General features: G+C 34.0%; 2 long non-coding RNA genes and 1 other non-coding gene across 3 annotated transcripts; 1 reads left to right on the top strand and 2 right to left on the bottom strand.

Annotated features, from left to right (window-relative positions):
* Positions 1-12,668: 12,668 nt before the first annotated feature.
* Positions 12,669-12,776, top strand: LOC148569257 (small nucleolar RNA R71). The gene has a single exon (XR_015883072.1). It is a non-coding gene; the product is annotated as a small nucleolar RNA R71 (small nucleolar RNA).
* A 16,365-nt stretch (positions 12,777-29,141) lies between these two features.
* On the bottom strand, positions 29,142-30,613 carry LOC107638041 (uncharacterized). Its single transcript, XR_001619704.3, has 2 exons — positions 30,491-30,613; positions 29,142-29,444 (listed from the first exon to the last, which is right to left on the bottom strand). It is a non-coding gene; the product is annotated as an uncharacterized LOC107638041 (long non-coding RNA).
* A 15,178-nt stretch (positions 30,614-45,791) lies between these two features.
* On the bottom strand, positions 45,792-46,755 carry LOC107638040 (uncharacterized). The gene is made up of 2 exons (XR_015880580.1): positions 46,617-46,755; positions 45,792-46,108 (listed from the first exon to the last, which is right to left on the bottom strand). It is a non-coding gene; the product is annotated as an uncharacterized LOC107638040 (long non-coding RNA).
* Between the last annotated feature and the right edge of the window lie 25,334 nt (positions 46,756-72,089).

Raw genomic sequence — 72,089 nt, 5'->3', positions numbered from 1 at the left:
TCTGGACAGAGAGCTTACAAGCATTCAACGGCGGACGAGTTATACACCGACTAACCTCTACAAGAACAATTGGTGCCCACCGTGAGGCCTGGTAAACTAATTTCCTGCTCCACCGAATAGATTCAAAGAATTTGAATTATATTCAAATACTTGAATCAATTTTTAAATAACATTTATATATTTTAGCAATTTATGTATTCTATTTTTTTTTATTTCTCAACCTCTATTCAAAACTTAATTTCATAAGGCCAAATAATATTCATTGAGGATTTTACAAATAATTCATTTAGAATAATGAAATGACTATTCACACTAATCTTTAATTTGTTATACTTTCTATCAATAATTTCAAGCCTAAAAATATGCACTTCAAACTCCTAAAAATTTAAATAAATCAATGTATGTCACCTACAAAATTTTTTTAATTTCATGCTCTTTAATTACTTGTCGTGTTCTATCTTTTTTATTCTTGACCAAAAGTAATTAAAAAGAGTACAAAACCTGCTATATTCTTATAATTTTGTTTTTTGCTTTTGGGATCATTTACTATACAGTAGCCTCATCTCTTATATTTTCCTTATCTATTGTCATGAGAGTGTTGATAAAACCTCTCCCTATATATAATTGTCATTTTAAATCCAAACGTACCATGATTCATTCTTTGCATTAGCAATTCTTATCCACATGTCACACTTGTTGAACATGTTTTGCTCTCTATACTCCAAAACAAACATTTGCAAATCTATTGAATTTTTTCAAAATTCATTCTTAAATTTTGATAAACTATAACATCAAATAAAAAATATGAATATTATTTGCTAGTTATTTCTTTAGCACTTTTTTAATTTCAATTTATATAAGGTAAAGTACTAAATTGGTCCCCTACGTTTGGGCGTAATCCTGTTTTGGTTTTTAAGGTTTAAAGTGTTCTATTTGAATCCAAAAAAGTTTCATTTAGCTTCAATTTAGTCCCACCATAGGGTCAAAGTTAAATAATTAATGAAATGTTCTACATGACAGCAGTACAAGAACAAGATCGATAATCTGGAGAACAAGTACAAGCTCCAAAGGTCAAAATCAACTGTGGATACATCAATACATTTATTTATCATTCTCCTTAATTCTATAGAAAATATTTCATTTAAATGGTAAGAAAAATGATAAATAAATGTATTGATGCATCCACGGTTGATTTTGTGCCTCTGGAGCTTGTACTTGTTCTCCAGATTATCAATATTGTTCTTATACTGCTATCATGTAGGACATTCCATTAATTATTTAACTTTGACCTCACGATGGGACTACATTAAAACTAAATAAAACTTTTCTGGATTCAAATAAGACATTTTAAACATTAAGGACCAAAACAGAATTACGCCTAAACGTAAAGGACCAATTTAGTACTTTACCCATTTATAATTCATTCATCACACATGAACAAATTCCAAACATATCATCATGGTGTTATAATTTCTATACCATCATGCTAATTTTTTTTTCATGAATTATATTTATTTATTTATTTTTATTATCATCTATACAATTAGATGAGTCCAAGTCTAAAATGTAATTGAATTTTTTCAAAACTTATAATGAAATTTTTCAACAATACTATTTTAATCTCTATTATTTATTTTATTATCAATGCTTTATTCTTTCTTCCTACTACATTTACAAATTTAAATGTATTTTTGCATAAACTTAAATTCAAAATTGAATTGTTCAAAAATAGTCCTAATAGCTCTATGTCATTTGATTGATTATATATTCTTTATTCTCTAGCAATATATAACTGTTGCACTTTTCATTTTATTGATTTTTATGTTACTATTGATTTAATATAAAAAACAATGTTCTGAAAATCGGTTCAAACCGATCGGTCGGACCAATTGAACCGGGAACCGTTAGCAAATACGGTTCGAATAGATGACAAAACCGCATGATTTAAAAACCGAAGTTGACCCGTCAAACCAGCCGAGAACCGGTTGGTCGAACCGAACCGTGACCCGACCAATTTTTGAAATTTTCCCTAAACGCCGCATTTTGCATGCTGAAGGGCCAAAGGGAACCCTAACCCTAGTCAGTAGTCACTAGTCACAGAGGCACACAGACCTCACCCCTCTCCTCTCTCGAGCCTCCACTCTCACCTCTCATGTTTCCAGTCTCCATTCTCACTCTCCGTTGAGCCACCGCCACTTCTGTCCAGCCACCGCCGCCGTCGCAACATCCGTTGAGCCAACGTTAGCCAACGTTGTTTGCACAGCCACGAACCGTCGCGAAGTTAGCCTTTGAAAATCGCAACCACTGCTAGAGCCAGTTTTCATCGTGCAGTGTCCTCCCACCGGCGTTAGCTCTGTTCGACACTTTCTGTCGTGCCACTGTCCCCGCCAGCTCTACATTTTTTCAGGTTTCTAGCTTCTAACCCTAGGATTACACTCTGTTGATTGTAATAATAATTGTTGAAACATGATTAATTCATTTAATTATTGAATCTGATTGCTAGTTATTAAAATATTTTTCAGAAACTGTTTGTAATGTTCTTCACATCAAAAGTGATTACTTGTTGGTTCTAAATTTTGTTGTTGATTGCTTGAGCCTTGAAGCTTGAATAATTGTTGAAGCTGATTGCTGGTTATTAGAATATTTTTCAGACACTGTTTAAAATGTTCTTCACATCAAGAGTGATTAATTGTTTGTTCTAAACCTTGTTTTTTATTACTTAAAGCATGATTAATTGTTGAAGCTGATTGCTTGAAGGGTGAAGCATGATTAATTGTTGATAGATTTATTTTTTTCTTGTCTCTGTTTCCAGGAAATCATTCAACTATCCTTTTTCTCTCAACCTGATGGCCCAGTGATTAGAAATGGCTCCTTTAAATCGTCATTCTTATTTCCAGGGTATGAATGGGTTTCTATTCCTTCATATCTACCTACATTTGTATGTTTTGTTTTGTTGTCATGTTGACTTTTGTTTATTGATAGTATAAAAGAAGGATTTTATCTGGGTCCACCACCGAAAGATAAGCTTCCCAAGGTATATTCTCCTTTGTTAACCTTTTGGATATTGCCAGTGATAATATATAATCCTGTTTGTAATATTTGTGCAGAATTCTACACAAGATTTTGTATTGTTAGGGTAATTTCATATGGAAAACTGTCATTTTCTAGGGGGAGAATAAAAATTCAGAAAAGCACCCTGCATCATATTAACTAATAATACACAAGGTTCTGTATTGTTAGTGATTAAATGTTTGTTCTAAACCCTGCTGCGGTTGTTTTTAAATTTATGAGTATGCTATTTTTGAATTTTTGTTGATAGATTTATTGATTTTAGAGTTTAGGGTGATTCATAAAATTGAGAATTAGATTGTTGGTACTTTTCTATATGTATAATTATTCTATGTCTTGGTGCTGAGTCTCACAAATATTCTTAATTAATTACAGCTATGGTTTCCTTCTTGAATGAGATTTTATTTTTCCAAAAGAAATCATAGAGGATTAGGGTTGTGGATTTTTTAATTGAGTGATGAGTGTCAAGATGAAGATGATGATGACAAAAGTGCTTGGAAATATATATTTTAAGAGTGTTTTAAAAAAACTTTTGAGTTTGTAAATTGATAAGATCATATAGTTTTGGTGTGTGTATTTATATTTTATTTATTATTTTATTATAAAACGGTTTTTCCGATTCAACCACGATTGAACCGATTAAACCTGTAAACCAGTAAACCAGTAGCTAGAGCGGTTCGATGACTGGTTTGATTTTCAGAACCTTGATAAAAAATTTAGCAAAAATATGTGGAAACATTCAAAATTTACTATTGTTGCACAAGAAATATCACTCATCATACTGTAACTGTTAAAAACATTATAATAAATGTATCATTTAATGATTATTATTTTATTGCTTTATTATCAAATTAAAGTATGTCCTACAAAACAAAATTCAGATATTCATATTTGACATGTATGACATTTATATATGTCGTCTTCTTCTCTACAATAATTATCAACTTTTAAGGTATATTTTTCTACTTTGAACTCTTTTACTTTTACAATATATATTATTATTCAATATAAGTTGCGACTTTGTACATATTCATTTTCTCAATTTATCTTATTCATGTCAGACATTCACTATAAATTGTAAATATTCAATAACTAATTGTTTTGAGCGAGAAATTTATCAGTAAGTTGTTGTGGGCCGAAAAAATTTCCAAGACAGTTAACCATTATATCCTCGGATCATACAATCGATTTCGTCAATGGATATCTATTTCTGAACTTTTCAGTTCATATACAATCAAATGCTAAAATTGTTCTTAAGCGGAAAAGTATCCCCCACACAACTATCTTGATTGAATAACTCTTATCACTCAATTATTTTTTGAATAAGTGCTGACATAATAACCCGACTAAGCTTGGGGCTCACCATATCATTATTCACTTATCTTTTAACCGAGTTATAACTCATTTTATTTTCTAAGCTTAGCCTGGATCATATGATCGGCAGTCAAAGCTTGGGGGCTGTGATCCGTCACCTTATAATAACTCAGTCTTTATTGTGCATTATGAGTTATAACTCAGCCTTAATTATCATTCATTCTTTGCTTGTGTCCGACACCTTCATTACCGACTTAATGACCATCATTTCCATCTTAATGACCAAACGGTCATAACATGAATATCATTCATCAACTCTATGCCTATAAAAGGCACCAATTTCTATATCTCAACAAAGACAAAAAATACCTAATAACTTCTATTTCATGTCTTATATCCTATATTCATATAATTATTATAATAGAACACATGATAAGTTCTATTTTCACGTCTTATATTCTATATTCATAGAATTATTATAAGGACACACACGTGATAAGTTCTATTTCATGTCTTACATTTTATATTCATAGAATTATTATATGCCTCTTAAATACTTACTGACTTGAGCGTCGGAGTGTCTTTTGCAGGTACCCACCCCCTTATTCTCTCATTGTCGACGTATACCTTATCTGGACAGAGAGCTTACAAGCATTTACCGACGGACGAGTTATACACCGGCTAACTTCTACAAGAACAAGTAGGTTTTTGTATTATTATATTTATTTCATAGATAAAGGCTTAAGTTGTTTATTTCACATGTCAAATAATATAAATTTTTATTGTATATTAAATTTATTAATTTACCCATATTAAGAGAAAAAAATTATACAATAAATTATATGTTATAAAGATTAGTTGATTTACACATAAATTATCTTCATAAACAAAAGTTTATCATATATAATAAATTCTTGATATATGTAGTGTCATATACATATTAAGATATTCTATTTTAATTATCTGAGTGATTATTATTATTATTATTATTATTATTATTATTATTATTATTATTATTATTCACTTTTTTATTACGTTAGTAAATAATATTTAAAATTAAAAGATAGAAAAAAAGATAATTAAATTTTTTTAGTTTGATTAAAAAATCTTTTGTAAGTATTTATTGAAAGAGTATTGCTACACATACAAGTCCTTTTAGCATACAAGTCACTTACATAACGCGCGTGTAAAATCACATCGTTCCTCTTTGTATCCCGCGTTCCTCCTCCTCCTCTTCTTCCTTCTTCTTCTCCTTCTTTTCTACGTTTCTCCTCTTTTTTCTTCGTGTGTTTTATCTTCATCGTTATTTTTTATTACTGTTGTTGTTGGTGTATTTTTTTTTCTCCTCCTCTTTCAATTGATTTTGTAACATTATATATTTTTTTTGTTTGATTTTTTCCTTTCAAGAAGAATTATGAGAATATGAAATAAGAAGATGAAGAAAAAAAGCAGCAGAAGATGAGGAGGAGAAAGAGAAAGAGTTTTGAATTACGCAGAACTTATCAGCATACATACACCGAAAATTCTTTAACAATACACGCAAATATCTTCGTGTTACATCCAAATATCTTGGTGTTACACTAAAATTTACTGCAAATGCAAAAAAATATTTGCTCTAATACTGCATATATTTTTCTTCTTCTTTTCCTTATTTATTTCTTTCTTTTAGTTGAATGAATGTAAATTCATCCTCTTCCAAGTAATTTTGCAGCATTATGTGTTTCTTCTTCTTCTTTGTTTGATTTTTTTATTTTTATTCTTATTAAAAGAGTAAAACAAGAAGAAATTTGAGAAGATAAAATGTAAAACCCGGTCAAACCGTAATTAATTAAATAATAAATTAAATAGGAGCGAATATGGTTAGAAAATTTAGCAATCGGAATTTGATAATTTAAATATGATATTTGGACTCAATGAATTTTTCTGAGTCGGAAAACATAGTTTCTGAATAAAAAATGTGCACTGAAAATTTGACTGGCAGTACCGGCTGCGGTTAGTCTGGTACTGTGGCTGAGAAAGCTAATTAGAAGTGAATAATTTTAAGAAATAAGAATTTATAATTTGAAAAGATAGAAATATTTAAAATACGATTTAAAAATTCTAATCTTAAAGATTTTGGCCCATAGTTGGGCCAACGGACTAAAACAAGTGAACCGGGCCTAAGTGGATCCAAGACCCAACATATATAAACATTAGTTATGAGCATTTCATCTCATTTACCCTAGAGAATGAGAGAGGGGGCGGATAGAGAGAAGAGAGAAAGAAAACTTAGCTTTCCAAACTTTAAATCACCATAACTTTCGACTTCACGGTTTATCTTTTAGTTGTTGATGCGTGAGTGATACATCTTCGTGATTTTATTTTTACTCTTTTCAGGCTTCTCGATTAATTCTCCTTTCAATTTTACTTATAACTACATATTAAAAATCACCCTCGAGAGTCGTACCACCTTATTATCATTGACTTATGACTCGAGCATAAGGATTTGAATATTAGGGTGTTACATTATGGTATCAGAGCAGTTCGTCATGAGCCTGAGGGATGGAACTGCTTATGCTTCAATGCAAACTCTGAGTCTGTGCCTGTGCTAGTTAGGGTATCTAACAGATACATCTAGCATGAAGTTCATGAGTGTACTTTTGGTAATTTGAAGCACTTAACTTGAGATATTGAGTCTAATCACCTCGATATCGCTTGTCTAGTGTGGACAAGACCCGAAGGGTGTCTCATGGACATGAATGAAGTAACCGGAAAGAGGAATTCCCAAGAATAAACTGGTGAGGAAACGCTGGTATGCGAAATTGTTACTCTGAGGTTGTAAAATTTGTTGTTCGTTTTCTCCCTGGCAATGGCGCCAATAACTGGTGCACAATACCATGGTCCAAACATAACTTCACAACTTCGCACAACTAACCAGCAAGTGCACTGGGTCGTCCAAGTAATAAAACCTTACGTGAGTAAGGGTCGATCCCACGGAGATTGTTGGTATGAAGCAAGCTATGGTCACCTTGTAAATCTCAGTCAGGCGGATAATAATTGATTATGGAGTTTTTGAAAATAAATAATAAATAAATAGAAAATAAAGATAGAAACACTTATGTAATTCATTGGTGAGAATTTCAGATAAGCGTATAGAGATGCTTTCGTTCCTCTGAACCTCTGCTTTCCTGCTGTCTTCATCCAATCCTTCCTACTCCTTTCTATGGCAAGCTTTCTGTAAGGGCATCACCGTTGTCAATGGCTACATCCCATCCTCTCTGTGAAAATGGTCCAAATGCTCTGTCACGGCATGGCTAATCATCTGGAGGTTCTCGATCATACTGGAATAGGATTTCCTATCCTTTTGCGTCTGTCACTATGCCCAGCACTCGCGAGTTTGAAGCTCGTCACAGCCATCCCTTCTCAGATCCTACTCGGAATACCACAGACAAGGTTTAGACTTTCTGGATTTCAGGAATGGCCATCCATGGGTTCTAACTTATACCACGAAGATACTAATAACTCGGGCTCGGTCCCCTGTATTAGATATCTAAGAGATACTCATTCTAGCTTGGTTGCATGTAGAACGGAAGTGTTTGTCAGGCACGCGTTCATAAGTGAGAATGATGATGAGCGTCACAAAATCATCACATTCATCATGTTCTTGGGTGCGAATGGATATCTTAGAAGCGGAATAAGTTGAATTGAATAGAAAACAGTAGTACTTTGCATTAATTCATGAGGAACAGCAGAGCTCCACACCTTAATCTATGGAGTGTAGAAACTCTACTGTTGAAAATACATAAGTGAAAGGTTCAGGCATGGCCGAGAGGCCAGCCCCTAAAACGTGATCACAGGATCAAAAATACAATCCCGGATGTCTAATACAATAGTAAAAAGTCCTATTTATACTAAACTAGCTACTAGGGTTTACAGAAGTAAGTAATTGATGCATAAATCCACTTCCGGAGCCCACTTGGTGTGTGCTTGGGCTGAGCTTGAATGTTACATGTGCAGAGGCTTCTTCTGGAGTTGAACGCCAAGTTGTAACATGTTTTTGGCGTTCAACTCTGGTTCGTGACGTGTTTTTGGCGTTTAACCCCAGACTACAGCGTAGAACTGGCGTTCAACGCCCTTTTGCGTTGTCTAGACTCGGCCAAAGTATGGACTATTATATATATTGCTGGAAAGCCCTGGATGTCTACTTTCCAACGCAATTAGAAGCGCGCCATTTTGAGTTCTGTAGCTCCATAAAATCCCCTTTGAGTGCAGGAAGGTCAGAATCCAACAACATCAGCAGTCCTTCTTCTACCTCTGAATCTGATTTTTGCTCAAGTTCCTCAATTTCAGCCAGAAAATACCTGAAATCATAGAAAAACACACAAACTCATAGTAAAGTCCAGAAATGTGAATTTAACATAAAAACTAATGAAAACATCCCTAAAAGTAACTAGATTCTTCTAAAAACATACTAAAAACAATGCCAAAAAGCATATAAATTATCCGCTCATCACAACACCAAACTTAAATTCTTGCTTGTACCCAAGCAACTGAAAATAAAATAGGATAAAAAGAAGAGAATATACTATAAATTCCAAACTATCAATGAAACATAGCTCCAATCAGATGAGCGGGACTTGTAGCTTTTTGCCTCTTGAATAGTTTTGGCATCTCACTTTATCCATTGAGGTTCAGAATGATTGGCATCTATAGGAACTCAGAGTTCAGATAGTGTTATTGATCCTCCTAGTTCAGTATGATGATTCTTGAACACAGCTACCTTATGAGTCTTGGCCGTGGCCCTAAACACTTTGTTTTCCAGTATTACCACCGGATACATAAATGCCACAGACACATAACTGGGTGAACCTTTTCAGATTGTGACTCAGCTTTGCTAGAGTCCCCAATTAGAGGTGTCCAGGGTTCTTATACACACTCTTCTTTTACTTTGGACCTTGACTTTAACCGCTCAGTCTCAAGTTTTCACTTGACACCTTCACGCCACAAGCACATGGTTAGGGACAGCTTGGTTTAGCCGCTTAGGCCAGGATTTTATTCCTTTAGGCCCTCCTATCCACTGATGCTCAAAGCCTTGGGATCCTTTTTATTTACCCTTGCCTTTTGGTTTTAAGGGTTACTGGCTTTTTGCTTTTGCCTCTTGGTTTTAAGAGCTTTTGGCTTTTTCTGCTTGCTTTTTCTTTTTTTTCTTTTTTTTTTTTGCCATTTTTTTTCTGCAAGCTTTTGTATTCACTGCTTTTTCTTGCTTCAAGAATCATTTTTATGATTTTTCAGATTATCAAATAACATGTCTCCTTGTCATCATTCTTTCAAGAGCCAACATATTTAACATTCATAAACAACAACTTCAAAAGACATATGCACTGTTCAAGCATTCATTCAGAAAACAAGAAGCATTGTCACCACATCAATATAATTAAACTAAGTTCAAGGATAAATTCGAAACTCATGTACTTCTTGTTCTTTTGAATTAAAACATTTTTCCATTTAAGAGAGGTGATGGATTCATATTCACTACTTTAAGGCATAGACACTTAGACACTAATGATCATGTAATAAAGACACAAACATAGATAAACATTTAACATAAGAAAACAAAAAATAGAAAGTTTAAGAACAAGGAATGGGTCCACCTTAGTGATGGTGGCGTTTTCTCCTTGAGGAACCAATGATGTCCTTGAGCTCTTCTATGTCTCTTCCTTGTCTCTGTTGCTTGATCCCTAGTGATTTTGGTGCTCCTATCCTTAGTTGCTCCCAATAGTTGTGTGGGGAAAAATGTATCCCCTGAGGTATCTCAGGGATCTCTTGATTTGCAGTCAAATGTTCTACCACCGAGCTATAGATCCTTTACATGAATCTCTCCATCTCCCTTGACTTGGAGGTGGAAGCTTTTGTCTTCCCTTTTCTCTTCTCTCTCTTTTTTTTTGAGGTTTCTCTGGCCTTAGGTGCCATCAATGGTTATGGAAAAGCAAAATAAGCAATGCTTTTACCATACCAAACTTAGAATGTTGCTCGTCCTCGAGTAGGAGAAGAAAGAATAGATGAAGAAGAAGATGTGGAAAAAAAACTAGGATTATGAGGAGGGAAGGTGGGGATCCTGTGGGGTCCACAGATCCTGAGGTGTCAAGGATTTGCATCCCTGCACCAATTAGGCATGTAAAATGCCTTTGCATGCAATTCTGGCGTTTAAACGCCGAATTGATGCTTGTTCTGGGCGTTCATCGCCCAGATGCAGCATATTTCTGGCGTTGAACGCCAGTTCTATGCTTGTTTCTAGCATTCAGCGCTAGATTTTCCTCACTGTGCATTTCTGGCATCTGAACGCCAGGATGCTGCTTGTTTCTGGCGTTCAACGCTAGATGCTCCTTACTGGCGTTTAAACGCCAATAAGATCCTCCTTCAGGGTGTGATTTTTCTTCTGCTGTTTTTGATTACGTTTTCAATTTTTATATTTATTTTGTGACTCCACATGATCATGAACCTAATAAAACATGAAATAACAATAAAAATAAATTAAAATTAGATAAATAAAAATTGGGTTGCCTCCCAACAAGCGCTTCTTTAATGTCAATAGCTTGACAGTAGGCTCTCATAGAGCCTCACAGATGTTCAGAGCATTGTTGAGACTCCCCAACACCAAACTTAGAGATTGGATATAGGAGTTCAACACCAAACTTAGAGTTTGGTTGTGGCCTCCCAACACTAAACTTAGAGTTTGACTGTGGGGGCTCTGGTTGACTCTGCAGTGAAAGAAGCTTACTGTGCCTCTTTTCCATGTTTACAGAAGGGTAACCTTGAGTTTTAAATACAAGGGAATCCCCATTTAATTGAAGGACTATTTCACCTCTGTCAACATCAATCACAGCTCTTGCTGTGGCTAGGAAGGGTCTTCCAAGGATGATGGATTCACCCTCATCCTTCCCAGTATCTAGCATTATGAAATCAGCAGGGATGTAAAGGCCTTCAACCTTTACTAACATGTCCTCTACTTGTCCATAAGCCTGTTTTCTGGAATTGTCTGCCATCTCTAATGAGATTTTAGCAGCTTGTACCTCAAAGATTCCCAATTTCTCCATTACAGAGAGTGGCATGAGGTTTATTCCTGACCCCAGGTCACATAGAGCCTTCTCAAAGGTCATGGTGCCTATGGTACAAGGTATTAGGAACTTTCCAGGATCCTGTTTCTTCTGAGGCAATCTCAGTTGATCCAATGCATTTAGTTCATTGGTGAACAGGGGAGGTTCATCTCCCCAAGTCTCACTACCAAATAAATTAGAATTCAGCTTCATGATTGCACCAAGGAACTTGGCAACTAGCTCTTCAGTAACATCCTCATTCTCTTCAGAAGAAGAATACTCATCAGAGCTCATGAAGGGCGTAAGGAAGTTTAATGGAATCTCTAAGGTCTCTAGATGAGTCTCAAATTCCTTTGGTTCCTCAGAGGGAAACTCCTTATTTATCACTGGACGTCCTAGGAGGTCTTCCTCCTTGGGATTCACGTCCTCTCCTTCCTCCTTGGATTCGACCATGATGGTTAATTCAATGGCCTTGCACTCTCCTTTTGGATTTTCTTCTGTATTGCTTGGGAGAGTACTAGGAGGGATTTCAGTTATCCTTTTACTTAGCTGGCCCACTTGTGCTTCCAAATTTCTAATGGAGGACCTTGTTTCATTCATGAAACTCACAGTGGCCTTAGATAGATCAGAGACTAAATTTGCTAAGCTAGATGGATTCTGCTCAGAATTCTCTGTCTGTTGCTGAGTGGATGATGGAAAAGGCTTGCTATTAAACCTGTTTATTCCACAATTGTTAAAGCCTTGTTGAGGCTTTTGTTGATCCTTCCATGAGAGATTTGGGTGATTTCTCCATGAGGGATTATAGGTGTTTCCATAAGGTTCACCTAAGTAATTCACCTCTGCTATTGCAGGGTTTTCAGGATCATAAGCTTCTTCTTCAGAAGAGGCCTCTTGAGTACTGTTGGATGCAGCTTGCATTCCGTTCAGACTCTGAGAAATCATATTGACTTGCTGAGTCAATATTTTATTCTGAGCCAGTATGGCATTCAGAGTATCGATTTCAAGAACTCCCTTCTTCTGAGGCGTCCCATTACTCACAGGATTCCTTTCAGAAGTGTACATGAACTGGTTACTAGCAACCATGTCAATGAGTTCTTGAGCTTCTGCAGGCGTTTTCTTTAGATGAATGGATCCACCTGCAGAAGTATCCAATGACATCTTAGCTAATTCAGACAGACCATCATAGAATATATCCAGGATGGTCCATTCTGAAAGCATGTCAGAAGGACACTTTTTGGTCAGTCTCTTGTATCTCTCCCAAGCTTCATAGAGGGATTCACCTTCTTTCTGTCTGAAGGTTTGAACATCCACTCTAAGCTTACTCAGCTTTTGAGGAGGAAAGAACTTGGCTAAGAAAGCTGTGACTAGCTTATCCCAAGAGTTCAGGCTATCTTTAGGTTGAGAGTCCAACCAGATTCTAGCTCTGTCTCTTACAGAAAAAGGGAAAAGCATGAGCCTGTAGACTTCAGGATCTACTCCATTAGTCTTAACAGTATCACATATCTGCAAGAATTCAGTTAAGAACTGAAAAGGATCTTCAGATGGAAGTCCATGAAACTTGCAGTTTTGTTGCATTAGAGAAACTAGTTGAGGCTTAAGCTCAAAATTGTTTGCTCCAATGGTAGGGATGGAGATGCTTCTTCCATGTAAATTGGATTTTGGTGCAGTAAAGTCACCAAGCATCTTCCTTGCATTATTATTATTTTCGGCTGCCATCTCCTCTTCCTGTTCGAAGATTTCTGAAAGGTGCTTGCTAGATTGTTATAATTTAGCTTCTCTTAGTTTCCTCTTCAGAGTCCTTTCAGGTTCTGGATCTGCTTCAACAAGAATATTCTTGTCCTTGCTCCTGCTCATATGAAAAAGGAGGGAACAGAAAAATAATAATAGGGATCCTTTTTACCCAGGTATAGAGGTTCCCCTGTGTGAGTAGAAGAAGAAAAGAATGTAATGTAAAGAAGGGAAGAAGAGAAAATTCGAACACAGATGGAAGAGGGGGTTCGAATTTGGGTGAGATGAAGTGTTAGTAGATGAATAAATAAATAGAAGGAGATGAGAGAGAAAGAGGATTTTCGAAAATTATTTTTTGAAAAATGGTTAGTGATTTTCGAAAATTAGGAATGAAGTCAAATTAAAATTAAAATTTGAAATAATTATTTAATTAAAAAGAAATTTTGAAAAAGAGGGAAGAGATTTTCAAAAATTAGAGAGAGAGAGTTAGTTAGGTAGTTTTGAAAAAGATAAGAAACAAACAAAAAGTCAATTAGTTAGTTGAAAAAGATTTGAAAATCAATTTTTGAAAAGATAAGATAAGGAGTTAGAAAAGATATTTGAAAATCAAATTTTTGAAAAAGATAAGATAAAAAGATATTTTTGAAAAGATATGATTGAAATTAGCTTTGAAAAAGATTTGATTTTTAAAATCACAATTAATGACTTGATTCACAAGAAATTACAAGATATGATTCTAGAATTTAAAGTTTGAATCTTTCTTAACAAGCAAGTAACAAACTTGAAATTTTTGAATCAAAACATTAATTGATGATGATATTTTCGAAAATTAGGAGATAAAGATAAGAAAAAGATTTTTTAAAAAATATTTTAAAAATTTTCAAAAATAAATAAGAAGAGTGAAAAAGATATGATTTTTGAAAAAGATAAGATTTTCAAATTGAAAATTTGATTTGACTCATAAGAAACAATTGAATTTTAAAAATTTTTGAAAAAGTCAACTCAAATTTTCGAATTTGATGAGAAGAAAAAGAGGGAAAGATATTTTTTTTTGAATTTTTAATGATGAAAGAGAAAAACATGAAAAAGACTCAATGCATGAAAGTTATGAATCAAAACAAAGAATGCATGCAAGAATGCTATGAATGTCAAGATGAACACCAAGAACACTTTGAATGTCAAGATGAACACCAACTTATTTTTGAAAATTTTTATATGCAAAGAAAATATGCAAGACACCAAACTTAGAAATCTTTCATGTTTAGACTCTATGAATGCAAAAATGCATATGAAAAACAACATATGACACAAAACAAGAAAACATCAAGATCAAACAAGAAGACTTACCAAGAACAACTTGAAGATCATGAAGAACACTATGAATGCATGATATTTTCGAAAAATGCAAGATGAACATGCAATTGACACCAAACTTAAAATCTGACTCAAGACTCAAACAAGAAACACAAAATATTTTTGGTTTTTATGATTTTATGATTTTTTTTTTTGGATTTTTCGAAAATTAATGTGAGAAAGAAAAATAAAGATTCCAAAATCTTTAAGAAGAACTCCAGGAATCTTCCAATATTAGCCCAAAGCTCCAATCAAATGGTTGGACATGGCTTAATAGCCAGCCAGCTTTAGGATATAAATCAGGCATGCAACAGCTGATATTCAAATTAACTTGCCTCTATGTTGATGGTTGGAAGCCCCTATCCAAAAGAATTAGACATGGCTTTACAGCCAGCCAGGCTTCAACATGCTTCATGAAACTCTAGAATTCATTCTTAAAAATTTAGAATAATTTTCGAAAACAGATGAGAAATTTATGAAAGATTTTTGAACAATTTTTGAAAATAAAACAAAAAGAAAATTACCTAATCTAAGCAACAAGATGAACTGTCAGTTGTCCAAACTCGAACAATCCCCGACAACGGCGCCAAAAACTTGGTATGCGAAATTGTTACTCTGAGGTTGTAAAATTTGTTGTTCGTTTTCTCCCTGGCAATGGCGCCAACAACTGATGCACATTACCATGGTCCAAATATAACTTCACAACTTCGCACAACTAACCAGCAAGTGCACTGGGTCGTCCAAGTAATAAAACCTTACGTGAGTAAGGGTCGATCCCACGGAGATTGTTGGTATTAAGCAAGCTATGGTCACCTTGTAAATCTCAGTCAGGCGGATAATAATTGATTATGGAGTTTTCGAAAATTAATAATAAATAAATAGAAAATAAAGATAGAAACACTTATGTAATTCATTGGTGAGAATTTCAGATAAGCGTATAGAGATGCTTTCGTTCCTCTGAACCTCTGCTTTCCTGCTGTCTTCATCCAATCCTTCCTACTCCTTTCTATGGCAAGCTTTCTGTAAGGGCATCACCGTTGTCAATGGCTACATCTCATCCTCTCTGTGAAAATGGTCCAAATGCTCTGTCACGGCATGGCTAATCATCTGGAGGTTCTCGATCATACTGGAATAGGATTTCCTATCCTTTTGCGTCTGTCACTATGCCCAGCACTCGCGAGTTTGAAGTTCGTCACAGCCATCCCTTCCCAGATCCTACTCGGAATACCACAGACAAGGTTTAGACTTTCTGGATCTCAGGAATGGCCATCCATGGGTTCTAACTTATACCACGAAGATACTAATAACTCGGGCTCGGTCCCCTGTATTAGATATCTAAGAGATACTCATTCTAGCTTGGTTGCATGTAGAACGGAAGTGTTTGTCAGGCACGCGTTCATAAGTGAGAATGATGATGAGCGTCACATAATCATCACATTCATCATGTTCTTGGGTGCGAATGGATATCTTAGAAGCGGAATAAGTTGAATTGAATAGAAAACAGTAGTACTTTGCATTAATTCATGAGGAACAGCAGAGCTCCACACCTTAATCTATGGAGTGTAGAAACTCTACCGTTGAAAATACATAAGTGAAAGGTTCAGGCATGGCCAAGAGGCCAGCCCCCAAAACGTGATCACAGGATCAAAAATACAATCCCGGATGTCTAATACAATAGTAAAAAGTCCCATTTATACTAAACTAGCTACTAGGGTTTACAGAAGTAAGTAATTGATGCATAAATCCACTTTCGGGGCCCACTTGGTGTATGCTTGGGCTGAGCTTGAATGTTACATGTGCAGAGGCTTCTTCTGGAGTTGAACGCCAAGTTGTAACGTATTTTTGGCGTTCAACTCTGGTTCGTGACGTGTTTCTGGCGTTTAACTCCAGACTGCAGCGTAGAACTGGTGTTCAATGCCCTTTTGCGTCGTCTAGACTCGGCCAAAGTATGGACTATTATATATTGCTGGAAAGCCCTGGATGTCTACTTTCCAACGCAATTGGAAGCGCGCCATTTTGAATTCTGTAGCTCCAGAAAATCCACTTCGAGTGCAGGGAGGTCAGAATCTAACAGCATCAGCAGTCCTTCTTCTACCTCTGAATATGATTTTTGCTCAAGTCCCTCAATTTTAGCCAGAAAATACCTGAAATTACAGAAAAACACACAAACTCATAGTAAAGTCCAGAAATGTGAATTTAACATAAAAACTAATGAAAACATCCCTAAAAGTAACTAGATTCTTCTAAAAACATACTAAAAACAATGCCAAAAAGCGTATAAATTATCCGCTCATCAAACGCCATGATAGGAATCTTGGCAGTGGTATATGTGAGAATGGTGTGTTGATTTTGGATTGATGAGTGGGACACTTAGAGGTGGATAGTTGTTTGAACGATTTGTTTAATTAGGCTTGAATTGATTGTGACATGACTATTTAGAGTAGATGGGGCTTGTAATTGACATTGGTATAGTTGGATTTGAATTAGGATGAAAGTTTGTGAAATTGAGCACTTGTGTAGAAATCGTAGAATCACTAGTTGTTAGACAACTGATATTATAGGTTTTGAATGATTAGAATGTGAATTGGGAAAACATTATGTAGATGGTGAAATTGTTAAGTGTTGAGGTAGGTAGGGTATGAATTGGGCTTGAACTTTGCTGAGTTTGATATTGGTTGGCATGTGATGGTAGTTACGATAAATGGGATTCATCAGATGCTTAGTATGTAAGGTTGTGTCGTTACACTTAAGGAAGAATAAGTGGAGTGAGAGATTTTGAAATTTGTTGATTGAGGTCCTAGGTAATGTGTTCATGAAAATCAAGAATTTTGAGGAAAATTTTGATTTAAACATAGAGATGCACAAAGGACCTAAGTTACCATTGGATTCTTAGTGGATGAACATCAGAGTGACGCAGCAGAAGTTTGCTAGAGCGTTAACATAGTATGGTAATAATAAGGAATAGTAAGGTATGATTAGAAATTTTTCATGCTTTGAGTACTTAAAAGGTTAGTGAACTAATGCAGATAATGATTCTAGATAATTGGGATAAATTGTGGCTATGAGCTTTGATGGTTCTAAAATGGATGAGAAAATGATCGTTGATGCGTAATTGGATTTAGATGATGAGTGAGTGCAAGACTTCGTGTTTGAGGGATGAGCACTATGACATTTGGTCATGGTGACCTTGGATTTAGATTGAGATTTATAATGATTGGTTTTGAAAGACGAATTTGAAAACCATTAAATTGAAATGCTGATGTTGTACTGAGATTAGTTTGAGGGAACCCGTGACGGGTGGCAAACTCTAGTTTTTAGGGGAGGAGATATCGAAATTTTCCCAAGAATTTGAAAGAGTGTTGGTTATAGTTTTGAAAATGATTTTTGATTTGAGTAACTTTAACAAAAGAGATGTGTTTCGAATGCTTTTATAGATTATTAAAGAAAATCGGATTCTTATAATTTTGTTAACTTGTTATTTCAAACTCATTTTATTTCTAAAAACGAAGAGAGTTTTGATTAATTAGTCAAAGTCTTTAAAACAGCAATTTATATATAAATTCAAGGGTTTGGGAATAAGAAAGTAAGTCTGGAGGTTATGCTTGGAGTTGAGCTGTGATTAGTGGTAATTGGCTTGACAGAGAGAGAGAGGATAATAGTGGAGTGTGATTAAGGTATGGTGATAATTTTTGGTTGATTATAGTGATGTGGGATGATGACTATGATTAATGATGATGGTGATATTATTGATGACATGATTTGAGATTTAATAAGGTGTGAGTTGATGAGATGACGAGAGTAATGAACGAGGCTGTTGGTCGGCGTTGGACAAATGATCTAGACCCTCGAAGATAGAGGAATCAGAGCGCGGCAACGGAAGCTCGCAGAGTAAAAAGACATTGAGACTACTATGCGTTGGATATATATAAAGGCAGACTACGATCACGTACTCGTAGTGGCGAATGGAATTTTCGAGGGCAAAAATTTCTGTTAGGGGGTTAGAATGTAAAATCTGGTCAAACTGTAATTAATTAAATAATAAATTAAATAGGAGCGAATATGGTTAGAAAATTTAGCAATTGGAATTTGATCATTTAAATATGATATTTGGACTCAGTGAATTTTTCTAAGTCGGAAAACATAGTTTTTGAATAAAAAATACGCACTGAAAATTTGACCAGCAGTACTGACTGCGGTCTGTCTGGTACTGTAGCTGAGAAAATTAATTAGAAGTGAATAATTTTAATAAATAAGAATTTATAATTTGGAAAGATAGAAATATTTAAAATACGATTTAAAACTCTAATCTTAAAGCTTTTGACCCAAAGTTGGGCCAACGAACTAAAACAAGTGAACCGAGCCTATATGGGCCCAAGACCCAACATATATAAACATTAGTTATAAGCATTTCATCTCATTTATCCTAGAGAATGAGAGAGGGGGCGGATAGAGAGAAGAGAGAAAGAAAACTTAGCTTTTCAAACTTCAAATCACCATAACTTTCTCTCCGAAACTCTGATTGACGAGCCGTTTGCGGCCACGCATCGCTTTTTTCATCTTCTTCGATTTTATCTAGTTATTGTGGTGAGTATTTCATTTATCTCTGCCCAGTTTTCGAAATTCCCCACTGTTATGCGTTTTTGAGTAGTTAGTGTTAAAATCTTGTGATTTTGGTTGTTTAGGGATACTCTAACATGGATTCTAAGTGAGCTATGTCCTTATTTCATATGGACTAAGGTAAGAAGTGCTCAAACCCTTGTGATCTATCATTTTCATGATCCCTAGGTTGATTGTAAGTGTGAAATTGGTTATGTTAGAGTATTGGTTGATTTTGGTGCACAATTGGGAGGTTGGTGTTGCTTTTGGAGCTTTGGTGAGGCTTGGAGCTAAGGGTTGATGGAGACTTCCAAGAAGAAGCTCAATTATTTTGGCTACCAGAGGTACGGTTTAAGTTTCATTTAAGTACCGTGTGGTGTGATGAGAATTCTTAGGTTAGATGCCCCTAGGATTAAGTTTGGATTGTGTAAGTGGTTGGTACTAAAATGTATAGTCGATATGCAATGTAAATTAATGATTGGGTTGAGAAATGTGTGAATTGTATGTTTGGTGTGTTGAGAAATTGATAAATTGGATAATGAATATTAGTTTGTGGAATACGCATTTAAATTGTGAATTTGGGCCGGAGGCCGTGAATCTTGGGCCAGAGGCCGCAAAGAGGTAAAGAAGGTAAGTGATGTGTGTATTGTGTGATATCGTATGAGATTGAAGGGAATTGTGATTGTTGTTATTTGGTTACAAGGGATTGTATGGATTATGTGGTTATTGGTTTTGAGGGAGGAATTGATGTCTTTGTTGATAATGCACGTGAGTTGTATATGATAACATGGATTTATATGTATTGGGGTTGATGGAATTGGTATTGTTGGAACTTAAGATGTGGAATGAAATATATTATATGGTATTTTGATTGAAATTGAGTTATTTGATTGAGATTGGTCAAAATGGTGGATTGGTGGATTGTGAATTTAATGAGAATGTTGAAAATATGAGTTCTACAGGTTTGAGGTTGATTTGGTAAGTTTTGGTTGGTTTTGAAAAGGTTTGAAATTGGTTTGTGTTGAAAATTTGGTTTTGTTGGTTTTTATGAAAGTTGTGATTTTGGCCTACTTTGACATAGAAAAACTCGATCTCTGGATCCCCGATTTGTATCAAACTTGTTTAGAAATAAAATTGGATCCGAGATGTTTATGCCGTTCAAAGAACGGGTGGAAAATGATTTGAAACGAAAATTTATGCCCGTCGGAAGTTTGGGGTTTGAAAATGTGATCCTGCAGCTTTTTAAACTTAGTAAAATTTTTGGTAAAACATACTTCGACGTGCACGCATGCCCGACGCGCACGCATGGCCAACGCGTGCACGTCACTCACGATTTTTACTCTCTCACACGTGCGCCTGGCCGACGCGTACGCGTCGCCGTATTGATGCAGGTGCCCTAGTAGAAAATCCAGAGAGTTACGCTGGTACTGTGCCAGTTTTGTGCGAGGAGCACAAAATGTACCCACGCGTACGCGTGACTAATGCGCACGCATCATACTACCTCTCTGATTTCCATGCGTGCGCATGGGCGACACTCACGCGTCATGTAAGACCCAGAATTTTCAAATAAATCTTATTATGAATTAATTTTAATTCATTTGTTCATTAGAAATTTTATTCTCAGAAATTATTTTATTAAAGTTAATTAAATCAAAAAAATTAAATCAGGTTTTGATAATTAATTAGAATTTTAGCTAATTTTATAATTATTGAATTATTTTCTATATTTAAATTATAAGATTGCTAGTTATGAAATAATAAGAATTTTATATGATTTGATTTTAGATAATTTAATTTATATCATTTAATACATTAGTTAAAGATAAAGAAAAAAAATTAATTATATTACTATGAATTTTCAATTAGAGTAATTTATTGAGAATTAATTAGTGTTTTTATACCACAAATAATATTTTAAAGTAACATTAGAGATTAAATTAGTTTTTCAAAAATTAATACTTTATGCTCCAATTTTATTAAAATTATTTTACTCAAATCAAACCTAAAATCCCCAATTCCATATACAAACCCTAACCTTAATTAACACACATTTTTCCTTTATTCCAAATGAACCATAGCCGCCACAATTGTTTTCTTTCATTAACTAAACATATCAGAAAAAAGAAAAAGGAAAGAAAAGAAAAAAAAATGTTGAGGGAGAGAGGGAGAAACAGAGTCAGAGAAGAGAGGAGAGGGAGACGGCCAGCGCTGGTGGCCCGAGCTGTTCGCCGCCATCGCTGATTAGCACCGACGCGAAGGAGGGAACCCGAGGAGAAGAAGAACAACGTCGTTCTATCATTCCTTGCCGCGGATGAAGCTCGCCGCCGCTGCACCATGCCTCGCGAACCACTGCTGTGCCGTGCCTGTCGTCGTCTTCGCGGGTTCCGGTCGTCATCGTCATCTCTGCTGTGAAGCCCGTCGCCGCCGTCCTTCTCGCCATGAAGCCAGCGCCGCCACACACCACGTCGTTCGTCACCATCGCAAAGAAGCTCAGAACCGAGGGAGAGAGCCGCGCGAGAAGAAGGAGGTGTCGCCGTCTGTGGAGCTCGCGTCGTTGCCGTCGCCGTCGACGCAGATCTGACCAGAGGAGAAGAGGGAAACGTGACCAGAACGGGATGGAAGGGAAGGAAGCCACCTTCGTCGCCGTCGAGCCATCTCCGCCGCTGTTGCCGTCGGAAACCGCCATTGAAGCTTCTGTTTTCTTGGTAAGCTCTAGCCCTGTTCTGGTTTATCTTCCTTATCCATCAAAATTTGTTACCGTAAGGGTCGTCGCTTGAGTCGTATATGTTTGATAATGTTGTAGTGAGTTTTTCCATTGTGGGCTGAAGCCACTGCCGTTGAGGCTTGCCGGAGTTAACCGCTGAAGCTGCGGCTGCGCTGTACTTTAGTTCCTTGTTGGTACCGTAAGTCGTTCTTGCTTCGAAATTCTTTTAGTCGCTATTCTGTTATGTGGCTGGGGTTTTGCAATGCTATTTGCTATTTGATTGAGTTTCGGTTATTTCTTGTTGCGATTAGAGTAACTATGGTTGCTGCAAAAGTGGTTTGGAGCCGTGGTTGAGGCTGCCGCTATGATGAGCCAGGGGAAAAAGCGATTCAACGCGTTTAATTATGCGGATTGTGAATAATTGAGGTAGGGTTTTTCTTAAAGTCTATTTTACATTACAGAGTTGTGATAAATATATATTAATGCAAAAAGATATATTTCTGTGATTATATTTGTCTTGTGGATGTGATGGTTTGTTGGACTGGATTATTGGGTGCTTGATTGCTTGAGTGAAGTACGGTTGTTGATAAGAAGTGGATTTGAAAAGTTATTTACTTGATTATTAGGAAAAGTGGTTTTTCTTGGTTTGAAGTTAAAGCGGTTTGATTTTGATTCAGTCTCATTTTATAAATGATTGGAATTGGTCTGGTTTGAAAATAATTTGATACTGGAATTGGTTGAATTTTGGAAAGTGATTGAGATTTGGAAATGGTTTGAGAAATGTTTGGATGGGACCCGAAAAGGGTGGCAGTATCCGAGTTTTAGAGGAGATGCTGCCGAAATTTTATAAAATTAGAAGTTTCATTGAAAGTAGTTATTTTAAAAAGGTTTTAAGTATTATATGATTTAAAACTACCTCATTTATCAAAGAAAGAGTTATGTTTTGAATTGAGAATTGTTAGTGAACGGAATGGAAAGAAGGATGATTGAGAATTTTCTCTGAAATATGGTTTTTGAATGAATTTGAAAATGAGATTTGGATTGATGAATGATTATGATGTTGAGAATGTTGAGATATGATATTTGAATTATTGATATGGCTTATGAATTTGATATATCTGAGATACGAGGTTCCCTGGATTAAGTGTCGTGGCTTGCCACCACGTGTACCAGGTTGAAAACTTGATACTCTGTTGACCCTATGACGTAAGTGTGACCGGGCACTATATAAATTCCGGGGAATGTTACCCCCATTGAGCAATATTGATTATTTGAGAAAAACTATGCATAGACTCTTGGGGATGCACGTCGGGGGACAGTCTAAGGACAATTCAGACTTGTCAGGTTGGCTGGATAACCGACAGATGAGCCTCATCAGCCATAGGACAGGCATGCATCATATGCATTTGTATGCTTTGTTTGGGTTTGAACTTGTTTTGGTTTGCCTAATTGCTAAACTGTCCTTAACTGCTACTTGAACTATTTGCTGTAACCGCTACCTACTTGTGCTTTCCTTGTCTGCCTTGCCTGTGTTTGTCCTGGTGTACTACATTTGAGAATGAACTTTGATGCTGAATTAATGATGGTGTTGTTTGATTGCGTGGTTGGTTTCTGATTGAGATTTTTCTTATAAGAAAGAAAAGGTTTCGGATTTCTAAAAGATTAAATATTGTTCCTTTGAAAAGGTTTTGAACGATTTCTTATTGGTTTTGAAAAGATTCATAAGGCATTGATAATCACTGAGCTTGAGAACAGTTTTCTTATTAAATATCTTTTTATGACAACTTTGAAAATTCCATGGTGAGACCGTGTGGTTAGGTTCTCACCCCTCTACAGCTTTACCTTTTCAGGAACCAAATGAGGAAGCATTATAGAGAGTTATACTGCGTTTGGTTTATATATGTTGCTGTATTAATTAGATTATTTTCTTCCCTCGTCATTGTTATTACAGGTTTGTAAGAGGGATAGGAATTGTATGTTTTATATGTATAATATATTGAGTCATTATGTAAGGAGTCTTGTATATGAATCTATGCCTGCTTGTATTTTTCTTAAGATAAAGTATTTATTTCTGGTTTTCAAAGAATTCAGCGATACAATGTCGAGTCACAGGATCCTATTTTATTATTTAGTATGTAAAGTAGTCGTAATATTTCTTGCTATCAGAGTAGCGCAGCCGGAAGCGTGACTTCTGATAGCGAGAGTGTTACACGTCACTCTACTTTTCTGCCTTCCATGCGTGCGCATAGGCAACGCGCACCCGTGACCCTGTTTCTAGCAAAAATTGATTGTTGAGTTCTTAAAGCCGAATTTCAGACTTCTAAGCCTTCATTTTCATCCTTTAAGTCCCAAATTTTTATAATATGCCTAGTAATGAAAAGAAGCTAGGGCATGTGGTAACTTGTGGATGAAGTAAAGTGAGAATCAATAATGAATGATGAGTGATGATGATTGTATGAGTTGCTGAGGATGATAGTGGAAGTGTTGTGTATAGTATGAGCCGGATGGCTGTGATAAGAATTGAATTATGGCTGAGTATGTATATGTATATGATTAATGATTAAATGTGGTAAATGAATAATGATGGAAAATGTTAAATGTGATATGTGACCCCGGGTAGTAGGCAATAGCGTTGTCCACTTGCTCCGGGTATGAGATGGGGAAGGAGGATTTCAATAAATGAGTTTAATTATGGAGTTTTGAATGAATGTATGTTTGAGATGCCTGGCTAGTAGCAAGGGTTGTGGTTCGTTCCACTTGCTCCAGGTCAGAGATTGTGACGCCTGGGTAGTAGCAGCAGTAGTGGTAATTCCACTCGCTCCAGGTTAAGCTTTTAAACACCTGCCTGGGTAGATGCAGTGGCATTGATCCACTTGCTCCGGGATGTGGTGAGATATACCTGCCTGGATAGATGCAGTGGCATTGATTCCACTTGCTCCAGGTTTGGTTTGCAACTCCTAGGGTAGATGCAGTGGTTAGCCCCCACTTGCTCCCAGTCGAGGTTTATTTGAGATTTGTAAAATTATCTGAGTTTCGGATTTCTTTGGATAGATGCAGTGGGTTGGCTCCACTTACTCCAGGATGAGATCCAAGATTCTGTTGACCCTATGTAGTAAGTGTGGCCGGACACTGTGAAAGTTTCGGATGAGCTCGCCCCCATAGATAAACACCAGTGTGGGTGTTGTGTGATTATGATTATGATTGTGAATAACTCGAGTTGGGGATGCACGACAGAGGGACAGTCTAATGGTTAGCTACCAGGACTTGTCGGGTTGGCTTTATAACCGACAGGTGAGACTCATCAGCCATAGGGCATGCATACATCATTTGCATATGTTTGAATTGTTTGGGTTTGCCTATTTATTTTGGATTGCTATATCATATATGCTATGTTACCTGATTATGTTCTATTTGTTTTACTTGTACCTTATTGTGTATTATTTGCCTGTATTGCTTGTGTTTGTACAACTGAGAGGTCTCTCATGCTGGTGTCGGTTGACGCTGAGGGCTGTTCTTGATGAGATGAGATGATGATGTAATTGAATAATGATGATGATTATTGAATGAGGTAATTTGAATTCCCTGGGTAGACGCAGTGAAGTGATTTCACTTGCTTCAGGTAGAGAATGAGATAATTTGAGTTCCCTGGATAGACGTAGTGAAGTGTTTTCACTTGCTCCAGGTAGAAAATGAGATAATTTGAGCTCACTGGATAGACGAAGTGAGGTGATCTCACTTGCTCCAGGTGAGGATATGAAATAATGATATAAAATTGATGAGACAGAATAGTTGGGGATAGTTTTGTTTATATTCCTGATTGTGAATTGTCGGAGAGTTAGAAAGTTGGGAAGCATGAGGAATATGAATCAGATTTAGCATTCCCCTTATGACAGTTTCCTATTTATGGATTAGCGAGAACATAGGATGAATATAGTGTAAGGAAGTTCAGGATGTTTAGTGAGTTTTTATTACAATGTATTGTATTTATTTAGCACTTTTATCGTATTGGGAACCCATGGGTCAGGGGTTCTCATTCCGTATATATCTCTTATTTTTCAGATACAGGTACAGGTGCTCAGAAGTGAGCTGTGGTTCAATTGAGAGACGGCGAAGATCTTTATATTCTCTACTTTATATTTTTCTTAGAATCTCTCCACTTTTATTTGAAAAAGCTATATTATGTATTAAACTCTTTTGAAAACTTGCCTATAGAGGTTTTTATGTTTCTTTTGGGAGAGATTAGGAGATACTGTTGTCAACTACTGTTATACTGTACCCTAGCCAGCCTAAACTTTGGGGGTCGCGGCTAGTGGTTATTTACTTATGTTATATATCTATATATTGTCCTTCTGTTATTCTCCTTAATGCCTTTATCTGTATATCGCTTTCGACTTCACGCTTTATCTTTTAGTTGTCGATGCATGAGTGATACATCTTCGCGATTTTATTTTTACTCTTTTCAAGCTTCTCGATTAATACTCCTTTCAATTTTACTTATAACTACATATTAAAAACCCCCTTGAGAGTCGTACCTCCTTATTATCATTGACTTATGACTCGAGTATAAGGATTTAAATATTAGGGTGTTGCATAAAAAAAAAGAAAAAGATGAATAAAAAAAAGAAAAAATGGTGATGATGATGAAAAAAGAAGAAGAAGCAGCAGCAGAAGATGAGGAGGAGGAAGAGGAAGAGTTTTGAATTATGCAGAACTTATCAGCACACATACACCGAAAATTCTTAATATAAATAATACACTCGAATATCTTTGTGTTATAACCAAATATCTTCGTGTTACACCCAAATTTGCTGCAAATACAGAAAAATATTTCTTCTAATGCTATATTTTTCTCTTCTTCTTCTTATTTCTTTCTTTCTTTTAGTTGAATGAATGTAAGTTCATCCTCTTCGAAGTAATTTTGTAGCATTATGTGTTTTTTATTCTTCTTTATTTAATTTTTTTGTTTTTATTCTTGTTAAAAGAGTAAAACAAGAAAAAATTTGAGAAGATAAAACAAGAAAAAAATATGAATAAGAAAAAAAGAAGATGATGATGATGAAAAAGAAGAAGAAGCAACAGAAGATGAGGAGGAGGGAGAATAAGAGTTTTGAATTATGCAGAACTTATCAGTACACATACACCGAAAATTCTTAAACAATAAACTCAAATACATGTTACACCCAAATTTGCTGCAAATAGAGAAAAATATTTTTTTAATGCAGAAGTTTTACATACATTCAATTTAAACCATCAATGATGAAACATTATTCACCTACAAAATCATAAACTACTAACGAAAAAATTAAATAGAATCGAACCACACCTCAACCACTTGATTGGATTCAGAACAATAATCAATTTTATTTTGGTTCAATTGACAATTTGAACTTGAATTATTCGTTATCTTCAACAACGAGATAACTGGTGATGGAGGAGAAAGAGAAAAAGGAAGGAGGAGAAGAAATTCCAATAAAAAAGAAGGAGGAAGAGGAGGAGAAGGAGGAGGTGGTGTTGGTGACGACGATAACGAAAGAGCAAAATAACGAAGAAAAAAAAGAACGTGCAGTAACGGCACGAAAAAGAACGTGTGCGCGTGCATGAATATAAATGACTTTTATAGACTTGCATCAAAAAATAACTTATATGTGGAGAATAATTGTTATAAAAAATATTATAAATTAATGATGATTTCTATTAACTATTAATGTGATGGTAAAATTTGTCATCAATTAAAAGATTCTATACCATATCTTGATTCTCTTTTATATCTTTAAAGATATTATAGACTTGTTTGGGTAAATTTTTTAAAAATATTTTTTTGAGTTATTTTTTAATTTAAAAAAATTATTTAATTTTATATTTGGATATTTTATAAAAAATATTTTTTTATTTGTCAATTATGTTTAGATACAATAATATAAAAATATTATTTATTTATTTATTTATTATATAAAAAATATATTTTTAAAATTTTTTTTTTAAAAAGATATAAATGATAACTTTTTAATTTTTTATTTTGTTAATATTTTTATTTTATTATTAAAAAAATTATTAAATATGTTAAATTTTTTTTTATTAAATTTAATGATACTCAAATAACTACTATATAAAGTATTTTATTTAAAGTTAATGAGTACATGTTCTAGAGTCGGTGTCGTCTTTTATAGTGTTTTTTTTTCTAGCTTCTAACTATTTTGTACAATAATTTATATTTTTTTATTTCAAAGTTTATCTTTAAAGATAGAAATTAGAATTCCGTTATTTGTTTTATTTAATCTATCCGTACTTTTATTTATTTAGTTATATAATGTTAGGCAAGTTTGTAATATACTCCTTTCATATCATATTAGGTGTCTTTTTTAAGTTGTGTACAATTATTAAGACAATCATTAGGTTTTATTGAAAATATTATTTTTTCTCTATATTAACTCTTTAATTTAAACTTCAAACTTTCTCTTTTTAATTATTTAATAATAAAGAGTATCATTAATAAAAATTAATTAATAACTTTTTGAAATAAGAAAATAATATTTAATTTGTAATAAAAATAAAAATAAAAAAACATTAAATAAGACATAAAGACGATACGTTTTACTTTATTTCTCTTTCTACTATTAATAATATCTAACATAAATTATTATCTTTTTTTATTTTAAATAATAAATATTAAATATTAGTCTAAACTATAAATTACTATTGAATTGTCAAATTACTGACAAAAGACTCTAAATTTCTTAACAACTAAAATACTTTCAAAATATTTTAATTTGTCACGTTATCTATAAATAGATTTACCCTTATGAGGTTGATCGTGTGATATTAAATATATTTTTTTATGAATTTAATTTTGATGAACAGTCAATATAAAATAATTTTATACATATATAATTTAATTATGTAACAGTAAATCAGTAAAAATAACTAATTTTTATATTAATTACGTAAATAGTCATCCAAAAAAAATGTATATAATTGGATGATCATGCATATAAAATATTTTATATTATACATAAAAATTAAACTCTCTTTCTATTATATATGAAAGATAAATTTTGTTTTATCTTCTCTTATTTCTTATTAATCAATTTTAATACTAATAAAAAAATACACAAAAATTATGCATACAATATTTCTTCTACCAAATAATAACAAAATCTTAACGAAAAAAAATTAGTAACTACTAACTACTCATAACATTTTGTTTGAGAGATGATAATGCCATTTTTTATTTTGGGAGATGATTTCCCTGATTTTTTAACCTTATAATAAAGTAAAAAGTAACTAGAAACGAGAAAGATGGTAAATAAAATTGGAAACATCAGTCTGATATAATATTTAAGCTTTTTATTATTCGTTGTCCCCTATTGGAAGTTTGAAACACATTTATGGAAAAGGAAAACTAATGTTTTAGAGATAGGACTAAAAATTGTCACAAGGAGGTGGGTATTCACAAATACATTTGTTGGCAATGCAATCTCCACTTGCTATTCTTCCATATGTGTCTTTGCAAAAAGCATTGCACGGCGGACTTAATTTACAAACTACATGAGGGAATGTTGTTTTGCAGTAGCTAACCTCTGCTGTTACTTTCGATAGTCTTTCATTTCCTACACATACATACACATCAAACAGATACAACAATTATTAGTACTCCTGTATGAAACAAGAATATTTTACTTAGTTGTTGTGTCTAATTATTCGTGTATCGATCGGACACATTTCAGACACAACACTTATTTAATATTCATCTTACATGAATAACTTTTGTACCAAACCGAAACTTGATAAAAAAAAAAACATAAAATTACTTTTTAGACATGTTTAAACATATTTAAATATTATCACGTGTCAACGTGTTCATCCTTATTATTCTTAATATACCTTCTTAAAATAAGTTTAGAAATAGTATATATTATTATTTATTAAAATAAAAAAAATTTTAAATACGTTATATAATTAAGGAAAACGTTAAACTAGTTAAAAAATTCATTTATATTTTAATATTAATAAAATATTAAAATATTATTATAATTTATTAAAAAGTATTTTATATATTTTTTATATACATGTCATGTCCCATGTCTTATAAAAATTTAAAATTTGTATATCCTTGTGTCTCATATTATATCATGTCCCGTATCATGCATGTTTTATACAGCCAGTTTCTTATAGAAAAATAAATCAATTTTTACCCTTTTTTTACATAAATTTTTATAAATTAATCAGAAATTCTTCAAAAAAAAAGTTTTTCAGTTTTTTATATAAAAATAAAAAGAATATATTCTAACTAAATAATTTTTTAAGTTATTTTAAACGTGAAAATAAATCAAATTGTAAAATTACCTTTTTAATGATCATAAATAAGCACAAGTGCACAACCTTAAAATGTGTTCCTTATGACATTTTCTGGCACTTTTTTTGGGTTTAAAAACGATATTTTTCATGTATATGCAAAAAATAATTAGATTTTTAAAGAAATGAATTTCCAATTTTATAAGTAAATAAACATAAATCAGTTTTCAATTATTTTTAACAATATAAAAAACCATTCTTCTTTTTAACAATAAAATAAATTATAAGGCAAATAGTCTCATTTTCGTGCAACAGGATAAGAAAATTAAACCTTATTTATTAGATAACTAATAAAACATACCGATGCCAATGGAAAAAATAAAGAGAACGATGAGAACATAAGTAAAGGCTTTCATCTTAATTCTTATTAGCTTGAGCAGCCTTCACTCTTCAGGTTTGCCTTGTTATGTACATGAAACAACTTATACATGTCTATCCATATATATATGCCTTTGATGGCATCTTTTATTTACTATAGTATACTAAAATTAATTACATTTTAACAAAATAAGAGGAGGGTACATTCTTGTTATGGTACCTAATTAATTTTATAATTATTCTATTATCAAAGTCAAACCACATAATTACCATTTCTAATAAAAAAATAATTAATTAAGAAATTAATAAGTAAAATTTAATTTTAATACAGCACGAATAATATAAAGAAGTTTTATATGTATATCTAATTATGTATCATTACTATATCAACAAAATAACTACTTTTAATAATCACTACCAAAAAAAATATTGAATATTATTGGATTTATTGGCAAATTTACGAAATAAATTTGATGGTAACATACTTTCCCATCAGATTTAACGACAGAATAAATCTGACGGTATAAATTTTACCGGTAACTAATTATTGTTGGATTTATTTTTGCACTGGTAATTACCGTTGGATTATGATTTCAAGACATGAAAATCAAACGTTGCTAAACTTATTGGCGTCGTGCGCTATGTATTTTGCTCTACGCTAGAGTCGAAAAAATTTGACGGTAAATCTCATTGTACATTTTTATTTTTAATTAAACTGGTTGATCTTTACCGTCGAATAATTTTAACGGTAGATTTATTTTTAATTAAATTGGTTGATCTTTACCCTTGGAGAATTTTGACCTATTGATTTTCTGCTCATCTACTTCTCTGTGTTCTGTTCACATTCAATACCCATCCTTGAACCAATTACGGTAGAGCTGAAGTGTTATATCCGAAAGTCCTAACCATTTAGTCAGCCGACACTTATAGCACAAACACCTAGATACACCTTGAGACCTAAACGGTTCCATATTGAATACATACGCAACAAAATCGTTAACCCCGCAAAGAACTCAAATTTTAACCCCCTCTCCCGCCCACCGTTATCCCCATCATACATTCATAGATGATGACTTGGAATTGTTTTGTCACAAAACTCTTAAATTCAACCAACAATACAATTTATTAAAATTTTTAAAAAATTTGGTAGAATTTCTTCTATAATTAGAATTTTTCATCAAATTTAACTTTTATTTTTTTACAAACCAAACATGTTTTAAACAATTTAAACGAAAATTCGGTAGAACTTTTCATTAATTCAAAAAAATCCACCAAATAAGTTTATCACTTTTTACAGAGGAAACAATTGCAGGGATAATATATTAGAAGAAATAACATTCAATAAAATATAAAATCATAGCCGTTCTAGTGCGTAACCCCTTATTACTCCACAATTTTTCGACAAACAAAGATTTTGAGAAGGCTCCACTACGCAAACTTCTTCCACTTTCGTCCTAAAACTCTATCATAGAAAAAGTAAGTTCAACGTAAAACATAAAGAGCATAGCACGTTTACAGATATAAAACCAACCTGAGTATTGCATGAACAACTTATGATTAAAGTTATACAACTTTAAAAAAATCCTAAAATAGAAATAAAGTTAGTAAAATCTAAAAACTAATAATCAAAACTTAAAAATCTAATCTGAAAAATTAATAAAGGAAGTGAAATATAAAAATTAATAACCCTAAATGTTTATTTACTTTTATCAAAATTAAACTTAAAAAATTTGTAATTGATCTTATGTTTTAAACTAAAAACTAATTAGAAAAATATTATATTACCTTATAATAGAATATAACAAACAATGTTATTCTTTTTTCCATTCATGTTATTAATAAGAAAAATTAACAACTTATAATTCAGTAATCATCATTCTAATTACATATTTTCTAACTCATAACAAATTAAGATTTAAGATTTAAGTACTCTAAAATTCTTAGTGAGTGAATTATCTAGAGACAGTGATGGTGCAAAAAAACTTCTCCAGCGTGGTGGTGGCAGCAGTAGTAACCAACTTGGATGGATACATTTATGCATTTAAGATTTCAGTTTAAAAATTATAAATGTAAAATAGGATACAATATGAAGAGGGAGGAATCTAACCTACCCAAACAGAGGAAGGAGGCAGCTCCGACAAGCAGTGACGATAGCGACAAAATCGGCGGTGGCACCACGACGTTCCATGCGGTGTAAGTTGGTGGTGGCAGCGATCAGTCCACGCGTGGTCTTTGGAGATTGGTGGTGGTGGCCAGTGGAGAGAGAGAGAGAGAGAGAGAGAGAGAGAGAGAGAGAGAGAGAGAGAGAGAGAGAGAGAGAGAGAGAGAGAGAGAGAGAGAGAGAGAGAGAGAGAGAGAGGACGTGCGATTCCAAATTTAGGGCCAATTTTACTGTCGGCTTTTTCAACGGATCATTCCAACGGTAACCTCATCATGCGTCACAAAAAGCAGCGTTCCTTTAAGTGAGATTTACTGACAGATAAATCCGCCGGTACACAACGCGCCAAATTTCTCATTCTTTCCTCTAAATATTACCAGCACATTTACCAGTGAAAATCAAATTCGACAGTAACATTTTTTTCAGATGAATTTATCGCCTAATCCACCGGTGCTTTCGACGGTAAATTCGTCACTAATATCCAACATTAAATCCGACAGTATTCAATGTTTTTTTATAGTAAATCAACACATGAATGATCATCTAAAAGAACAGATATATAATTGAACGATGGTATAAAATAGTTTATACTATCAATACATAAAAATTAAACTCTTAATAAGTATGCTAACGAATTAATTACGGTGAAAAAAAATCTTCTAAATTGAAGAAAATTGTAAAGGAATAAAGTAATGGATTAATTACTATTGAATTTATAATTTTTATTATGCGTGGACTTTACCACCTTGATTTAAGTTTGATTAGACGTGTTTGGTAGTAAAATAAAATTATACAAAACAAAAAATTTAAATATTCAATTACTTGTAATATATTTATTAAGAAAAAAATTAAAAAAATCTAATAATAATTTTAAACAAAGTCTTAAGAGCACTTTTTAGTAAAAAATTAGATTATAAATTATGTATTTTTTTTCAATAAACTAACTAATTTATTACTAATTAAAATATAAAAAAATAAATTTTTAGTAAACTTTTCCATTTTCCATTTTAAAAGTGGATATTAACCAAATCCCTTAGATATTTTATCATATTACACTTTTCATAAAATTTCTCTTCTTTATTACTTTTTTTCCCTACAATTATTCTCTTCCTTGTAAATATGTTATGCTTTTTGTGTTATGTGTTATGATTTTGTTTCCTAGTTTTAATTTAGCTTTAATTTATCTGGTTATAATTTTATAATTTTGATGAGTTGGTTGCTAATTTGCTGCCTTGCTAGTTGTAATTTGGCAATTTAGTTTTAATTTTGTTCTTTTAGTTTGCTGGTCAGTTGGTGGTATTTGAAGAAACTGTTTTGACATGACTTTTAGAAGAGTTCAATATATCAAATAGGAAGCATTTCAGGTGAAGCAATGTACTTTCATAGCATTTCAGTACACCATTGTGTATTACCATTGAAATTTAAAATAAAATATTCTAATGGTGAAAATTATGTTAAAAACTTTATAATGTGGACATATAGATTGAAGGGTGCATTGTTGAACTTTAACCTAATGCTTAAGTCATCATTTGCTATATTCATCGAAGGTCAAATTTGCCCCCAACTAATGTGACTGGTGGGTGTGTTGTGACTTGGGTCAATGGCTTGGAGGTTCATCTGAAATGGGTTGTGGATCCGGATTTGAGCCTCTTGGTTTGTCTATTTTTGGTCAGATATAACACATGATCAAGACAAAAAAATTCAAGATAAAATGTCTTGGGTTCATCATGAAATTTGAAGATATCTTTATACACTTTCTCAATCCAATTGAATAAGGTTTCTCTAAAAGATGCATGTTCAATTATATTGAGAATCATAATAAAGTACTCTGAAGTGAAAGTAACAAAACTAAGAATGATGATTATTCATGGAATCTAAAATTGGAATACAACATATAGCAATAGCAAATAAGTTACAACATAAATAAGTACTAATAGTATCTAAAAGTGAACCGAAATTTTCTAACACGAAAAAAGTAATAATAAAGAAAATTTATGATAAAAGATTAAAGTGAAGATACAAATAAAAATAATAATAATCCCTAAAACTCATAATAAAGATAAAATTGAAATAGATTTAAGTTAGTTTAAAATTTTTATGATTATATTGAGGTTATTTGTAGTAACAATAAATATAAAATGGATGTAATATACTCAATCATATGATTTCTAAAATCAAAAATAATATGCATGGTGAGACTGGAATAGAGGAAAATCCAAAGGATCAAAATTGATTTATATTCACGTTACATTTTTCTTGAGTTACTTAGCCACATTTTTGAACGATAAAAAAGCTATACGTCTCTAGAAAATCAAGTCTATTATTTTTTATTTACTCTGATATTAATTTTTATGATTAAATAATATAGAACCTATTGTTTTATTTTAATTTCATTTTAGACAACTTTTGTAGTTTTGATAATAATATTAATAATACCAAATAATATTAAATAAAATATTACAAGCTAGAATACCATGTAACATAATTCAGCTAAATACGAGAAATAGCCAAAATTTCTATGTAATGCGATTGCAACATGCAGAGTGTTTCAATCATAATTATATTGTTCGATTAAGGATATTAAGAAGTATTACATAAGCGTTTACGCATTTGATAATGACCTACCTCCTTTTACTCTTTCTTCTTGCTATCCTGTCCACAAATCAAAAGACTCCAGTTAAAAATTTGTCTTTCTCATTTTAGAGCTGTGCATAATAGACTTTTCCTATTCAAAATTAAGGGTAGAGGAGTCATTCACCCCCCACCTAAAAAACAAAAAGAAAATTGGAACTTGCTCGTACATACCTCACCAGTATGCCAAGCCCGTACAGTTCGTCACCTGAAACGTTTCCTATCAAATAAGAGTGTTGTCTTAGTTGTCTATACCTGATCATGATTAATAAATTGTTAGGTAAAGTATTAAATTGACTCTTACGTTTGGATCTAATCCTGTTTTGGTTGCTAAAGTCTAAAGTATTATATTTGAATTTTAAAAAAATTTATTTAGCTTCAATGTAGTCCTACCGTAAAATTAATCTTAAATAATTAATGTAACACCCTAACTTTTAGTACCTCATGATCGCACTAAAAGCTCAGGTATTATTTACCTCTAAACCTTCAATTTCATACTATATTTATTTTATATTGAGCCTTTACGAATACGAACTGTGTAACACCCTAATATTCAAATCCTTATTCTCAAGTCAAAAGTTAATGATAATAAGGGGGTACGACTCTCAAGGAGGGTTTGTTTTTTTTTAATACATAATTACAAATAAAATTGAAAGGATTATTAAACGAGAAGCTTGAAAAAAATAAAAATAAAATTGCGAAGTCGTATCACTCACGTATCGACAACTAGAAGATAAAGCGTGAAGTCGAAAGCGTTATAAGAATAAAGTCATAAAGGAGAATAAGAAAATGACAGAAGGTATATATATGTATATATAGCATAAGTAGACATAAGTAGATAGCCACTAGACGCGATCCGCGAAGTTTAGGCCGGCTAGGGTATAGGATATAAGTAGTTGACATTAATAACTCCTAGTCTCTCCCAAATGATACATAAGGGCCTCTATAGGCAAGTTTTCAAAAGAGTTCAATACATAAGCTTTTCAAAATAAAGGTGGAGAGATTTTAAGCAAAATATAAATTAGAGGATATAAAGATCTCCGCCGTCTTTCAGATGAATCACAGCTCACTACTGAGCACCTGAACCTGCATCTGAAAAAATAAGAGATATATACGGAATGAGAACCCCCGACCCATGAGTTCCCAGTACGGTAAAAGTGCCAAATAAATACAATGCATTGTAATAAAAACTCACTAAGCATCCTAAACTTCCTTTCACCCAATATTCATCCTATGTTCTCGCTAATCCATAAATAGGCAACTGTCATAAGGGAATGCTAAATCTAATTCGTATTCCTCATGCTTCCCAACTTTCTAGCTCTCCGACAATTCACAATCAGAATTATAAACAAAACTATTTCCAACTATTCTGTCTCAGCAATTCTGTGTCATTACCTCATATCCTCACATGGAGCAAGTAAAATCACTTCACTGCGTCTACTCAGGGAGCTCAAATTATCTCATACCCTACCTGGAGCAAGTGAAACAACTTCACTGCGTCTACCCAGGGAGCTCAATAATCTCATTCAATAATCATCATCATTATTCAATCACATCATCAACTCATATCATCAAGAACAACCCTCAGCGTCAACCGACACCAACATGAGGGACCTCTCAGTTGTACAAACACAAGCAATATAGGCAAGTAATACACAATAAGGTACAAGTAGAACAAGTAGCACATAATCAGGTAACATAGCATATATGATATAGCAATCCAAAACAAATAGGCAAACCCAAATAATTCAAACATATGCAAATGATGTATGCCTGTCCTATGGCTGATGATATCATCTGTCGGTTATATAGCCAACCCGACACGTCCTGGTAGCTAACCATGGACAGAAACACCTATGCGGAGCAAGTGGACTTGAGCTACAACCCCTTTTCTACTACCCACTTAACCCAGAGCCAGTGGAACAACCACTACTATGGCTACTACCCAGACGGGTGTTTAAAAGCTCAACCTGGAGCGAGTGGAATCACCACTACTGCCGCTACTACCCAGGCGTCACAAAGTGGGACGAACCACAACCATTTCTACTGCTCAGGATCTCAAAACATACATTCATTCAGTTTAAAATCAATCATCATTGTTATCAAATCTCAAACATTAACCTGGAGCAAGCGGAACGAATCACAACCCTTGCTACTGCCCAAGTATCACAAATACACATTCATTCATAATCACTCTTCATTATTACCAATTCTCAAACAATGACCCGGAGCAAGCAGGACGAACCACGACCCTTGCAACTACCTAGGTATCACAGACATTCATTCATTCAAAACTCCACAATTAAACTCATTTATCATAGTTCTCCTTCCCCATCTCATACCCGGAGCAAGTGGACAACGCCACAGCCTACTATCCCGGCACAGTCTTTCTGTTGCGCCTTATTACTATTAGAGGGAATCCATGCCCTGTCACCATTAGAGGATATCTGTGCCCTGTCACCATTAGAGGGTATCGGTGCCCTATCCATCATTATTCATTTACTACATTCATTCATTAATCATATATGCATCTCCGGCATACTCGCCACATGTTCAAGCTTCCTCAATCAGTCATAATCATTTAATCATTACTCATATACATATACATACTCAACCATAATTCAATGCTTATCACAGCCATCCGGCTTATAACATACACAGCACTTGCACCATCATCCTCAGCAACTCATACAATCATCATTACTCATCATTCATCATTGATTCTCACTTTACTTCATCCACAAGTTACCACATGTCCTAGCTTCTTTTTATTACTAGGCATACTATAAAGATTTAGGACTTAGAGGATGAAAATGGAGGCTTAGGCGTATGAAATTCGGCTTTAAAAACTCAAAAATCAAGTTTTGTTGAAAATAGGGTCACGCGTGCGCGTCTCCCACGTGCACGCATGGGAAATGGAGAAAAGTGGGTGACGCGTATGAATCGCTCATGTGCACGCGTGGAAAGTAGAGAGGTAGGGTGACGTGTGCGCGTCAGTCACGCGTACGCGTGGATGCGTTTTGTGCTCCTCGCACAAAACCGGCACGCTACCATCACAACTCTCTGGAATTTATACCACGCACCTGCATCAATACAGCGACACGTACGCGTTGGCCAGGTGCACACATGAGAGAGTAAAAATCGTGAGTGACGCGTGCACGTCGGAGTACGTTTTATTAAAAATTTTTCTAAGTCTGAAAAAGCTGCAGAATTTTATTTTCAAACCTCAAACTTCCGCCACACATAAATTCTTCAACAAAATTGTTTTTTCAACCATTTCCGAACCGTTGGAAAGATCGTTAAATAAACTTTCATAAAAAATCCAGTTTTGAGGAATTCCTAACTCCGAGGATTGAGTTACGGACCACCGAAGTTGTTCAAAAATCAGTTTTTACCCAAAAACAGAAATCACCAATTATTCCAATGTTCACAAGACAAATTCATTTCCACTAATCCAAATGACCACAACCCAACCACATTCACATAATTACACTCAACCAAAACCAAACTTACTTCATCTACACAATTCAATCCAATTTCGTCACCTTCCACTCCTAAATTTCTAATTTTTTATTATTCTATATTCCTCCCATTTATTCACATACTCAATATTCAATATCCATTCAATCTCATATGAGATCACACAATACACACATCACCTACCTTTCTTACCTCTTTCTGACTTCCGGCCCAAGATTCACGTCATTTGGCCCAAATTCACAATTTAAATACATATTTCACAAACCAATATTCATTATCCAATTCATCAAATTCTAAACACACCAAACATACAAATTCACACAATTCTCAACCCAATCATTAATTTACATTACAAATCAACTATGCATATTAGTACCAACTATTTACACAATCCAAACTTAATCCTAGGGGCATCTAGCCTAGGAATTCTCATCACACCACATGGTACTTAAATGAAACTTAAACCGCACCTTTTGGAGTGAAACCAATTGAGCCTCTTCTTTGGAAGTCTCCACCAACCTTAGCTCCAAGCCTCACCAAAGCTCCACAAGCAAGACCAACCTCCCAATTGTGCACCAAAATCAACTAATACTGTAACATAACCAATTTCACACTTACAATCAACCTAGGGTTCATGAAAATGATAAATCACAAGGGTTTGAGGGTTTCTTAACCTTAACCCACGAATTTGGTTAATGAAGCTCACCAATGGCTCATACTAGAGCACTTCTAAATAACTAAAATCACAAGATTTCCTCAAAACCCAAACCAAATTCGAATTTAAAGAGAAAAACGAAAATTGGTCAGAGGATGGTAGAATACTCATCACAAAACTTAGATAGAATTGTAGAGTATGAGAAGAGCGACGCGTGGCCATAAACGGCCTGTCAATCGGAGTTCCGGATCAAAAGTTATGGTGATTTGAAGTTTGATGGAGTTAGGATTTTCTCTCTTCTTCCTCTCTTCTCCATTTCAGCATCCCACACCTCTTTACGGTTTGACCGTACAAACCAAAACTTTTAATTAAGAAAACGAAGATTCTTTATTTTAAACCTCTTAACTACAAAGGTATATATATTCACATAGCATTAAATACATAGACTTACTACAAAATTCTCAAAAAAAAAATCCTACCCCTCTAAAATCCAAAATAATAAACGACGAGGGGAAAATAAATTCTAACAACTCAATTTGTAAACAGAATCTTCTATGTTCTTGTAGTTTCACACTAAGCCTTCGCACCTATAGCTAAAAGGGGTGAAAATATAGGGTAAGAACTGGAGAGTTCTTAGTAGGGTTGTGGTATAGAGTTATATTCATTTTATATATATTTGGTCCGCAGTAACAGTCAACAAAGTACTATCCAAGTCAACAAACAAAGAATCCAATTACAAGCACACACAATCATAGAAAACACACTCACAAACAAATATGCGTAAACAAGTATGATGTATGTCTATCCCTAGTACAGGTAATGAGCTCATCTGTCGGTTTTGACCCGCTCCCGACATAACTCAGCAACCTTTGTCTGAGTTTGGTTTCATGTGTCATAACCTCTGTAAGTAATCGCTGTCTTACAGGTGCGACTCTCTTGAGCCGATGTATGCAAACATAATCTCTATAAGCAACCTCAGTCTTACAGGTGAGGCTCTCTCTAGCCAATGTATGTATCGATAACCTCTGTAAGCAACCTCTATCTTACAAGTGCGACCTCCCCTGAATTGGCCAATGTATCTCTGGAAGTAAATCTTGGTGGACTCACCACCATATCTTTGCTCATTTTCAGCAAGTACACAATCATCTCAGCTCGTTTTCAATGCCAAACAATACTTCTACTTATCTCCTTTTCGTTTTTTTCTTTCTTTTGTTTTTTTATTCCTGCTCTCTACTCTCCTGTGGCAAAGGTTCTTTAGATTCTTTTAATCTTTGCTTTCTGCTCTCCTGTGGCAGAAGTTTCTTTAATATTCTTCTTTCCTCTTCTTTTATTTCTTCTTCTTTTCTTTAATCTTTTAATTCTTTATCATAACTCTACTGCATACTCTGAGTGTCTATCATGCAGTAGGACTTGTCCTAATGACAAGAGTTTGAGTTTTAGATGCATGACCGTCTATTGATTAATGTTGTTAGTCGACCATTGTATTTCTCATGGTATTAGGTCTGGCCAACTTAATACTAATGATTTGTGTATACAAAAACACTAATGGATTATCATAGACGAGATAGAAATAATAGATTATGTGAATCACGGGGTTTGGGAACGTTAGAAGTTACGTTTTAACGATTCGTTTCGACGTATACTCTTTATTCGTGATGTGTGACTTGGTGTCATCTCTTTCATTGTTTTCATTAGAATTTTTTGTTTCGGATTCCTTCCTTTAAAAAAATGTGATTTGAATACTTCTTTCAACCACACCTTATCGTTCATGCATATCTTTGCTTGATTGTGATCCAATCTGTTCACTTGAATCTTTTCGAGTGTTCATCCTTGGCGTTGCATGTATTTTTCTCATGAATTTAGTCCCCTTTTGTAGAGTTTGAACTTATTTTAATGTATCAATTTTCGAGGACGAAAATTTTTATAAGTGGGGTAGGATGTAACACCTCGAATTTTTTGAAAATTAAATAAATAGTTAATTATGAGTTATTATATTATATTGAGATTTTATTTTTAAGAAATTATTTTTAATACTATACCCAGTCAGCAGTAACAACCGAATCACGCATCAAACATAATAACTATAGAACATAAAGAGAAAACAAACACAACACATACACAATCACGGAAAACAGAATTCATAGAAGATATGCTCAAACAATCATGATGCATGCATATCCCTAGTGCAGGTAATGAGCTCATATGTCGGTTTCGACCCGCTCACGACGCAACTCAGCAACCTTTGTCTGAGTTTGGTTCAGTGCCATAACCTCTGTAAGCAACCTCTGTCTTACAGTGTGACTCTCTTGAGCCGATGTATGCAAACATAACCTCTGTAAGCAACCTCGGTCTTACAGGTGAGGCTCTCTCTGGCCAATGTATGTATCCTCTCTCTGGCCAATGTATGTATCAATAACCTCTGTAAGCAACCTCTGTCTTACAGATGCGACCATCCCCTGGATTGGCCGATGTATCTCTGGAAGTAAATCTCGGTGGATTCACCACCATATCTCTACTCGTTTTCAGCAGGTACATAATAATCTTAGCTCGTTCTCAAGGCCAAACAATACTTTAACTTATCCCCTTTTCGTTTCGTTCTTTCTTTCGTTTCTTTTATTCTTACTCTCTGCTCTTCTCTGGCAGAGGTTCTTTAGATTCTTTTAATTTTTGCTCTCTGCTCTTCTGTGGCAGAGGTTTCTCTAATTCAAGGCCAAACAATACTTTTACTTATCCCCTTTTCGTTTTCGTTCTTTCTTTTGTTTCTTTTATTCTTACTCTCTACTCTCCTATGGCAGATGTTCTTTAGATTCTTTTAATCTTTACTCTTCTGTGGCAGAGGTTTCTCTAATATTTTTCTTTCCTTTTCTTTTCTTTCTTCTTCTTCTTTTCTTTCCTATTATTCCATAATATAAATTATTTTCGCATTATTCCCTCACCTCTCCCTAAGTGTCATATGGAAAAGAAATATAAAGTTCTTTAATTAAGTCTGCGTTCTTTAAAGCTTTTAGGATTACTTTGCTTGCTTCATTAATATTACATATTATAATATTCTTATAAAATAATATCTTTGATAAATACTAATTATAGTAATGATTTATTTTGATATAAATGAGTAATTTTAAAGAAGTATTTAAAATAATATTTATAATCTCCTTTTAAAGAAACCTCTGCCACAGGAGAGCAGAGAGCAAAGATTAAAAGAATCTAAAGAACCTCTGCCACAGGAGAGCAGAGAGCAGGAATAAAAGAAACGAAAGAAAGAACAAAACGAAAAGGAGATAAGTAGAAGTATTGTTTGGCATTGAGAATGAGCTGAGATGATTATGTACCTGTTGAAAATAAGCAAGGATATGGTGGTGAATCCCCCGAGATTTGCTTCCAGAGATACATCATCCAATCCAGGGAATGGTCGCACTTGTAAGACAGAGGTTGCTTATAGAGGTTATCGATACATACATTGGCCAGAGAGAGCCTCACCTGTAAGACTGAGGTTGTTTACGGAGGTTATATTTGCATACATCGGCTCAAGAGAGTTGCACCTGTAAAACAAAGGTTGCTACTAGAGGTTATGACACTAAAAACCAAACTCAGACAAAGATTGCTGAGTTACGTTGGGAGCGGGTCGAAACCAACAAATGAGCTCATTACTTGCACTAGGGATAGACATGCATCATACTTGTTTGTGAGTGTCTTTTCTATGATTGTGTGTGCTTGTGATTGGATTTTGTGTTCTATAATTGTTGAATTGGATAGTACTTTGTTGACTGTTACTACGGACCAAATATATATAAAATGAATATAACTCTATACCCCGACCCTACTAAGAACTCCCCAGTTCTTACCCCTTATTTCCACCCCCTTTCATCAGCTACAGGTGCGAAGGCTTAGTGCAGAACTACAAGAACATAGAAGATTCTGTTTACAAGTTGAGTTGTTAGAATTTATTTTCCCCTCGTCGTTTATTATTTTGGATTTTAGAGGGGTAGGATTTGTTTTTTAGAATCTTGGAGTAAGTCTATGTATTTAATGCTATGTGAATATATATATACCTACCTTTGTAGTAAAGTGGTTTAAAATAAAGAATCTTCGTTTTCTTAACTAAAGTTTCGGTTCGTATTCGTAAATGCTCAATATTAAATAAATATAGTATGAAATTGAAGGTTTAAAGGTAAGTAACACTTGAGCTTTTTGCAATCATGAGGTACTAAAAGTTAGAATGTTACAATTAACGTCACTGTTCCACCAAACTTTAATATCCTTTCCTAAAAAAAAGGTACAAACTCAAGAAGTACCAGATCAGCAACAGATGTATCACTGCGAGCCATTGTTCTTAGTTTAAGCACATGGAGAATATTTTTGAGAATTCACTTTTAGCAGAAAAATTTGTCGGTGGCAACCAGGAATTTAAACACTGAATTTCATTAATTATTTGACATTGACTTTATAATAGAACTATATTGAAACTAAATGAAACATTTTTAGATTCAATATTTTAAATTTTTGTGACTAAAATAAAATTAAACTCAAATATAAAAATCAATTTAATATTTTACCCTAAATTATTATTATTTTTTTAAATAATGAATAAAGAAAAATAAGGCATACTAGCCATCCTACCGTTAGATGGAGCGGGCATGAAATTCAAAATCGTTGGAAACTTAGAATAAGAAGGGAGGGAGTTAACCCATTTGCCACCTTTATTTCACGCCAAAGTCACAAATTATTTTCTTTGGAAGAATAATTAGTTCCTATAAAATATTCTTAAACTGTTTCTCATACCTCCACACCCTATATATGAATTATGATCTCATCCTTATTAATGCTGGATCCAACATAGTGAAAGTAAAAATAATAAAAAAGATAATGAAAAAATTAATATAAATATATTTAGATATTTAAAATTTAAAATAAATTAATAAAGCTTTTAATTATTTAATTAACACATCAAAATTAAATGTATATTATTTTAAAGTTTTTTTTATTTTAATATTTTGATCATGTTGCATAATATATTTATGAGAAACGTTAAAGGATTAGCAAAATATATTATTTTTTAATTTGGTCATTATTTTTAATTATTAATTTAATTTTTTTAGTCTAATAATTTTATAATATACTTTTAGATTTTAGCTTACACTTTTAAATATTAATATCTAACTATTGACAAAAAAAATAAATTATGCTATTTCTCTATGTTTATTATTAATACTAATATTTTGTCAAACACTTTGTATTTCTCAAATAATATTTTTATTAATTATTTTTATATAATACAAAAAAATTTATAACTCAATAATTATTCAATAATTTTGTAGTATTTTTAAGTGTAAGGTTAATTAACACTCTATAATATTTGTGGTAGAATTTTTTGGACAAAGACAATTATTATATATAAGGCCATAATTAAATTAAATAAAACATTAAAAGAAAGATAAATAAATGACATATATATAATTTCAATTAATTTTTAAAAAAATTATTAAATACCAATAGTCTCATTCATATTTAAAAAACTAAGCTTAATTTTGGATAAATAACTAATTAGATTATTATTATTTTTATTTTATTATTATTGTTATTGTTGTGGTTGTTATATATTGTTGTTGTTAACTATCAATTTGGTACTAAAATAATTCAACCGCTGACAAAAAATTCTTGAAAGATGTTACGTTATCGACAAAATAACCCATGATTTGAAAATGCGAAAAAAAAAAACTAATAATTATTATATTTTTGTAAGTGACCAAAATTCTTTTATATTTAACAAATCGTTTATCCATTTTATTTGAAGTTTATTTTGTGATAATATTTGAATAAATATTTAGAAGATAAATAAATAGATTCGAAATAAAATTTGATCTCTAGATTTTTTTTAATTTAAAAAAAATGATAATTCACAATAATTTTTTTAAATCTCGTGACATAAAATTACCACATTTTAAGGATTAAAAATCTTATTTTTTAATAATGAATCCAAAAATTTGCATCCAAATTTGATTTAAAAGTTTTTTTAGAATATATTTAATATTTAATTTTTTTGTTTTGTTTTTTAATATTTTGGTGGCTCAATTGTCATTGGTATCTTTATTTGGAGTTTTTTTTAATCAGTAATGTAAATTTTTGGATATTATTTTAATAGTTTATTATTATTATTATTATTATTATTATTATTATTATTATTATTATTATATACTTTTTTATTTTTAATTGAGTAGAGTTATTTTTTTTCTATCTAAATTGATTAGATCTATCTATATAACACGATAATTTTTTTTATCTTTCTATTGTTATTAAATAATATAAGTTTTTCACACATTTTTTTTTAAATGTTGAGACAAACACATTATGATAATAAAAGCATTATGTAAATTCATATATTTATTTATTTATTGGTTTAATGGGGCCCACACCTCCACATGTAGATCCATCCCTGCATTACCCAATTACCCATTATTTAAATATTTATTGAAAAGGGGACAATGTTGTAAAAGTAAGGGTACTACAAATTTAACATGGGTAATAACAAATACAATCTTCTATTGCGTTGCAATGACCAGATGCTCGCCCTCCATGTATTCTCTTGCAGACACTGTTGCATGTGTTTTCTATACAGCCTCCTTCACTCTGTGTTTGTTGACACTCTTTTGCCTCTGATACTTTCAACAACCTTTCATTGTCTATGCATATTTACACATCAACCATATAATAAAACCATTAGTACTTTGATGTAAAATTTAAACTATGCTTAAAGAATATGCATTTTGATTTGTGCTTTTTATTTTCTGTTTTTAAAATTTTGTAAAAAAAAAATAAAAAATAAAAACACAAAAATAAGATTTTATTATTTTGGTTATTTTCTCTTATTCCATCATAAAATCTTTAAAAGAGAGAATATTAAAAATAAAAATACAAATAAAAAACATCCTTAGTGTTTAATTATTTGGTTTGAAAAAAAAAATTTGTTTTTATTTTTAATATTTTTAGCTTTAGGATTTTATTGAAGAAAAATTGAAAATAATAAAATTTTATAAGTAAATAAACATAAATCAATTTCCAATTATTTTTAACAATATAAAAAATCATTCTTCTTTTTAACAATAAAATAAATTATAAGGCAAATAGTCTCATTTTCGTGCAACAGAATAAGAAAAGTTAAACCTTATTTATTAGATAACTAAAACATACCGATGCCAACGGAGAAAATAAAGAGAACGATGAGAACATAAGTAAAGGCTTTCATCTTAATTCTTATTAGCTTGAGCAGCCTTCACTCTTCAAGTTTGCCTTGTTAGGTACATGAAACAACTTATACATGTCTATCCATATATATATGCCTTTGATGGCATGGAAGAATGCTAGAGTGCGTTATTAAAATAAAGTAAATAAAGAAATTGAGATGATGGTTAAGCGATGACAAAAAATAATAAATTTTGATGATTTTTTAATATTTTTTATATTTATTATAATATATTAAAATTAATTACGTTTTACTAGAATAAGGGGAGGGTACTTCTTGTTATGGTACCTAATTAATTTTGTAATTATTTCATTATTAAAGTCAAACCACATAATTACCATTTTTAATAACGATAACATTAAAGAAATAAAAAAAGCCAAAATTTGTTTTATTTATTCTTTATTAATTGTCATAATAATTAATAAATAATAAATAAGATAAATTTTAATTATTTTTAGTTATTTTTTTTTGTTGTCAAATATTTTTGTTCTAATAAAAATTAAAACCTTTAAAAGGTTAATAAGTAGAATTTAATTTTAATAAATTGATAATATAAATGAAATTTATATGTATATTTAATTACATATTATTATATCAATAACAATAATTATTTTTAACAATTAACATCTGAATGGTCATCTAAAATAATAGATATATAATTGAACAATAACATAAAATAATTTATACTGTCAATATATTAAAATTAAACTCTTAATAAGTATTCTAAAGACATTAATTAAGATGAGAAAAAGATCCTCTAAAATAAAAAAAATTATAAAACGATAAAATAATGAATTAATTACTATATATTCCATTTGTAATTTTAATTGCGTGTACATTGTGGAAGTCAACACCTTAATTTAAGTGTGATTAGACTTGTTTGGTAGTAAAGAAAATTATAAAAAACAAAAAAAGATGAAAATTTCAATTTACTTGTAATATATTTATTAAAAAATTAAAATTTTAATCAAAGTCTTAAGAGCATTTGTTAGTGAAAAATTATATTATAAATTCTATATTTTTTTTCAATAAACTAACTAATTAAAATAAAAAAAAAATAAATTCTTAGTAAAACTTTTGCATTTTCTATTTTAAAAGTAGATATTGTATTATAAGAGAAAGATGCTAAATATTGCGGGCGTCCATTGCCGCCGGTGACCCCATCCTCTAACTGCAACCACCTACCTTCTCTCTTCCTTTTTCTCGTCTTCTCCATATCATATTCCTCTGCTATTTTCGCGACAAGAACAATGAGCCCCTGTCTCTGAGTTCCTCCGACGCTAGCTCTGCTTCCATCACTGCCTCCATAGCCGCCGCCTCTGGAGTGGTAGCTCTTCCCTCTTCTAGCCTTCTGTATGTTCAGCTTCTTCCATATTTCTGCATTTCTCAGGTTTACCCTGCATTCCGTGCTGCATTCTGTTTACATTCTGTTTAAGTCGTAGAGTTAGCATTGGTTAATTTTTGTTCAATTAATTAGTTAGAAATGCATGTTTAGTTGATTCTAGGTGGTTAGGTAGTTTTAGGATTTTGGTTAGTGGATTTAGGATTGATTTTTGCTATTGATGCTATCTGGAATGGCTGATTCTCATTTGTTTTGCTGTGTGATGCTGATGTTGATTTTCTTTTGGTTAAGCTATATGTTACTGTTGTTGCTACTTTGCTTGCTGCTGTTCAATTCATATGAATTTACTGGGATTTATGCTGATTGAGTAATCTGAATTTATATGAACTAAGTTTATTTTGTTGTTTGCTTAATCCGGCAACGCTCAATTTACTGTCGGAATGCTGCCGAATTTTTCTGAAATCTTTTTGCTATTAATTTCCAATTGTGAACTGAACTCGGCACATTTTGACTTTAGTCCTACTTGATTATTGCCAAATTCAATTCATAAATTGGTCAGCTGGCATTTCGGCTCTTTAGTTCCCTTTATTCAAATTACATCATTGGTGATAACAAGGAACTATTTGACGAATTTCTATGTCAATTAGAACCTTGATTGACCAAGTGATTTTGAACCTCTTTGATGTTTTTCATCACTCAAGTTAGGTCCAAATTTCTATCCTTCATTATCATATTTCAAGTGTATTTCTCGTTGACCATTGAAGTTGTTTTCCTAAACCTTCAAGTGGCCTAATCTTGTTTCTTTTGTCTAAGGTTCTTTTAAGTTGTAATTATTGGTGCAATTTCATTTATGTAGCCGTTTTCATTGTTCCAATTTAACTTTGGTTACATGAGTGCATTTTTAATTATTCTACACCAATTTTTGCACTTAAGTGATCAAACACATTGATGATGACTTGTATTTTTCTTTTGTACTTTTGTGCATTACATATTTCATCATCAATGACTTGCATTGTATGCATGGATATGTGAGCTTGCTTGTTCTTAAACTTTGTGAACTTCTTTTGGTTAAGAACTACATTACCATGCCACTAATTTTAACCCACTTTTCTAACTTTTGACTTAATTGACTTTCTAACTTTTCTTTTTAGTTTTCACCCTTTTTCAAACTAACTCTTTTAATTTCTTTTGAGGCATGATACTTATTGTTTCTTAACAAGCAAGCGTTCTGAATTTCATTGTATAGATTCTTGGATAGTGATTTCTGATTAATTTTTTTTAATCCTACCTTTCTTTCATTCCAAGGATTTATCTCTTTTTGAATCACTTCAGGTTTTAGCTTTAACTCCTCTGTTGCTTATCTTCTGTTTGTTTTGCTTACATATTATTTGCCTTTTTGTTTTTCTACTTTGATTTGATAATCTGTACCCTGGAAATTCTGTTTTTCAGGATGTCTGATAGGAAAGGGAAAGGCAAGGCTAAGGCCAGCTCCAGTAAAAGGAAGAGAGGACAGTTGACGAGCGAAACTCTCGCGCGATCTAGAATTTTCACAAATAAATTCCCGTTGTAAGTACAGTTTTTAGACCGACAAGAATTTCTTTCGTACAAAAGTTTGGTTGTCACAAGTAACAAAACCCAATAAAATTTATAACCGAAGTATTTAAACCTCGGGTCGTCTCTCAAGGAATTGCAGGAAAGTATGATTTATTATTGGTTATGAAAAAGTATCGTTGGGTTTTTGAAATAAGGAACAAGTAATTTAAATGACAAGAAAAATAAATTAATAATAAAGTAAATTAATTATCATGAAAACCATTGCAAGGTATGAGAACTGGAAATCACATCTTAGTTATCCTTATCAGGTGTGATGAGAATTGTTATTGCTCCCACTTAGTTAACCCTTACTAAATAAAGGAAAGTCAAATGGACTAATTAACTTGATTCCTCAAGTCCTAGTCAACTCCTACAGAAAGACTAGCTTTAGAGGGATCCAAATCAATCAGCAAATTCCAATTTTTAATCAACCGCTGAGTTTGATAACTCAGGTGTCACCAATTACTCAACCAAAGTAAAGGGGGGGGGGGAATCTAAATTATTTATATCATAAATAGAAGAAAGCAATCATAAATTTGAAATACCTCAAATTGCATTTAAACATAAATTCAAATCTAACATGAAGGGTTCATAAGCCAAATTGGCTAAATAAGTAATTAACAAGTGAAATCATTAAAATAAATAAAAGTAGAAGAGAAACTAAATTGAGGAACATTGAACTTGGAATTGAGGAGAAAATAAACATACTCTAAGAGAAGTCCTAATTCTAAAACCTAAGAGAGAGGAGAGAACCTCTCTCTCCCTAAAACTACATCTAAAAACCTAAAATTATCAATTCCATGTTGTATGAATGAATGAATGCATTCCCCCACTTTATAGCCTATAATCTGAGTTTTTTGGGCCAAAAACTGGGTCAAAAACAGCCCAAAAATCGCTGGGGGCGACTTCTGTAATTTTATGCACGTGGTGTCGGTCACGCGTGCGTGTCATTTGGAAGTTTTCCTTGTCACGCGTATGCGTCAGTCACGCATACGCATCGCTCGTGCTTTTTGCTAGGCACGCGTTCGCATTGTCCATGCGTGCGCGTCGCTGCCATTTCCTTCAAAACTCTATTTTGTGCATTCCTTCCATTTTTGCATATTTCCTTTATGTCCTCTAAACCATTCCTGCCCTATGAAGCCTGAAAATACTTAACACACAAATCACGGTATCGAATGGTAATAAAGGATAATTAAAATTAATATTTTTAAGGCATAGGAAACATGTTTTCACATATATCATAGAATAAGGAAGGAATTATAAAACCATGCAAATCTTATGAATAAGTGGGTGAAAAATTGATAAAAACACTCAATTGAGCACAAGATAAACCATAAAATAGTGGTTTATAAATCTCTCCACACTTAAACATTAGCATGTCCTCATGCTAAGCTAAAGAGAAGCTATAAGAGAGTGAAGGGAAATGGTAAAACTTATGAAATGCAACCTATCTATATGAATGCAACTAAATGCAAAAATATTTCTACCTACTTGGTCAAAGTAAATAAATCTTTCAAGAACAGACATGAACTGGATTTCACTAATTCAAATCATAAAATAAAGTACAAGTAAACTTGCAGAAGAAAATAGCTCATGAAAGCCGGGAACAAAGAATCGAGCACCAAACCCTCACTGGAAGTGTATACACTCTAATCACTCAAGTGTTTAAGGTTCGATTCTTTCAATTCTCGACTAACCTTGCTGTCTAAGACTTGCTCTTCTTCTACCAATCAAAAGAAATTTAATGCACAAATACACAAATCAAGAGGTCTTTTAAGGGTTGTAATGGGGTCAAGGTCAAGGTAGGATTGTATTTGGTCAAGTGGACTAAAATCTGAATCCTTAATTAACTTAAACTTTCCACCTAACTTAAGCCAATCCATGTAATCAGAATATAAAACCTAACTATCCATTAACCATGTCTTCCACATATTCATGCATCCAAATTTCGAGTACAGTACATATGCATTGCTTTCACCATTTACTTTGGGGAATTTTGTCCCCTTTATTATTTGCTCCTTTTTTTTCTTTTTTTTCTCCTTTATTTATTTTTTTTCTTTTTATATATATATTTTTTCTTTTTCTTTTGATTTTTTTTCTCAATGCATATGATTAAATTATTGAATGCATGAACATGTTCTAAACATTTCTTTCACATTTTTATAAAGATATATAACACCCAATTCTTAAACCAAATATTTCCAAACCCACTTTTCCCCACACTTAATTCATGAGCACTCTCACTAGTCTAAGCTAACCAAGGATTCAAATTTAAGGACATTATTGTTTTTCGCTTAGAGTTAGTGATGAGTTAAAGTAAAGAACAAAGGGGTATAATAGGCTCAAAATTGGTTTGCAAGTGATAATGAAAGGTAAGGTCATATGGGTATGTAAGCTCAGTGAAACAAAGGCCTCAATCATATAAGTATATGCATACATCAAACAATGGAAATATAGAATTAAGCAAGACAAAGATCACAATTTTAGAGAGAATAACACACACCAAAATTAAATTTTGGTTGATAAAATGCAACCAATCAAATAGGCTCAAACTCTCACTGGTTTTGTTTGTTCGAGCTCTAAACTATGTTCTAGTATAATATTCCTTCAAACAAGTTTAACACAAATTTTCAATTTAAATTAGTGAAATGCTGTAAAAAGTTTCTTGAAAAAGAAAATATTACTTTAACCAAGTGGTGGTAAAATATGCACAAAATCAAACAAATATGCAATTAAAGATGCAAATGCAACAATGAACAAACAAAGAAAATAAAACATTGGTGTTGAGAGGAAAATTACTAACCCACGGAAGTCGGTATCGACCTCCCCACACTTAAAGATTGCACCATCCTCGGTGCATGCTAAGATGTGCAAGTGGACAGGTTGCTACACTGATACTTTTCTCCAAAGAACGTGCGTAGGAACTTGTTTGTCGCCCCATGTAAACGTTTTCTGTTTCCCTTCCTCGGTGGTCATCCTGAAAGAAGAGAAAAAAGAAGAAAAGTAACCCAGAAATAAAGATAAGAAAACAAATAAAATATGGTTGGGTTAATACCAAATAATGAGGGTTCCAACTACATGGTAGCTACAACATGCAAGTGAGAAAACAATAGAAGAAAATGGCATATCAATAGTGCAAAATTTGCAACAATGGGATAAATAATATCATCCCATCAATGTAAAACAAGTCACTAAGCACCAAAATAATACCAGAAAAGATACAACAGTTGAAAAATAAAATTTAACACCAATGGAAAAATAATAAATTTAGAAAAGAAAATAAAAATATGCACAAAATTAAAATACAATGAATGAAAGTATGCAAATAAATTAAGTAAAATAGAATGAAAGTGAAGAGGGATGAGAAGTTAAAGGGATAAAGAAGAAGAAAGTAAGAAAGGAAGAAGAAAGAATAAGGAAAGATAGAAGAAAGAAGAAAGAATGATAATAGAAAGATAAGCAGGATTGGAGAAGAAAAGATAGGAATTCTGGCGCTGATCTGGATAAACTGTGCATCGCATGCGACGCGAACATGTGGACGCGTGGGTCACGCATTTGCGTGAAATGAACTGTACCATTGGCGCGAGAGCAGCCTCTCGTACGCACAACTCTCTGTTTCGTTCACATAATGCCAAAATTTAGGGTGACGCGTGCGCGTTGAATGGCCTCTTTTTGAAAAATGACGCGGACGTGTGGGGCATAGGGGTGGCAATATGTACCCTACCCGCGGGTACCCAATCCGACCCCACCCGATCGGGCAGGGTTGCCAACCCGATCCGCAGCGGGTAGGGTAGGGTGCGGGTAGGGTTCTCGTGCAGGTTGGGTAGGGTGCGGGTTGAGCCTCAACCCTACCCGACCAACCCGCACTCTATATATGTTTATGTTATATACTTATACAAAAATATGTTTTAAGTGGATGTTGAATCAAAGACCTCTCCCTAAATGCAAAAGATCCTTAACCACTAAAAGAAAATCATTAATTGATAATTTAATATTTTTTTTACATAAAAATCAGTTCTATTTTAAATTATCATCAAGTTATATAATAATATTGTATATTTTTTGTAACCCGCGGGTAGGGTCGGGTACCCGCAGATTAAGAGCGGGTAGGGTTAGGGTTGGGATATTCTCAACCCGCAGGTAGGGTAGGGTTGAGTTTATATAAAAATCTCAACCCACCGGTAGGGTTAGGGTTGGATCCAAACCCTATCCTACCCTACCCATTGCTACCCCTAGTGGGGCACGCGTCGCATGATAGGGCTTGTGCTTCCAGCACCGTTCCAGCCCCACTCTATCATAACTCTCTGCCATATACCTATTTATGTCGATTTCGCAGGGTCACGCGTGCGCATGGGCGACGCGCACGCGTGGGAGGCTGATTTTTCAAATGACGCAGACGCGTCAGGGACGCGTTCGCGTGGGCATGCTTGTGCCTAAGGCACGCCTCCAGCCACGCTCCCGCGTGACTCTCTGCTTCTTTTCTTCTTGTTTCGAAAGCAGTTATGACGCGGATGCGTCAGCGACGCTTGCGCGTCACGTGCATTTTATTTTATTTTATTTTTTTATTATGCAGAATGCAGAATGAAGATGCTGATGCAGATGTTATGAATGACACTAATAAACATAAAGCAGAATAAAATAAAATAAAACTAAGACTGAAAAGGAACGATTATACCATGGTGGGTTGTCTCCCACCTAACACTTTTAGTTAAAGTCCTTAAGTTGGACATTTGAAGAGCTCCTTGTTATAGTGGCTTGTGCTTAAACTCATCCAGAAATCTCCACCAACGTTTGCAATTCCAATAGCCTCCAGGGTCCCAAACTAGGCACGTAAAGCCTTTGAGCAAGTTAAAGCAGGTTTTCAGGCTCCAAGAGTATTGATTGTCAGGATAAATTCCAGGATCCCAAACCTTGCTTTTGTTCCCGTCTCCACTTCTATCTTCATTATTCCAACCGGGCGGTACACAACCTGAATTTCTACTGAGATGCCCAAACTTCTTCCGATATTCATTCAATCGAGCTCTATACCAATCCTTACACTTCTATTTGGACCGTGGAACCGTATTGAACTTTAGATGCCAACTTCTATCACTAACCATCTCCCTCTTACTCTTAAAGCCACAAAGAGCTCTAAGCTGGCCATCTGTTTCAAGCAAACCATATTCAAGTGGAAAAGTAAAGATAAAGGCTAAGGATTTTACCCACTTGAAGTTTGTATGAGGTGGTAATGGCCTTGGGAGAGGTGTTTCCGGTGGTTTTTCAAGCTCCACTTCCTTATATTTCTCTGTGAATTCTTCCACTTCCTGATAAACCTCTTTGACTGCAACCACGTCTTGATCAAAGTCTTCGATGTCTTCCTCATCACTCAAGTCATAAGTTGGAGGTTGAGAAAAGTCTACCTCCACATCATCTTCATATTCACTTGGGGCAGATTCTTTAGTCTCAAAGAATTCAATTACGGCTGCAAGTTCATCACTAGGAGAGCTTGATTCATGATCATCATTACCAAGAAAAATTGCTTCTTGATCTGTTCCGTCCAATTCTTCATAAGATCTATGCCTTGGGGGTTGTGCATTATCCTCCTTAGCATCAATTGCAACTTTTTGGGCGGAATTTTCCACAATTCTTGATTCCCATGGAGGTTCAGCGTCCCCTAAGTCTTCAACTAATTCTTCTTCCTTGATAATTTCAGCTTCCTCTACTTGTTCCAGTACAAAGTCATGCTCCGTACTGTCAATCGGAGCTTCTAGTGTCTCCTTCGTGCTACGTTTTTTATTAGAGTCTCCACATGAAGCCATGGGAGTCTTTTGAGTGCCCGAACGTTGGAAAGCTAATTGATTTATCGCTCGTTCCAGTTGATGAAGGGTTGCATGAAATTGATTTACTGTTTCCTTGAGGCGAGCTTGTGATTCTCGGGTCGATGGATATGGACATGGTGCATATGAAAGTGGTGGTTCTTGGGAGTAATTGGATTGAAATTTGGGTGGATAAAGGTTAGGGTCATATGGAGGTGAATGGTTATAATTGGCTTGTGAGTATGGTGGTTCGAAGCTATGTTGAGGAGGTGGTTTATAGGCATATGATGGGACTTGTTGGTAACTAAAAGGGGGTCCACCATATCTATCATCTTGGTATACACCTTGGAATCGCTCTTGACCATAGTAATCAGGTGGAGGTGGGTTGTCACGAAGGGGTCCACCGTAACTATTGTCTGGGTGTGCATCGTAGAATGGTCGTTGTCCCTGGTACTTTGGAAAGTGTTGTTGCCGAAATAGTTGATCAGATCCTCGTGGCTCCTTCCATCTGTGATTGTTTTGACCTTGACGCATGTTCCTGTTGTAGCTTCCATTCCTTTCAACAACATTAGAACCAAACTCAAAGTGACGGGGGTGAGAACTCATAGTAGCTAATAAAAATTAAAAACAAAAATAAAAAGAAATAAACAAGAAAAATAAAATATTTACAATAACCAATAATAAGGCACACAGTTGCAATTCCCCGGCAACGACGCCATTTTGACGAGCGAAACTCTCGCGCAATCTAGAATTTTCACAAATAAATTTCCGTTGTAAGTATATTTTCTAGACCGACAAGAATTCCTTTCGTACAAAGTTTGGTTGTCACAAGTAACAAAGCCCAATAAAATTTATAACCGAAGTATTTAAACCTCGGGTCGTCTCTCAAGGAATTGCAGAGAAGTATGATTTATTATTGGTTATGAAAAGTATCGTTGGGTTTTTGAAATAAGGAATAAGTAATTTAAATGACAAGAAAAATAAATTAATAATAAAGTAAATTAATTATCATGAAAACCATTGCAAGGTATGAGAACTAGAAATTCCATCCTAGTTATCCTTATCAGGTGTGATGAGAATTGTTATTGCTCCCACTTAGTTAACCCTTACTAAATAAAGGAAAGTCAAGTGGACTATTTAACTTGATTCCTCAAGTCCTAGTCAACTCCTACGGAAAGACTAGCTTTAGAGGGATCCAAATCAATCAGCAAATTCCAATTTTCAATCAACAGCTGAGTTTGATAACTCAGGTGTCACCAATTACTCAACCAAAGCAAAAAGGAGGGGGGAATCTAAATTATTTATATCATAAATAGAAGAAAGCAATCATAAATCTGAAATACCTCAAATTACATTTAAACATAAATTCAAATCTAACATGAAGGGTTCATAAGCCAATTTGGATAAATAAGTAATTAACAAGTGAAAGCATTAGAATAAATAAAAGTAGAAGAGAAACTAAATTGAGGAACATTGAACCTGAAATTGAGGAGGAAATAAACATACTCTAAGAGAAGTCCTAATTCTAAAACCTAAGAGTGAAGAGAGAACCTCTCTCTCCCTAAAGCTACATCTAAAAACCTAAAATTATCAATTCCATGTTGTATGAATGAATGAATGCATTCCCCCACTTTATAGCCTTTAATATGTGTTTTCTGTGCCGAAAACTGGGTCAAAAACAGCCCAGAAATCGCTGGGGGCGACTTCTGCAATTTTCTGCACGTGGCATTGGTCACGCGTACGCGTAGGTCACGCGTGCGCGTCATTTGGAAGTTTTCCTTATCACGCGTACGCGTCGCTCGTACTTTTTGCTAGGCGCGCGTTCGCGTTGTCCATGCGTGCGCGTCGCTTGTGTTCTGCGCGAGGCACGCGTCCGCGTTGTCCATGCGTGCGTGTCGCTGCCATTTCCTTCAAAACTCCATTTTGTGCGTTCCTTCCGTTTTTGCATGTTTCCTTTCTGTCCTCTAAGCAATTCCTGCCCTATGAAGCCTGAAAATACTTAACACTCAAATCACGGCATCGAATGGTAATAAAGGATAATTAAAATTAATATTTTAAGGCATAGGAAACATGTTTTCACATATATCATAGAATAAGGAAGGAATTGTAAAACCATGCAAATCTTATGAATAAGTGGGTGAAGAATTGATAAAAACACTCAATTTAGCACAAGATAAACCATAAAATAGTGGTTTATCAACAGTCATCCATCGTACTATTGGATGAATTTTAGTGTGAAAAGAAATTTACTGATAAGGAAAAAGCTGATCAACTTGTACCTGCTTCCGACTCAGTTAGATTTGCCAATCTTTACTGTGAACTCAGGTTTCCGATGTTTGTGGAAAAATGGAAACTCTACTTGGAAATGAAGCTCAGAATACCTACCGATTTGAGGAAGTATACTGAACATCAAATTGAACAGAGAGGTTAGGTATTTCTGGATAGAGATCTGGCGGATGTGAATGCATCATGGGTCCGTGAATTCTATTCCAACTATTATTGGACAACCCTTGATGCAGTTCAGCTTAATGGCAAGCAGATCTTGGTACAGTGGAGGCAATACAAGAAATCCTCCACTTCCGGCCTAAAAAAGATGATACAGATGGTTTTCAGAATGCCGAGGAAGCTATTAGATTTATGAGTTTTGATTGGAATGTCGTCCAACGTACTATAGCCATTCATCCTAATATTCCGTGGGCTATGGGAAAGTCGAAGAAAACTCCACGGGGTATCAAGGTTGATTATCTCAATGATGAGGCTAGGCTGTGGCAATAGATACTGAGCAATTATGTCATGCCTAGTACTCACGAGTTGGAGGTGCCAGCAGCTATGATCCTTCTTATCTGGTGTGTCTTGGAAGGCAAAGACCTATACCTTCCAAGGCTCATCAGGAAATATATGTCTAGAGTTCATGTAAGAGGCACCTTGGCATTTCCGTATTTGATCACTCAGATGGCTATTCGAGCTGAGGTGCCCTGGGATCCCCAGGATGAGAGACCATCGATTGCCGACCATAAGAAGGTCATTCTGCACGGCAAGCGGTTTGGACCTCTAGGCCACAGACCACCTACTATTACTTCCACTGAGGCGGCCACATCTTCAGCAGCACCTCTGGCATCACCTACTTCAACAGCACCATCATCCACTTTTTAGCCAGTTTACCACCTTGTGCAGCGCCTATTCGAGTGCATTGATCAGATGGAGTGCCGCAATCAGCGATGCTATGAGCAGTTGGAGTGTCGCAACAGGCGACGACGCTATGCACATCTGAAGCTAATTCTGACTTCTGAGCGTACTGACATTCTCTCTGAGCCTGACACACCCTCGGAGCACTCTGAGAAGGAGGCAGCCCAGCAAGAGGACCAGCAGGAGGTTGCACAGCAGGAGGAGACTCAGCCTGTGTAACAGCCCAGACCCCACATCGGTTGGGGAGGAGAACAAAGCATGCCTTATAAGGGTATAGATACCTCTCTCTAGCATGACGCGTTTTGACGAGTGAGTGTGGGGGGCTTCGGCTATCATCCCTGTCGCCAAAGGAAAAACCGTGAGGCCTTGTGTGCCAAAGCGGACAATATCGTGCTAGCGGGTGGTCTGAACTGTTACAGCCTGAGCATCTAACAGAGTCACAGACACCTGCAGCTGACAGTGGACCAGTGGACGATGATCCTTCTCACCCAATTTGATCGAGAGCATCGAGGACGATGCTAACATTTAAGTGTGGGGAGGTCGCCTTTGTCGACAAAGTTATTTTGGGTGAATCATTCCATTTTAGACACTTCTATTTTGTTTTACTTTTCAGTGTTTTCATTTTTATTTTAGCACACTTTTAGATTCTTGTATATATTAGTCGTCTGGATACCTTTTTTTTATTTGCTGCTTTTTGCACTCTTGCTTTATATACCTTAGATTTCTAGTTTGATTTGCACTTTTTAGTTTGATATATATATATATATATATAGTATTTTAGTTTATTAGTTGTGATTGAAAAAAATGCGCATAATTGAGCTTAGTTTATTCCGTTGTATATGGAAAATTCATTTGGTTGAAAACAGGATTAAACTAAGAATTTTAACTTTTCACAATCACATCATATCATTTAGGAGATATATAAAAAATGTTGGTCAAATTGATGAAAATTTCAAGGAATGTTTCTTTTTCTTAAAAAGGGAATTAACATTCAAATTGATTTGAGTTAAAACTTTTTGAAACTTGCATGATGTATATATAGTTTGGAATATATTTTTTGAGCTAAGAACACACAACCTGTGAGTTTTTTAGCCTAATTGCATGGTTATATTATTTAATCATGATTTTTATTCTTGTGTGTTTTCTTCTCTATGATTGCAATCTTTGGTTTGTTTCATTCTATATGTCCATTATTTAGTGTATATTCATGCAATTATGTCATTGAGGCCATCATTTGATTATATCTCACTTATTCCAAATAGCTTACCATTTCATTTGCCTTTGTTTGCCCCTTTGAGCCTTTTTAAACCCCCTTTTGTTTTTTATATTACCACATCACTAGCCTTAAGCAGAAAAACAATTAATTGTCCTATTTGAATCTTTGGTTAGTTTAAGATAGTGAGTGTGTGTCAACTAAGTGTGGGGGAAATATGAGAACTTTGGTTGATGAGAATGTATTTTGTTTTGATTGACAAATATTGAGAATTTGGGTGTATACTCGTGTGAAATTATAGAAACCGTATGCATTGATGTATTATGCTTTCATATATGAAAAAAAAAAAGAGAAAAAAAAGAGAAATAAATAAATAGGGGACAAAAATTACCCCAGTGTGAAGTTCAATAAGAAAATCAATGCATATGTGATGGAAATGGAATTGATACATGATGTGTGAAAATATGCAAAAGTGAGATTTTGGGTGGCTAAACTTGATTTTAGAATTGTATAGAGTGTGTGTATGTGTTAGGTGAGAACTTAGATTAGTCAAAGATTCAAATGATAGCTCACTTGGCCATACATATATCCTCACCCTTACCTTAGCCCCATTACAACCTTGAAAAGCCCTCATGATATTTGCATTTGTACACTAGATAATTATTGATTGGTTAGATGAAGAACAAAGCTCTAGAAAGCATAATTAGAGGAGATTTGAGTGGTTTAACCCTGAACACTTGAGTGATTAGAGTGCATATACACATTCGGTGAGGGTTCAATTGCTCATTTCCATATGTCCATATTTGATCATTGCTTATCTTGCAAGTTTGTGAACTCTTTTAAGTAACTCAATTCAACTCTGAATGTGTTTGATATGATTTATTTAGCCCTTGATTGTACATATATGATCTCCTGGAAAATTGACTCACTTTGACCACACACACACACACACACACATATATATAGTAATTAGAACAGCTAGGTAGCTTGCATTTAGATAGGTTGCATTGTATAAGTCCTACCATTTTTCTTTCACTCTTTTGGTTCTCTTAAATTTAGTATGAGGACATGCTAGTGTTTAAGTGTGGGGAGATTTGATGAGCCACTATTTTATGGTTTATTTTGTACTGAATTGAGTGAATTTTGTCAACTATTCTCACACTTATTCATGTAAATTGCATGTTTTAAGTTTCCTTTCTAATTTTGTGCTATGATTGAAAACATGCTTCTTTGGCCTTAAAATTGCTAATTTTTAATCCTCCTTTATTACCATTCGATGCCGTGATGTGTTTGTTAAGTGTTTTAAGGTTTTATAGGGTAAGAATGGCTTAGAGGATGGAAAGGAAGCAGGCAAAAGTGGAAAGAATACAAGAAAGTGAGAATTTCAGAAGCTGGTAGCGACGCGTACGCATGGATGACGCATACGCGTGACTAGTGCAGCAGGCAAGCGACACGTACGTATGGATGATGCATACGCGTGACCAGAAATTTTTTCAGCGACGCATACGCGTGGCTGACGCGTACGCGTAACAGAGCGTCACGTGCTACACTTAACAGAAATCCTAGGCTGATTTGGACCCAGTTTCAAGCCCGAAAATGAAGATTAGAGGCTGCAGAGTGGAGCAGAATGGGGGATCATTCATTCACACTTTCATTCATTGACATTAGTTAGGTTTTAGATGTAGGTTTCTAGAGAGAGAGGCTCTCTCCTCTCTCTAGGTTTTAGGATTTCTTCTTTCAATTTCTCCTTAGGTTCAGGTTCAATCTTACTTTAATTTAGTTTTCTCTTACTTTTACTTGTTTAAGCACTCTAGTTCATCTTCTTCTCTTGTTAATTTCCCTTTTTTCGCCATTTTTATGTTTATGAGTTCTTGTTACGTTTGATTTCTTTTAATGCAATTTATGTTTTCTATGTTTATCGTTACTCTCTTTAATTATTAGTCATTGATGCTTGCAATTGGTTGTTTAGATTTAATATCCCTTGTTAATTTTCTATATTTTTATTTTGTGCCTTCCAAGTGTTTGATAAAATACTTGGGAGGATTTTAATTTAGATTTTTATGTCTTTGACTTGGATTGATTATTTAGAGACTCTTGAGTTATCAAAAGTCTTTTGTTGATTGGTGATTGAAGATTGCCGGTTAACTTGAACTTCACCAAAGCTAGTCTCTCACTATGAGTTGACTAGGACTTGTGGACTCAAGTTGATTGTATGCACTTGACCTTCCTCCATTGGTTAGAGGTTAACTAAGTGAAGGCAATTCACATTTACCATCACAATTGACGATGATAATAAGGATAGGACTTCTAATTATCGATCCTTGCTAAGAGCTTTCTTAGTTATTAGTTTATTTTCTTGCCATTTTACTTCCTTGCTTATTAAACTTAAAATCCAAAAAGATACAATCTCATAACTAATAATACATACACTTCCCTGCAATTCCTTGAGAGACGACCCGAGGTTTGAATACTTCGGTTAATTTTATTGGGTTTGTACTTGTGACAAACAAATTAAATATTGATTGAGATTTAATTGTCAGTTTAGAACTATACTTACAACGCGATTATTTTTGAGAAATTCTTTACCGACGATTTTTCCCTATCATACCTAATTAATTTTGTAATTATTTCATTATTAAAGTCAAACCACATAATTACCATTTTTAATAACGATAATATTAAAAAAATAAAAAAAGCCAAATTTCGTTTTATTTATTATTTATTAATTGTCACAATAATTAATAAATGATAAATAAGACAAATTCTAATTATTTTTAGCTATTTTTTTTGTTGTCAAACATTTTTGTTCTAATAAAAATTAAAACTTTAAGAGGTTAATAAGTAGAATTTAATTTTAATAAATTGATAATATAAATAAAAATTTACATGTATATTTAATTACGTATCATTATATCAACAACAATAATTACTTTTAACAATTAACATCTGAATGGCCATCTAAAAGAATAGATATATAATTGAACGACAGCATAAAATAGTTTATACTATTAGTATATTAAAATTAAACTCTTAATAAGTATCTTAAAGACATTAATTTAGATAAGAAAAAGATCCTCTAAAATAAAAAAATTATAAAACGATAAAATAATGGATTAGTTACTATATATTGAATTTGTAATTTCAATTGCGTGTACATTGTGGACGTCGCCACCTTAATTTAAGTGGCGATTAGATTTGTTTGGCAGTAAAAGAAAATTATAAAAAAATTTGAAAATTTCAATTTGCTTGTAATATATTTATTAAAAAATTAAAAAATCTAATAATAATTTTAAACAAAGTTTTAAGAGCACTTGTTAGTGAAAAGTTATATTATAAATTGTGTATTTTTTTCAATAAACCAACTAATTAAAATAAAAAATTAAATTCTTAGTAAATTTTTTGCATTTTCCATTTTAAAAGTAGATATTGTATTATAAGAAAGATACTAAATACCGTCGAATGTAACAGCCCAGACCACCCGCTAGCACGATATTATCCGCTTTGGCACACGGTCTCACGGTTTTGCCTTTGACAATAGGGATGATAGCCGAAGCCCCCCACACTCACTCGTCAAAACATGTCATGCTAGGGAGAGGTATCCACACTCTTATAAGGCATGCTTCATTCCCCTCCTCAACCGATGTGGGACCTTACAATCCACCCCCTAAGGGAGCCCAGCGCCCTCGCTGGCACATCGATTCGGGTTTCGGCTCTGATACCATCTGTAACAGCCCAGACCACCCGCTAACATGATATTGTCCGCTTTGGCACACAAGGTCTCACGGTTTTGTCTTTGATGATAGGGATGATAGCCAAAGCCCCCCACACTCACTCGTCAAAACGCGTCATGCTAGGGAGAGGTATCCACACCCTTATAAGGCATGCTTCGTTCTCCTCCCCAACCGATGTGGGACCTTACAATCCACCCCCTAAGGGAGCCTAGCGTCTTCGCTGGCACATCGATTCGGGCTCCAGCTCTGATACCATCTATAACAGCCCAGACCACCTGCTAGCACGATATTATCCGTGTTGGCACACAAGGCCTCACGATTTTGCCTTTGACGATAGGGATGATAGCTGAAGCCTGACGATCTGGATTCTTGTTAGTAAAGAAATTCACAAATAAATTCCCGTTGTAAGTGTAGCTTCTAAACCAACAGAGAATCCTTTCGTACAAAAGTTTTGGTGGTCACTTAAGCAAACCCAATAAAATTAATAACCAAAGTATTGAAACCTCGAGTCGTCTCTCAAGGAATTGCAGGGAGGTATGATTTATTATTGGTTATGGAAAAAGTATATTTTGTTTTTGGGTTTTTGAAATAGAGAACAAGTAATTTAAATGATAAGAAAAATAAATTAATAATTATAAAAATCTCTTGCAAGGTATAAGAACTGGAAATCCCATCCTAGTTATCCTTATCAGGTGTGACGAGAATTGTTATTGCTCCCACTTAGTTAACCCTTACTAAATAAAGGAAAGTCAAGTGGACCAATCAATTTGATCCTCAAGTCCTAGTCAACTCCTGTGGAAAGACTAGCTTTAGAGCGATCCAAATCAATCAGCAATCCCAATTTTTAATCAACTGCTGAGTCTGATAACTCAAGTGTTACCAATTACTTAACCAAAGTAAAAAGGGCATAAATCTTAAATTAAATTAAAAGCATCATAAATAGAATAAAACAATCATAAATCTGAAATACCTCAATATGTATTAATTAAGAAAATCAATCCTAACATGGAGTTCATAAACCAAATTGAAAAGATAAATAACAATTAAAGTAATAGAATAAATAAACGTAAAAAATAAATTAAAGGAACATTGAACCTGTGATTGAAGAGAAGTAGCCTAATCATAATAGAAATCCTAAATCCTAATCCTAATCCTAAATCCTAAGAGAGAGGAGAGAGCCTCTCTCTCTAAAAGCTACATCTAAACCTAAAATTATGAATAATGAATGTTGTATATGTTGTATTTTGAATGGATGTATTTCTCCACTTTATAGTCTCTAATCAATATTTTCTGGGCCGAAAACTGGGTCAAAAATAGCCCAGAAATCGCCCCAGTGATTTCTGGTACATACAGGTCGCTGCAAAGTCACGCAGAAGCGTCGTCCACGTGTTAGCGTGGATTGGGTTTTTGCCAGGTCACGCGTTCGCGTGATCCACTCGTGGGTGTCACCTAGATTCGGGGCAGCTATGGCAAATTATATATTTTTGTGAAGCCCCGGATGTTAGCTTTCTAACGCAATTGGAACCGCGTCATTTGGACCTCTGTAGCTGAAGTTATGGTCGATTTAGTACCAAGAGGTCAGGTTGGACAGCTTTAGCAGTTCCTTCAGTTTCTTGTATTCCTTCCACTTTTGCATGCTTCCTTTCCATCCTCTAAGTCATTCTTGCCCTATAATCTTTGAAATTACTTAACACACATATCAAGGCATCGAATGGTAATAAAAGAGAATTAAAATACATAAATTAAAGGCTTGGGAAGCAAGTTCCAATTATAGAACAAGATTAGGAAGGAAAATATAAAACCATGCATTTTATATGTATAAGTGAGTAAAGAGTTGATAAAAACCACTCAATTGAGCACAAGATAAACCATAAAATAGTGGTTTATCAAAGCCCCCCACACTCACTCGTCAAAATGCATCATGCTAGGGAGAGGAATCCACACCCTTATAAGGCATGCTTCGTTCCCCTCCCCAACCGATGTGGGACCTTACAATCCACCCCCTAAGGGAGCCCAGCACCCTCGCTGGCACATCGATTCGGGCTCTGGCTCTGATACCATAATGTAACACCCTAACTATCAAAAGCCATGCTTTCGGCTGCGCCACTCTGATAGCTCGGATATTACGACGACTCTTATACTATTTAATACTAAAATATGAGCCTGTTTAAAACTTAGACCGAATTTTTCGAAAAACACACATTCATACTTACAGTATAAATTACAATACTCACAGGAAATACATATATATACATATACATACATATTAATTTACAAGCATCTCATAACCAAATCCTATCCCTCTTACAAAACTTGCAAAGTTAAAGGCGAGCGAAACATAAATACTAATACAATATAGAAATATCGTCTAATAGAAAAGAAATAAGCTCTTCCGAACTTCGTCGTCCGTAACCTGAAAAAGAAAAGACCTGTAGGGGAGTGAGAACATCATCCTCTAAAGGGTTCTCACTATAGGTTGTAGAATTACTATAATAGGATACGCGAGATAAAATCGTTACAGTGATTAATAAACGCCTTATGCATCTTTTCAAAAGGAAAGGTTTACTATAAAGAAAAATCCGAAATCCTTTCTGAAGGAGGAAACTGTTCATTTCTTAAAAATTCAAAAGCCTTTCAAAAGATTCATCCATGCTGAACCAAATTAGTTTTTCATACTTTTCTAATCCAGAAACATCAACTAAACATGGCCTTCGGCACACCTCATGGTCAACCACGGCCCTAGGCCTAAACAGTCCAAACAACAACCAATCACCACAGTCCAACAGAATCCCAGTCGCAAACACAAGTAGAAAGGTTCAAGCACAAACAAACAATTACTTCAAGTAGAGCAATTAGCAGTTAACCACAATTTATCACATAGGCAAACCAAGTACAACATGCACACCCAAACAATGTCACATAGATGCAAATGATGAATAACTATCCTAGTGGCTGATGATATCATCTGTCGGTTATAAAGCCAACTCGACAAGTCCTGGTAGCTAACCATTGGACTGTCCCTCTGTTGTGCATCCCCAACTCGAGTTATTCACAGTCATAATCATAATTTACATCCAACACCCTCAGTGGTGTATATTCACGGGGGAGAACTCATCTAGAACTTTCACAATGTTCGGCCACACTTACGACATAAGGTCAGCAGAGTATCGAGTCTAATCTCAACCTGGAGCACGTGGTGGCAAGCCACTGCTTCTACCCAAGAAAACTCGTATCTCAGATAATTGGAAGTGCAACAATTACTTTATCAATTCAATAACCATTCATACTCATACTCAGCCATCCGGCTCATAATATATTCCACAACCAGTCATGGTTCATTATCATATACAGCCATTTCGGCTCATAACATATTCCACAAACAGTCATAATTTATTATCATATACAGCATTCCGACTCATAACATAATAGCACTTCCACCATCCAACATCATCAAACATATAATCATCATTCAAGGCATAAATCACTTTTTCTCAAATCGCTTTGCTTTGAAATCAAAATCAATTCTTTCCAGCCTTAACTTGAAAAATCACATTTCTCAAATCACTTCTAGTTTATAAGCCATCTTTTTCAAAAGAAGTCTCCTCTTTCAAAACCAGCCACATCTTCACAACATCCTTCTAAAACTTCCAAACGATTTGGCAACTAGTCCAAATAAAAATCTCTTTTGAAGGATCCAAAAATCAGTCATCCCAAAACTGAATTTGATAATAAAAATTTCTCAGCAGAGCCTCAGGACTTTAGGAAAGGACAACCTATCTCAATTTCTTAAGGTATTCATTGAAACTCTTAAAATCATAGATTCTTGGTTTAAGTAAATAGAAATAGAATTTATTATAAAACCGAATCATATAAAGGCACAAGTCCCAACCTAATCTAAAACCAATTCACTTGAAATAGAGCCAATTCATTTAAACCAAAACCAGTTTCAGGTTCCTTCTTAAAACCAATTCCCTGACTCCTTTCCAAAATGTCACAAACGTAGTTATTCAGTCAAAAGTTCAATTTCCTTTAAAAACATTAAAAGCTTGTCTGCACAAAATCCTTAAGCCTAACTAAAAGCATCAGCTTTTTTTTTTATATTTAAAATCAATATCAGAACATAGTACTTTTCTTCAGTGCTTCAAAATGGTAAAATAATTTCTTTCTAAAGAAATCGAACTCAAGGCATATAGTTTTCTTAAATAAATTAAACTTGAAAACATAACTATGTTCTTGATAAATCGAATTATACCATTTCTCAAATTCAAGCCTTTCTAAATAACTTTTCAAACAAAGTCTAAGATTTTATAGAAATTTCGGTAGCACCTCCCTTAAAGAAAACCATTCCACAATCCTTTTCAATTCCAAAATCAATTTAGAAGCAAGCTAAAATCCAACAATCACCTCATTTTCATATCTCAAGGAAACCGTTTCAAGATCAAATCATTATCAACTGATTAAACTCATTTCCAAAATTTTAAAGAAACGGTTCAACAACAATCCATTTATCAAAACCAACAATAATCCAATGAAACATATAATTATATTCATCCAAGCCAGTCAAGCAATATATAAGACTTATATAATCACTAAAAAGTATATAATTCTCACATCAGTATCCATTTATAACAATCCCAAAATATAAAATGCGGCAACGAATTCCTTTTCTTTCGACCCGAATCCAATGGTAGCTTCAATTCACAGCTCCGCACACTTCGTAACAACATAAACAACTCTAAATCATAACATGCAACCTCGGTTACTAAATCCTAAGAACAGTAATATCGCAAAGGCTTTAATACACGTAACAGAAACGACGCAGCCGCGAACTCTGAGCACGACATGCAAGCATCAATACACAACCCTACGATAGATAATGCCACAACACCTCAACCTAAATTATCAGAACAGTGATAAAAGGCTTCTCAAACCAAAACGCTTACCAAGACCAAGGGAGAATGGCTGAACTGAAGCAGTGGCAGTCTTCGAACCGGTTCGACGGTAGCCTGATAAATGAGGATTCATGTATAGTTTGGAATCAATCAAAACAAGAATCAATTTGTTGGTAGCTGATGAGCGGATAATTTATACGCTTTCTGGCATTGTTTTTAGTATATTTTTAGTATATTTTAATTAGTTTTTATTATATTTTTATTAGTTTTTATTTAAAAATCACTTTTCTGGAATTTACTATGAGTTTGTGTGTTTTTCTGTGATTTCAGGTATTTTCTGGCTGAAATTGAGGGACCTGAGCAAAAATCTGATTTAGAGGCTGAAAAAGGACTGCAGATGCTGTTGGATTCTGACCTCCCTGCACTCGAAGTAGATTTTCTGGATCTACAGAAGCCCAATTGGCACGCTCTCAATTGCGTTGGAAAGTAGACATCCTGGGCTTTCCAGCAATATATAATAGTCCATACTTTGCCCAAGATTTGATGACCCAAACAGGCGTTCTAAGTTAGCTCAAGAATTCTGGCGTTCAACGCCGGAACTGGCACAAAAGTTGGAGTTAAAACGCCCAAACTGGCACAAAAGCTGGCGTTTAACTCCAAGAAAAGTCTCTACACATGGAAGCTTCAATGCTCAGCCCAAGCACACACCAAGTGGACCCAGAAGAAGATTTCTGCATTAATTACTTATTTCTGTAAACCCTAGGCTACTAGTCCTCTATAAATAGGACCTTTTACTATTGTATTTTAAGTTGATCTTTTACTCAGACTTTGATAGACCTTTGCACATTGGGGGCTGGCCTCACGGCCATCCCTAGACCTTCTTCTTATGTATTTTCAACGGTGGAGTTTCTACACACCATAGATTAAGGTGTGGAGCTCTGCTGTTCTTCATGAATTAATACAAGAACTATTGTTTTTCTATTCAACTCAAGTCTATTTCTTCTCCAAGATATTCATTCGCACCCAAGAACATGATGAATGTGATGATTATGTGACACTCATCACCATTCTCACCTATGAACGCGTGACTGACAACCACTTCCGTTCTACATGCAAACAAGCTTTAATGTGTATCTCTTGGGTCTCTAATCTCAAATTGGAACCTTCGTGGTATAGGCTAGAATTATTGGTGGTCATTCTTGAGATCTAGAAAGTCTAAAGCTTGTCTGTGGTATTCCGAGTAGGATCTGGGAAGGGATGACTGTGACGAGCTTCAAACTCGCGATTGTTGGGCGTGTGACAGACGCAAAAGGATCAATGGATCCTATTCCAGCATGATCGAGAACCGACAGATGATTAGCCGTGCGGTGACAGCGCATTTGGAACGTTTTCACTGAGAGGACGGGAAGTAGCCATTGACAACGGTGATGCCCAACATAAAGCTTGCCATGGAAAGGAGTATGAATGATTGGAAGAAGGCAATAGGAAAGCAGAGGTTCAGGAGGAACAAAACATCTTCATACGCTTATCTGAAATTCCAACCAAAGAATTACATAAGTATCTCTATCTTTATTTTATGTTCTATTTATCTTTTAATTATCAATTCTCCATCACCATCTGAATTCACCTGACTGAGATTTACAAGGTGACCATAGCTTGCTTCAAGCCGACAGTCTCCGTGGGATTGACCCTTATTCACGTAAGGTTTATTACTTGGACGACCCAGTGCACTTGCTGGTTAGTTGTGCGGAATTGTGACAAAGTGTGATTCACGTTTAAGAGCTCCAAGTCCTTTGGCGCCATTGTTGATGATCACAATTTCGTGCACCAAGTTTTTGGCGCCGTTGCCGGGGATTGTTCGAGTTTGGACAACTGACGGTTTATCTTGTTGCTTAGATTAGGTACTCTTCTTTTTATTTTTCAGAATTTTTAAGAATGAATTCTAGAGTTTCAAGGTGATGCTCTTATCATCACAAAAGCTGATTGATTCTCATCAATTTAGCTGCTGAATGTAATGTCCTGCTGAAACTTGGCCAACCATGTCTAATCTTTTTAGACTAAAGCTTTAGACTAACATTGCAGGATTCCTGTAATTCTTATTAAAAGTTTTGAATCTCTTTATTTTCTTTTCCATATAAGTTTCGAAAATCACAAAAAAAAAATTATAAAACCATAAAAATCAAAAATATTTTATGTTTCTTGTTTGAGTCTAATATCAATTTTTAAGTATGGTGTCAATTGCATTCTTCTTGTATTTTTCGAAAATATGCAATACGTTCTTCATTGATCTTCAAGTTGTTCTTGATGATTTCATTGCTCTGATCTTTAAATTCTCTTGTTTTGTGTGTTTTGTTGTTTCTCATATGCATTCTCAATTTGTTAGTGTCTCTTATATGAAAATTTTTAAGTTTGGTGTCCTGCAGGCATTGTTTGTTTGATTTGAGTTTCCTAAGATTAATTATATTTTGATTGTTTCTCATCATTGAAAAATTCAAAAAAATTCTCAAAGCTATGTCTTTTCAAGTCAATAATACAGAGAATTGAAGATTCAGAACATTCAGCAGAGGAATCAAACAGAAAAAGCTGGGCGTTCAAAACGCCCAGTGAAAAAGGAAAACTGGCGTTTAAATGCCAGCCAGGGTACCTGGCTGGGCGTTTAACGCCCAAAAAGGTAGGATTTTGGGCGTTAAACGCCAGGATGACACTAGAGGGAAGATTTTGTTTTTAATCCAAATTTTTTTCAAATCTTCATAACTTTTCAAAATCAAATCTTTTTCAAATCATATCTTTTCAATCATATCTTTTCAAAATCAATTTCTTTTCAATTTTTTATTTATTACTATTTTCGAAAATCCTTGCTACAATTAATAATTTAATTCAAGATTTTCTAGTTGTTACTTGCCTATTAAGAAAGGATCAAAAGTTTTAATTCTAGAATCATATCTTCTAATTTCTTGTTAGTCAAGTAATCAACTCTAATTTTAAAACTTTCTCTTTTTAGTTTGATTTTCAATCATATCTTCTCAATTATATCTTTTCAATCACATCTTTTTTAAAATTAATTTTCAATCATATCTTTTTAATTTATAATTTCCAAATCTTTTTCAAAATCACTTAATTTCTTTCCTAATCTTAATTTCGAAAATCTCAATCAAATTTTCAAATTTCTTTTCATTATTTCAAAATCTTTTTAATTTATTTTCGAAAATTCTTCCCCTCTTCCACATCCTTCTATTTAAGGTTCTAACACTCCTCCTCAAGATGCAATTCGAACTCTATCCCTCTTGATAAGTTCGAATTCTCTTCTATCTACCTTCTCCTTCTATTCTTCTTTTCCTCTGACACCTCAAGGAATCTCTATACTGTGACATAGAGGATTCCCTATTTTCTTGTTCTCTTCTCTTTCATATGAGCAGGAACAAAGATAAAGGCATACTTGTTCAAGCTGATCCTGAACCTGAAAGGACCTTGAAGAGAAAACTAAGAGAAGCTAAAGCACAATTCTCTCTAGAGGGCCTAACAGAGCTTTTCAAAGAAGAAGAAACCATGGCAGCCGAAAACAACAATGCCAACAATGCAAGGAAGGTGCTTGGTGACTTTACTGCACCTAATCCCGACTTCTATAGGAGAAGCATCTCAATCCCTGCCATTGGAGCAAACAACTTTGAG

This window comes from Arachis ipaensis, chromosome B4 (genome assembly GCF_059453495.1).
Source record: "Arachis ipaensis isolate K30076 ecotype BB chromosome B4, ASM5945349v1, whole genome shotgun sequence".
In the NCBI taxonomy this organism is placed as follows: Eukaryota; Viridiplantae; Streptophyta; class Magnoliopsida; order Fabales; family Fabaceae; genus Arachis; species Arachis ipaensis.
This window is presented reverse-complemented; position numbering and strand designations above follow the sequence as displayed.